General features: G+C 34.9%; 5 protein-coding genes, 1 long non-coding RNA gene and 2 other non-coding genes across 8 annotated transcripts in view; 1 reads left to right on the top strand and 7 right to left on the bottom strand.

Annotated features, from left to right (window-relative positions):
* LOC133298303 (uncharacterized) overlaps positions 1 to 2,020 on the bottom strand; it is a 3,777-nt gene extending 1,757 nt beyond the window's left edge. The window contains exons 1-2 of the mRNA XM_061497571.1: positions 1,716 to 2,020; positions 76 to 172 (exon numbers count right to left, since the gene is read on the bottom strand). Coding sequence (XP_061353555.1) covers positions 76 to 172; positions 1,716 to 2,020 — 402 coding nt within the window. The remainder of the gene's footprint in view (positions 1 to 75; positions 173 to 1,715) is intronic.
* Positions 2,021 to 5,837: 3,817 nt separating this feature from the next.
* LOC133298309 (uncharacterized) lies at positions 5,838 to 6,932 on the bottom strand. The gene is made up of 3 exons (XR_009749778.1): positions 6,855 to 6,932; positions 6,704 to 6,769; positions 5,838 to 6,120 (listed from the first exon to the last, which is right to left on the bottom strand). It is a non-coding gene; the product is annotated as an uncharacterized LOC133298309 (long non-coding RNA).
* A 23,352-nt stretch (positions 6,933 to 30,284) lies between these two features.
* On the bottom strand, positions 30,285 to 31,976 carry LOC133298308 (uncharacterized). The gene is made up of 2 exons (XM_061497575.1): positions 31,487 to 31,976; positions 30,285 to 30,682 (listed from the first exon to the last, which is right to left on the bottom strand). Exons 1-2 carry the CDS (start codon positions 31,923 to 31,925, stop codon positions 30,630 to 30,632), a joined length of 492 nt encoding a protein of 163 aa, XP_061353559.1. The 5' UTR covers positions 31,926 to 31,976; the 3' UTR covers positions 30,285 to 30,629.
* Positions 31,977 to 46,565: 14,589 nt separating this feature from the next.
* Positions 46,566 to 47,082, bottom strand: LOC133298310 (heavy metal-associated isoprenylated plant protein 28). Its single transcript, XM_061497576.1, has 2 exons — positions 47,007 to 47,082; positions 46,566 to 46,912 (listed from the first exon to the last, which is right to left on the bottom strand). The coding sequence occupies exons 1-2, from the start codon at positions 47,071 to 47,073 to the stop codon at positions 46,566 to 46,568; spliced, it is 414 nt and encodes a 137-aa protein (XP_061353560.1). The 5' UTR covers positions 47,074 to 47,082.
* Positions 47,083 to 51,672: 4,590 nt separating this feature from the next.
* LOC133298311 (small nucleolar RNA R71) lies at positions 51,673 to 51,779 on the bottom strand. The gene has a single exon (XR_009749779.1). It is a non-coding gene; the product is annotated as a small nucleolar RNA R71 (small nucleolar RNA).
* A 3,991-nt stretch (positions 51,780 to 55,770) lies between these two features.
* On the top strand, positions 55,771 to 55,876 carry LOC133298312 (small nucleolar RNA R71). Its single transcript, XR_009749780.1, has one exon. It is a non-coding gene; the product is annotated as a small nucleolar RNA R71 (small nucleolar RNA).
* A 10,146-nt stretch (positions 55,877 to 66,022) lies between these two features.
* LOC133298302 (uncharacterized) lies at positions 66,023 to 66,403 on the bottom strand. Its single transcript, XM_061497570.1, has one exon. The coding sequence runs from the start codon at positions 66,401 to 66,403 to the stop codon at positions 66,023 to 66,025; it is 381 nt and encodes a 126-aa protein (XP_061353554.1).
* A 3,117-nt stretch (positions 66,404 to 69,520) lies between these two features.
* Positions 69,521 to 71,483, bottom strand: LOC133298298 (uncharacterized). The gene is made up of 2 exons (XM_061497564.1): positions 70,068 to 71,483; positions 69,521 to 70,015 (listed from the first exon to the last, which is right to left on the bottom strand). Exons 1-2 carry the CDS (start codon positions 71,481 to 71,483, stop codon positions 69,521 to 69,523), a joined length of 1,911 nt encoding a protein of 636 aa, XP_061353548.1.
* Between the last annotated feature and the right edge of the window lie 606 nt (positions 71,484 to 72,089).

Genomic DNA, 72,089 nt, shown 5'->3' with positions numbered 1-72,089 from the left:
ACAGAACATGATTGCTAAAAATAAACTTTTACTATTGAGTAGCTCTCATTGGGAGATAAAATCATCATCAAGTACCTGGGCCATAGCACTTGTACTCAGCAATTGAAAAGCTACTGGAACTGGAGGATTGGATGAGCCATCACATTGAGATGAGACGGAAGAAAAGTATATTCTGAAAAGAGATAAATATAATCTTAGGAAAGAGTTAACTATCAGCAAATCGAAAATAATCCACAACATTTTTGTGTGTGTCTGAGCAATCATCTTTATACAGAAACATGCAGTAAGTCTCAAATATTTAAAAATAAAATAAAATAACAATTGTTACCCATTATCTCACCCTGCCCCCAAGGTAGAAAATAAAAATAATAAAACTCCATCCAGCAATGACTTCTTCATGACCAAAAATAAATACTCAATGTACTATAATAAAAATAAATAAATAAATACTCAGATAGAACTGACAGATAATGAATAAGTCAATTTCCAACACTTCCAAAACCTTCGTCATCGTCCAAATTTACCTAGATAATTATTTCTTGGAACAAGGTTAAAATAAACAATTTAACATTTTTAAAGAGAAAACACACAGAAAAACAAAAGAGCTTATGGGTGAGAGAGAAAAACTCCGAGAATACCCATCCCGTGTAAATTACACAACCGCGATGGAAACTAAAATAGCTTATTTTCAATCAGAAATACGTTTCCATCTTAAAATAAAAAATGAAGAAGAATTCGTTTGCAAATTTTTTTTTACAAACTAAACTAAGTAGATCGATTATACACTCTTGATTAAAGTATGACGTATGACCGGTCAGACATAGGGTAGTTTATAAGAATTTGTAAATAAAGAAATTATAAATATAACATTCCCCATTAAAAATATCCACTTTCTTATTTATTGATAGTGTGCTAGTGGGAAATATCTTTGATGCTAAAGATGCACCATATACTCAGTGTATCTTTCACTAATATTATAACACGTGTCTTACTTTTGTCAAATCAATAATAAATAATTTATTTTTAAATGAGATATGTTATTCTACCAATATTTTTTCTGCCTACCACTCTTCATCACTGTTAAATCAGAATCTTAACTAACACTTATCTTTCTCTATCTTTTTTAGATTATGATGTAACAATGTTGGTGAATGGTAGGCAAAGGTAGATAGAAAAAATAGTAGGGAGAATAACTTATCTCTTTTAAAGTTAAGAGAGAAAACGATTTGATATAAAATAAGACACATGTCAGAATATGAGCAGAAGATGCACTGAATTTTCAGTTAGGAATAAATCTTTGGTATACTGTTACATCAAAGATTCAATACATCTCACAAATAAGAACATTACATGTCAGTTAAAATTATCTTTTTTATGTCAAATTTTTTCTATCTCCTCTGATATATAATGCTCTCGTTATGAGATGGACTGAATCTAAGAACAACGGTAACAAAAGTAAAGATTTATTGGGAGATATATAGTACCAAAGATATTCTGGTGGGCTATTGAAACTCGTTAAAAACCCTTTAACAATTTAAGCTCACTACAGTATAAAAAAGAAATCCTGGAACATCCGGGCACTGAAAACCGTAAAATCAAAAAGAAGACTTAAGATTGAAAATAAAATCCCAAAAAATTTTAAAAAAAAATAGAAATTTCCGATATAATAATTAGCAACCAAATTTTAAATTTAAAAGAACAAAAACAATATATACTCATCAATAGCGCCTTTCAATTCGTTTGTCGCGTCTTTGGCTTCCTTAATGGTGGGCACAGCGCCGAACACAACTCTCGGCATTGGCTCACCGGCCGCCATGACCAAAACGCCGTCGCCGGCGAAATCCCAGTCGTCTGTTTGCAGCGGCGCCACCACGGCGGTTTTAGCTGAGACCCCTGCAGCCGACACCACCGCTGGCGCGCCCCTTGAGCCCAACCTGGCTATGCTGGCGGAGCAATCGTTCAGCATGTTAGAGATTCCGGCAACGTTCGCCAGCGTCTTCATAACTCCTCCGCCACCCATATCGGGTCACTCACTCGTTCGCTTAGTTTACAAGTTGAGTAGGTCTCAAGTTCAAGTATTTAAGCGTGTTCGTTGTTGGGTCATATTAAAAGCGCTCAATCCCGTTACTATGCAATATACATTGGAAAGTTTGAAAAAACTTAATTATGTTAGTTCCCATGAAGTTGAAATACGTGAAGTCTCTTCGTTTTCTACAATGCCATTTTAAAAAATTAAACTTACTCATTAATAAAGGTTATCATATATCATATAATACTCTCGTAAATACTAATTCGATCGGTCCTCATACATGCAATTCAAGTCATAGTAACTGTTATTTATGAAGTTATTCGGTGGAAATTGAATTAATTTGATTCAACTAAGCACAAATTCATTAACCACTACTAGAAAAGTCTTTATTATCGACGGAATTTTTCGACGGAAAATATTTCCGTTGAAAGTATTGACGGAATTTTCCACGGAATCTGTTTTCCGTCGAAAATTTCGACGGAAAATAGATTCAGTCGAAAGTTTTCGACGGAAAAAGAAATTTCGTCGAAGATTTTTGACAGAAAAGGAATTACGTCGAAAACTCTTGAAAAAAAAAAAAAAAAGAAATTAAATAGGGTAAACTTTTCGACGGAATTTCGATTCCGTCGAAAATCTTTAAAAAAATAATTGAAAAAGAAAATAAATATTGTGAATTTTTCGACGGAATTTCGATTCCGTCGAAGATTTTTGACGGAAAAGCAATTCCGTCGAAAAACTCTTGAAAAAAAAATAAATATTGTGAATTTTTCGACGGAATTTCAATTCCGTCGAAGATTTTTAAAAAAATAATTGAAAAAGAAAATAAATAATGTGAATTTTTCGACGGAATTTCGATTCCGTCGAAGATTTTCGACGGAAAAGCAATTCCGTCGAAAAACTCTTGAAAAAAATAATTGAAAAAGAAAATAAATATTGTGAATTTTTCGACGGAAAAGAAATTCCGTCGAAAAACTCTTCAAAAAAATAAAAAAGAAAGAAATTAAATATGGTTAACTTTTCGACGGAATTGAAATTCCGTCGAAAATCTTTAAAAAAATAATTGAAAAAGAAAATAAATTTTGTGAATTTTTCGACGGAAAAGCAATTCCGTCGAAAAACTCTTCAAAAAAATAAAAAAGAAAGAAATTAAATATGGTTAACTTTTCGACGGAATTTCGATTCCGTCGAAAATCTTTAAAAAAATAATTGAAAAAGAAAATAAATATTGTGAATTTTTCGACGGAAAAGCAATTCCGTCGAAAAACACTTCAAAAAAATAAAAAAGAAAGAAATTAAATATGGTTAACTTTTTGACGGAATTTCGATTCCGTCGAAAATCTTTAAAAAAATATTTGAAAAAGAAAATAAATATTGTGAATTTTTCGACGGAATTTCGATTCCGTCGAAGATTTTCGACTGAAAAGTAATTCCGTCGAAAAACTCTTGAAAAAAATAATTGAAAAAGAAAATAAATATTGTGAATTTTTCGATGGAATTTCGATTCCGTTGAAGATTTTCGACGGAAAAGCATTTCCGTCGAAAAACTCTTCAAAAAAATAATTGAAAAAGAAAATAAATATTGTGAATTTTTCGACGGAATTTCGATTCCGTCGAAGATTTTCGACGGAAAAGCAATTCCGTCGAAAAACTCTTGAAAAAAATTATTGAAAAAGAAAATAAATATTGTGAATTTTTCGACGGAAAAGCAATTCCGTCGAAAAACTCTTCAAAAAAATAAAAAAGAAAGAAATTAAATATTGTTAACTTTTCGACGGAATTGAAATTCCGTCGAAAATCTTTAAAAAAATAATTGAAAAAGAAAATAAATTTTGTGAATTTTTCGACGGAAAAGCAATTCCCTCGAAAAACTCTTCAAAAAAATAAAAAAGAAAGAAATTAAATATGGTTAACTTTTCGACGGAATTTTGATTCCGTCGAAAATCTTTAAAAAAATAATTGAAAAAATAAATAAATGCACGTCATGATTTCTGTAACCCAGCAGAGCTATACAAAGGAGGAGGGTGTACCTCGTTTCCCTTCTCTTCAAAAACCAAACAACTTACACCATGATTTCTAGGCAACAGGGAAATAAAGCACAAATGACTATGAATATCAAAACTATTGTAACATATATCTCAAAATTTTGGATAAGAGAAAAGCACCTGGTAATATGATGGTGAAGAGAGCAGGCCGATGGTGGCGGAGGGAGAAGAGAAGTGAGGGGCCAATGTGAACGGGGAAGAAAGGGGTAGAAGGGGAAGAGACTTATTGGAGCTAATACACTAACCACTTATCAGGTCTAATACCACCCCCTTAGACCTGATTAAGTTATACACAATTTTAATGTATTAAGGGAGGGTGTTGTATAAACTTATACTATACAATGGTCATACTAAACAACTGAAAAAGTCATAATGTATAGTATAAGTTTATACTATCAGGGCTTGTACATGATTGTTACCAAACATGCCCTATAAGTAAAGGTTACCACTACCAGGTAGAAACTTAGACTCGTTCTTTATTACTGCCAACATTGTTCACACACATCTACATCTTGACTATACGCCCTTTGACAGTGTGCAATGATTGTTACATTGGCTTAATGCTCGTACAATATCTCTCTCATAGATATTTTTGAACGCAAACATCTATCACCTACGTGTGTGTAACAGCCTGTTGTACACCAGTATTGTTAACATCAATTATGATATTAAGCGCAGTTACAATCACAGCAATTCATTTATAAAAATACGAGTAAACTTTTTCTGTTATTACGCGAGCATTTAAAACAATGAAAATCGTAATAATTAAAAGTTGTGACCGTAACTGTAAAGTCTTTGCAGAATAATTAATTACTCTAATTTTATAACTTATTTTACTTACTACAAGTGTCACTAAGGGGTTCCCATAAACCCACTTAGCTAATTCCCCACTTTTACGTTTTCTACCTATCCGAACATGGTTCGGTCTTTAATTTTCTGCGGACAAACTGAATTCGACAGGCCTCCCATATTTTGATATGTTATTCTACACTTAATTAAATTTCTAGGAAACTATCACACGAGTTATTTAGAGCACGATTGCTCCGGATATCGCCGTTTGAAGTTAGACAAGCAAAACTGCCAACCAACCCCAAAACAGCTCCAAACATCCCTCACTCCACGAATTACTGTAGAAAATGAAATCAACCAATTGCTCTCAAATTTTTATACAAAAAACTAGACACCTTAATCTTAAATTTGATATATCATACACCTAATTTTACCAATAAACGAAGCGGGAATAAATTTCCCAAAACCGCTCAAGCACTGCCACAAGTGCAGTAAGAAAATGGGTAGTCTGTGTTCCCTGCCTTCTACAGAGTTTTACCAAATTTTACCACAAGATAGAGGACATCACAAGCTTCAAAATGGCATATGGAACGTCCCTATCGGACCTCTGTGGAGGGAGATATGCTTTCCCGAAGTTCGCCTAAATTATGCCAATTTCTAGAAAATTCGCTAGAGTTTCCTTTGTTTTTACCAAAATTCCCAAATTTGCTAATGTGATCTAGGACCTCAAATGTACCTAATAATCATTGGGTGGCACACAAAAGGACCAACAATGCCTTGGGGCACTTACAACCCATCACAATTTATTTTACTTATACAATACGTATCACATTGCTTCCTTTATTAATACTTAATACGTTTCAATCATCAAAGTCCAATTGCATGCATTTGCTAATCATACATATAATCATAATCCTAAAATAGGCCTATTGTCCTTCCATCATATTACATATACTTTATAGTTACATCAACTCATGTACAATTTACCAGACTTCCCATGACATATTACAATTACAACTTTAATCTCCAAATAATGCATGATAAAGAAATCTCAAAATGACATAATCCAAATACAACTAGACTTAGGCAAAAATAGCATGAACAAATATGACCATAAATCTCATCCTAACAACATATATATAATGTTCATGCCCTAAGTCTAGCCTAGGCCCAATGGCCATCAAAATGCAAAATACTAATGATACTCCGGCAATCATCCTACGGGCTTCTTGCCCGCCGCTCCTGCACCACTGCTACCTCCTGAAATAAAGCCCTCAAGACGGGGTGAGATATACGAATATATCTCAGTAACCCAGAGGTTCCGGAGAAAACTCCGCCCAATGGCTCACTTCGATGCATATAAATAATATAAAATAACATCTTGAAAAACGAGATATAGCAAGAGATTTAGAGAAACTGGGGAACATAAGGATACAAAATACGACGAAGCTGGAATGGTCGCTACCAATACCACACAATGTCCTGCCTAATGGCTCGGCATATAAGCCTACGGGTCTCAACCAAGGCGTGTTCCTAGAACATCTAACTGAGGCACCCCTCCCATCCATATACACCCGAGACTTCCTAGTGTGCTCCTATCCGGATCACACACCACGACCCTAGGTCAACTAGAACTCCCTCTCGGAGACCTATCCAGTGGAAGTCCATAATGCCCGAAGGCAAACTGTCTACTGACCAGAGACTCGGTACATCCTATGTACCAACATACATACTAAATGCATGATCATGTTATTCTACATTACTTACATACATTTCCTACCATCACCCTCAACGGGCATGGTGGAACAGAGAAAAGGATCAAGCCCCAATACCAAGAGGTTACCTGTATAGTTCTCTTCACTTAGCTCCCAGTAATATATTCTCCGAGCTCTTTATACAGCAGAAATGCCTACACAGAGGACATTCCCAATCACTTAAAATTCATACAACACATGCAAGTTATCAATTACACAAGCATGGTTCCAATTACTCACCTCAAGCCCACTTGGTCCGGGACCAAGGGAAATCCACCGAACTCACGATTCGAGGTTCAAATCAACGTACGGCAACCTACAACAACCATGTACGAATCATCAATACACGACAAATCTATAAAAATAAGAAAACGTCAAAAATCCTCCCCTACACAATGTAGGTTCGGCCTCTATAGTGTAAATTCACAATTTATTTTTCTAAATTTTTTTTCCTCATTTTCTTAGGCATCTCTAGGTTACCTAAAGGCCATGTTAAGTGCAACTTTTCATTTTACGTCTTTCAAACGTCATTTTGCTTAATATTTTGCTCTAGGTTCCTTTACAACTCTCAACACCATCAATTTTTTCCATTGATTCTCCAACCTTTCAACCACCACATAACCCATCTAATTACCATTTAACACACAATACATTATCCAAGTAATTTCAACAACATCATTTCCTTCTTTTTCCTTAAATGGCCGAATTCAACAATGGTATACTCCAAGGAATTTCAATCAATTTTTAACTACTCCACATCTCATACAATCCTATTATATCATCATACAACCATACAACAATCCAATTACACAATCCTAACACAATTCCAAAACACAAGGTCATGGCATCCTCAAAATTTTCTAAGTTAAAAATTATATTTTTCACCAATGATTTTTATTGCATTTATGGCTCCTACACATCATTCTAAGACACATTCATGTACAAACATTTTCCATTTGAGCTCTCTAACAACACAAATCAACAAAAGCCCCTATAGGGTTCATGAAAATAAATCCTCAAATCAATCCATAAGAGGTGTTGAAATTTACCCACAATTACGTCACAAGGCTCCTCCAATTGATCCCCAAGCAATGGCTTGAGCAAACAACTCCAAAATCACAAAATCTCTCACAAAATTTGTGGCTGGTTTTGCCCATTATCTCTCAAATGAGAGGGTTTCAAGGAAAAATAATCGGTGGAACGAGTTTGGGTGGTGATTTCCATCGAAATTCAAGACAAGAATCGTCAGATTCGGTTAAGAATCGATGAAGTTAAGGGAAGAAGAAGATTTGAAAGCAAATTTCCATGGAGGAGGGAGGGAGCACGGTTTTGATGAGAGAGAAAGGAGAAAAAGATGATGAATAGTGACCCATGCCATGTGTTTAAAGGTCACTTAAGTGGGGTGGGTCCCAACGCCACCTCACACGATTTAAATTAATTCAAATCTCCCGCCAATTCCACTAAACGTCTATAATTTCATAAACTATTTAGAAACTCTAATTTTTAACATTAACCATTGTCCTTTAATTGTCCTTGATCAAATGAATCCGGAGTTTTTCGGTCGTTCGGAGAAATCGCAGTTTTAAGCTGTTGCGCACGCAATAGGCATGCTTCCCCAAACTTACTTATTTCCATCAATTTTAATAAGAAATCATATTTTCTAGTTCTATAAAACATTTATAACTTGTATTCAAAACCTAGAGCTCGAAACTCAATCGGCACGTTTTACGGTGCAACTGTACCGCAATATTTTTACCGGTAAAAACACTATTCACTGAATTTTCTGAAACTTGCCTAACCACTCAATTTTTCGTTCTGAATCCATTTCCAGGGTTATTTTTATCATCTGAGACCTTCTACTCAACTTTTATCTTCCTAAGGTTGCGACTTTTTAAACAAGAAACTGGATTAGTCGGGTCCATTAAAATTTCGTAGACCAATTAATATCTACCAAAAAAAAAGTTGCGACATTTTAAATCGAAAATCCCTTAACTGTGCTACATCATTCTGTACTTGTGATCAATCATTACAATTAATTATGGTTATAATTTTTGGGTGCAAATTTTCTGCAACGACTGCACGACTTTATTGGGTGCAGCAGACACAAGCAAGTGAGTCCCACTTTATTTTTTTAAAAAGAAAAAACCAGGACCCGCAACTGTATCCTAATGTTATTGCAGAAGTTTCTTTTTTGCAGTGACATGAGAGCTATAAAACCCATAATTTATACACCAGAACAAACAAACAATATATATATGCTTTGGATTTAGGGTACGAGTTAGTGTTGAGTTGTATATTTTTTATAATTGGAAAGATTTAATTTCTAATTTGATTGACCAATTTATGTAGCAATTAAAGGGAATCTATTACATGGAGAGATTATAGGAATTATGTGGAGAGATTTTAGGAGTTTTAATTTCTTAATTATTTGTAATTTTCTTCCTTGATTTATGGCTAATTTGTAGCCTGATTTATGACTGATTTGTAACTCTAATACTTTGAGTAGAATGACCTCTATTAAGGTAGAAGAAATATGAATGAATTACTATTCTATAGAGTTCCTTGATTTGTAAAATGGTATCAAAGCCTCTATTCTAATCCAGCAAAAGGACTGCGAAATTAGTCTCACATGTATCTATACTTGAAGTGTAATTATGAAATCATCTTCACCTTTCTTTCATTATTCTATTCTCCCTTGCAAAGCAATGACCACTATCTCTGATGAAAGTCCCCAACAGCCCACTACCAATGCTGCTTACTCGGGTATTGTTGGTAAAACTCTTATTTTCCCTGCATGTTCTAGAGATAATATTTGGATAATTGACACTAGGGCTTCTGATCATATCACAAAGGATTTTTTTTTTTTTTTGTAAATACAAAGGATTTTAGTAAGTTGCATTATTTTTTCCCTTCTTCCCAATCATTTATTTCTACTGCTAATGATAATACCTCTTCTATCACTAGTAAAGGATCTCTTATCATGTCTGAATATCTTCATTTGACTTCTATTTTAGTTCTCCCTTCCATTGAATATAACTTACTTTTCATAGTACAACTTACTAATACATTGAATTGTACTGTCACCTTTTGGCCCTCATTTTGTGTGTTCCAGGATATTTCCACCTGGAAGACTCTTGACTATAGTGTTAAGCAGGACAAACTTTATTATCTGGATGTTACCGAAAAGAGAAAGAATAAATTGGGAGAGGTCAATCATGCCAGTAGTGAAGATAAGGCTCAGGAAATAATTTGGCTTTGGCATAAAAGATTAGGACATCTCTCTTTTGGCTATTTGAAAATATTACATCCAAGATTGTTTTTAAGTTTGAATATTGATGATTTCTATTGTAATACATGTGAACTAGCAAAAAGCCATCGTATTTCCTATTTTCCTAGTAGTAATAAAAGTTCAATTCCTTTTGAAGTTGTTCACTCGGATGTTTGTGGACCGGCTGGTGTCCCTTCCCTATCTAAAGCTCGATACTTTGTGACATTTATAGATGAATGTACTCGAATGACATGGGTCATGTTGTTACATAAGAAAAGTGATGTATGTACAACCTTCCAAACTTTTTACCGAATGGTAGCCACTCAATTTCAATGCCAGATCCGAATTTTGAGGTATAATAATGGGACCAAATATACAGATAAATCTTTTGCGCATTTCTTGAATCACCAGGGGATTAGACATCAGACCTCTTGTACTTATACACCACAACAAATGGTTTGGCCAAAAGGATGAATAGACAACTTTTTTTTGGTAACCGATGAATAAACAACTTATCGAGGTTGTTTGTGCCTCTCTCTTTGGCATGAATATGCCCCATTTTTAGTGGGGTGAAGTTGTTCGCTCTACTGCTTATCTAATTAATCGTACCCCTTCTAGTGTCATCAAGTTTGTGACTTCGCAATAGAAGTTTGAATCACTACTTTCAGTTCCCCACATTCCTAATCTCGAGCCTCGTGTGTTTGGCTGCACTATTTATGTCCATATTCCCAAAGTAATGCGTAACAAACTAGATCCATGTGCTAAAAAGTGTGTTTGTTGGTTACTCTGATGTTCAGAAAGGATACCGATGTTATGATCTCCAACAACAAAAAGTATATATCACTCTAGATGTCTCTTTTCGGGAATTTGAACCTTATTATTTAAGGGGAGTTTCTGGGTCTCCTATTTAAGGGGAGAAAGTTACTATAAAGAGCAAGACCAATTAGCCCCCTTGAATGGAGGAGGAACTGAAGCAACACATACAGGTGTAGAGAATGTTGAAGTCTTACACTCTATGTAACAGCCTATTACGTACCCGTGTTGTTAACATTGATTACGATATTAAGCGCTGTTACAATCACAGCGATTCATTTAAAAATGCGAGTAAACTTTTTCATTTTCATTACGTAAGCATTTAAAAACAATAATAAAATGTAATGATAAAAGCTGTGATCATAACTGAAATCTAAATGCAAAATAATTAAAATAATTACCTAACTATCATACAATTCTTATCTTAAGTCACTAAGGGGTCCCCATAAATCCACCTAGCATAATTCTCACATTTACGGTTTTTACATAACTGAACATGATTTAGTCTTTTGAACACTGTGTCATATCCGCATGCTACAAACCTCTCATCTTTTAGTATATTATTCTAGACTTAATTACCTTTCTAACAAGGTATCACACACTCCATAAAGTTCTAATTTGCTCCGATTATCGTTGTTTGAAGTTGGACAAGCAAAGCTACCAGCCAACCCCAAACAAGACACCAAACATACCTCACCATTTCTGCGATTATGAACAAACCACTCCAATAATTACTCAAAAATTTTATATAGTAAACTAGACACCTTAAGCTTCGATTTGACATATCATGGACCTAATTTGACCAATAAATGAGGGAGAAATAATTTTCTCAAAACTGCCACCCGACAGCCCCCATGTGCAGGGCATTCTGAACAATCCTCACTCAAATTCGTCTACAGGTATGTTCACAGATCCAGTTGCTACCAAAATTTGACACAATATATTTGACATTTCAAGCTTCAAAATGATGTATAGCAAGTCCCTATTGGACCTCTATGGACGGAGATATGCTCTCCCAAAGTTAGCCTAAAATCCGCCATTTTATTATAAATTTTGACAGCACCTCCTTTGTTTATTCAACCTATCCCACTTTATCAAAAGTGTGTTATTATCATCAAATTGTACCTAATAGACAAGGGTGGCACTCAAGCACCAACAATGTCTTGTGCTCTTACAACCCACAATAAGATACCATATTCTCATCCATTTATGATTCTTTACTTACTTTATCAAAGCTTAGATTTATTTCAATCACATTGTGTCATTTGCATGCATTCTTACAATAATACATAATCATAACCTAAAATAGGACTATTGCCCTTTCATCACATACATGCTTTAAATATTACACAACGTCCGTCACTTTAAAATTCTTTCGAATGATAAATAATACAATTAAATCCTCCAAAGTACAACATGATAAATCAACAACTAGATTTAGGCAAAATAAGGCAAGAACAAATATAACAAGATGTATAATCCTAAAGCAATATGCAATGTTCATGCCCTAAGTCTAGCCTATACCAAAAGTGGCCTCAAAATACAAAAAGTCCTCTAATCTTTTAGTGTTCATCCTATGAGCCTTTTGCCTACAGCTCCGGTCCCGCTACAACTACCTGAAATAATGCCCCAACACGGGGTGAGATATACGAATATATCTCATTAGACCAGAGGTTCTGAATATCACTCCGCCCAATGGCTCACTTAGATGTAAAATCAATAATGCATCATAACAACCAAAACGGGATAAAGCAAGGGATTTAGTGGAGTAGGGATGCATAGGGAATAAACATACGATGAAGCTGGAATGGTCATAGCCAAAACCACGCAACATTTGGCCTATTGGCGTCGGCATATAGCCTACGGGCTCTCATCCAAGGATATGTTTCCAGAACATCAACCAAGGCACCCACCACCAATACACCCGAGACATTCCTAGAGTGCTCCTTAACAGATGACAGCTCTATGACCCCAGGTCAACTGAAACTCCCTCACGGAGACCTATCCAGTGGAAGTCCGTAACGCTCGAAGGCAACTATCGACTAGCCAGAGATACGGTATATCTTATGTACCCAATATATATACTTATGCATGAGCATGTTATAATTACACTATTGACATACAACCTCCAACCACTACCCCTAAGGGGCATGGTGGAGCACACACAGGGATTAACCCCGGTACCAAGGGATTACCTTATTGAAACTCCCTCTCTAGGTAGCTCCAATGCAAGATATAACCGAGCTTGGTCCAACTAGAAATGCCTACACAAAGGTCATTCCTATAACAATTAGATTCACATAAAACCATACACTTGGTTATTCAAGCATTCATGTAATTTGACATAACACTTACCACAATCCTTTTGGTCAAGGACCAAAGGCAATCCACCAAGCTCACCGTTCAAAGCTCACGTTTGTGGGAGGCAACCTACAATGACCACACAAGGTTCATCAATCCAATGGTGCAACCAAGTCAAAATACAAAGCACCACACTCCCACACACCCACACATAGGTTCGGCCATAATGGCCAAAAATGCATAATAATGTTGTTAGTTTTCTTACAACATTCCAATAGCTTCCTAAGCTCACCCCAGCACCAATTCAAGTCCTTAATCTATTCCATTACAACTCAACCTCAACTTTCCTAATTTCTCTCTTTTAGGCCAACTTCAACACTTAGGCATATCCAATGGTTTCACTTCCAATCCACATGCATCACAACAATACACAACCCATTTAAACTTAGATCAAATCCACACAACACCAATTGCATGAATTTTGCAACATCCATCCTTATTTTTCCTCAGTTGGCCAAAATCCACATGCATGTATACCAAATGATTTTTAATTCAATTCAACACTTCCACACATCATACAATCCTATAATTAACCCATACAATTACTCCACAACTCAATTATACAATCCTACAGCAATCCCAATTGACAATGTCATGCATATTCATCATAATTTTGCCTAAGTTATCATACTTTTCACCAATAAATTTTATGAGTTCAATCGTCATAAAACATCATTCTAAGACACTTTTATCTAATACACATTTTTAATTTGAAGTCCCCAACCACATCAGTCCATACAAGCATGCTTTAGGTTCATGAAAATCAATCCAACAAATTATCAAATGAAATGTGTTGAAACTTACCAAGGATTAAGGCCTAAGACTCCTCCACACAATACCCAAGTATTGGTTGATCAAACAACACCAATTTTTTCACACAAATTTGTGGCAATGAGTCTCAATTTTCTCTCAAACTAGCGGGTTTCAAGGCTTGAAAGTGGTATGGTTGGGTTTGGATGGTTGTTTACTTGAAGTTTCATGTAGTGGAAGTTAGATTTTGGTCGACAAATGATCAAGAAACCAAGCAACCAAGTTTTTTCCTCCTCCAATGGTGATGGCTCAGTTTTGAGAGAGAGAACGGGTGAGGAAGACAGTGAATAGTAGCTGATGGCTTATGTGTCTCAAGTCACTTAAGTGGGTGGGTCCCACTTGACACCTCACTCAATTCAAATTATTTCAAATCTCTCACTTAAACCACTAATATCTAAATAATTCCTAGTCTATTTAGAAACTCTAAATTTTAACATTCACTAAATTCCTTTAATTTCCCTTGATCAGATGAATCCAGAGTTTTCTGGTCGTTCGGTGAAATCACAATTTTAAGTTGTTATGTGCACTGTGGGCATGCTTACCCAAAAACCCTAATTTCAATCAATTTTCATCAGAAAACACAAATATTAGTCCTATATATCATTTCCAACTTATTCCCAAACCTAGAGCTCAGAATTCATTTGGCACACTTTTCGGTGCAACTGTACCGCTGTATTTTTACCAGATAAAAATACTATTCATCAAATTTCCAGAAACTTGCCTAACCACTCAATTTTTCGTTCTGAATCCATTTTCAGGGTTACCATTTGAGACCTTCTACTTACATTTCATTTCCTAGGATTACGTATTTGGCAATTTACTGTTGTACCCTTTTTACGCGTTTTGACTCGAAATTCAGGATTTTCCTTAATCCTACCCCTTAAATCCATATTTTAATTGTAATTAAGTATTTTAGAATTTTGAGGTGTTATACTCTGACTCTACAGTAACAGCAGAAATACCTTGCTTAACACCATAAACTGAGGGATCTCTCTAGGACCACCATAACCCAACAGAGGTAATTTCTAATCCTACTCTTCTTGAAGAAAATATCTTTCAGAATGATAATCTACCCACTAAAAGTGTCATTGACTTCACTAATATTCCTACTGAAACCATGATTGATTCTGGTGACATAACTCTCAAAAGATCACATAGGATCAATAACGGTGTCCCAAATGAACTGTATGAACCTGACCCCAATGCTAAAGCTAAATATCATATTAGTAACTATGTGTCTAATCACATGTTGTCTGAGTCATATGCTCTTACTGTTGATCAATTGTCTAGTATATCTGTTTCTAGTAATGTGCAGGATATATTAGAGGATCCGAATTGGAAGAAGGCAATGAATGATGAAATGGAGGACTTGCAAAAGAACTCTACTTGGGAACTCGTTCCCTTACCATATGGAAAATAACCATTGGATGTAGGTGGATGTTTATTGTAAAGCTAAAGGCAGATGGAAGCATTGACAAGTACAAAGCAAGATTGGTGGCAAAATGATACTCGCAAAAGTATGGAGTAGACTACCAAGAAACCTTTGTACCAGTAGCTAAACTCAATACAATTTGGATAATTATGTCCATAGCTGCAAAAAGAGATTGCCCACTACGATAATTTGATGTAAAAATGCTTTCTTAAATGGAGACCTCAAAGAGGAGGAGTACATAGAGATACCACCAGGTGTCAAACAAAGTTTTTTTAGTGAGAATAAAATTTGTAAACTGAAGAAAGCCTTATATGGACTTAAACAATCCCCTAGAGCATGGTTTGAGAGATTTTCTTCTACAATGAGGAGATTCGGATATAAACAAAGCAATGTTGACCATACCTTGTTCATTAAACACAAGGAAGGAAAAGTGACCGTATTGATTGTTTATGTAGATAACATGGTCCTGATAGGAGATAACATAAATGAGATTAAACTTCTATAAAAGCAACTAGCAAGTGAATTCGAAATGAAAGACCTAGGAGACGTGAAATACTTCTTGGGAATTGAGATAGCAAGACCAAAACACGGTATTTATCTTTCATAAAGGAAATATGTACTAGATCTCCTCACTCAGACTGAAATGCTCGCGTGTAAGCCAACAGAAACACCGATTGAGATGAATCATGTGCTTGGAATATTTTCGGATCAAAAGCCACCAAATATTAGTTAGTACCAAAGGTTGGTTGGAAGACTGATATACTCGTCTTATACGAGGCCAGATATTGCACATGTCATAAGTGTTGTAAGTCGCTTTATGCACAAACCAAGCATAGATCACATGAATGCAGTGTATCAAATTCTGAGGTACTTAAAGGGTGCCCCTAGCCGAGGATTGTTGTTCTAAAAAAATAATGTCACAGTGTTGAAGGTTACACTGTCTCTGATTGGGCTGGAGATAAAACAACAAGGCATTCCACATCAGGTTGTTTCACCTTCGTGGAAGGTAATTTAGTTACTTGGAAAAGCAAGAAACAAAGAGTAATAGCAAGATCAAGTGTATACCTGAATTTCGAGGCATGGCTCAAGGAGTATGTGAGCTATTATGGGTCAACAACGTGTTAAAAGACTTGGGAATTTGTTATGACAAACCGATGAACATCCACTGTGATAACAAGGCTGCCATTGATATAGCAAATAATCATATACAACATGACCGAACCAAACATGTGGAGATTGACCGACATTTTAACAAGGATAAGCTAGATCAGAAAATTATACAGTTCCAGTTGTTAAGTCTAAAGATCAATTAGCTGATATACTTACTAAAGCTGTTTCCGAAAGAGTTTTTCAAAGTGCAATTGACAAGTTGAACATGATTGACATCTACGCTCCAACTTGAGGGGGAGAGTTGAGTTCTATATTTTTATAATTGGAAATATTTAATTTCTGATTTGATTGACCAATTTATGTAGCAATTAAAGGGAATCCATTACATGGAGAGATTGTAGGAATTATGTGAAGAGATTTTAGAAGTTTTAATTTCTTGATTATTTGTAATTTTCTTCCTTGATTTATGGCTGATTTGTAGCCTGATTCATGACTAATTTGTAACTCTAATACTTTGTATATAATGATCTCTATTAAGGTAGAAGAAATACGAATGAATTACTATTTTATAGAGTTCTTTGATTTGTAACAGTTAGTCAATGAATTATATGTGATCTTTAGATTTCCATCTATACAGAAAAAAAGAAGGAAAACATCATGTCACGATATCACTGTTATTTTGACCATCTTGGTCCCATTTTCCTTATTCACATTTGTGCAGAATTGCCCCACCATTTATACAAATCAGAATTACTCAACTGTGCTTTAGGTTATACGACTAAGATGAACCACATCCAAAAGATGTGGGTTTAATGGTTAGGAGCAGTGTTTTAAAACTGGCTCAGATCGACCGGGTCGACTCGGGTCTTGGTAACCCAGTGGGTTCCCTGGTCTGAGCGGTCATTTGAACCAGTTCTGTAGTCAACTCGATTTGGACCGGTAGACTCAGCCGAGACTCGACGACTCGGGATAGACCGGTTGACCCTTTTTTTTTGGTAATTTTTTTTAGTTGCTAAGAACTCTTGAATTAAATCATGCTCATATTTTGTGATAAATATGATTAAAAAGGAAGGTGAAAATAAGAAGGTGTTTTGGATTAGTGCAGTTCGTTTATGTAATTTATTTGCATCTTATAATGATCTCAAAAAGTTAAGTAGGGATACACACTAATGGCCTCATCTCAACGGTGGACACTTTCTCTTTTGTGTATATTTTATACCTACCATTTGTTATCATGATTTAGTTTATCTATGTTATGTCAAGGCACAAAAGGTGCATTTAGCTTACATTGCAATTTTAATTCAATGTTAGGATATGGTCTAGAGCTAGAAACCTATAAGTTTATAATACTTGCTATCATTGAGAACCAATTTATTTTTTGAATCTCATTGATAGTTTTCTTATGTGAATTTTTAATATAAGTAATATGCTTATATTTTTTTAATATGTGAATAGTAAATCCTGTTGAACCCGGTTGAACCAATGACCAAGTACCTCGACCAAGTCGATGACCGGTCCGAGTTTTAAAACACTGGTTAGGAGTTTTAAATGATAGTCAATGTGTGTGTACAATTAATAATATACTTTTCTAATTATCCTAATTGAGTTCAATTTTGATGTTGTTGTGGCCAAATCTTTACCCGGCCAAATCTATATGGGTCTGACTTTTAGAATGATTAGTGTCAGTTACTAATGCTCTTTTTTTTAACTTTTCTTCTCCTTATGACTAGAAGCTAAGCCAAACAAGTTTTTTTTTTTTTTGATAACAAGCCAAACAAGTTTTAATAAGAGCTCTTATAATAAAAAGAGCTTTTAAGATCCTGTTTGGATGCTCTTTTTTTAAGCTAGAAGCTACTTTTAAGCTAAAGCTAAAAAAGCTAAATGTTATTTGGTGATTATATAAAAAATTTAGCATAAAAATTCACATTTCAAGAAAAGCCTCTCTATCTATCTCTATAACTCTTTATTTCAAAGAAAAGCACACATTTCAGGAAAAGTTGATAAGAGCTTAAAAAAAAACTCCTCCTAAGATCTTTTGGCTTTTAATTTTTTTCTTCATTATAAGAAAGACTTTTTTGTTATAAAATAAAGAAATAAAAGGAGAGGGATGAAGGCGTGACATATTACAAGTCTAAGTCAGAGAGACAAAAGGGGTAGGTAGAATACTGATCCACCTTTCATTCAAAATCCAATGTCTATATATAAGATTACAACCGTGAATGAGGGAGTAGTGCTCTATTAGTGTGGGGTTTATGAAATCATAATGAGAGATAATTGCACCGTTACTGCCAACTGTAACGTCATCCATAATTGCACCATTATTGCCATCGGTAACGTCATCCATATTTTACAACACCCCCCCTTGGATATGTTAATATAGACTGCCTCGTTAGAAACCTTTTCAAGAAAAACACAGTGGGATAAAAACTTGGTAAAGAAAAAAAAAGAGTGCAGTATATATTTTACTCCCCCCAAGTATAACATTAATTAATGTCTCTAAGCCTCATATATTAGCTTCTCAAAACTTAAGTTAAACGATATCTGCCAAATTATCTCTTGAGCAAATTTGTTGAACTCCATGAAATAGTTGTGCTTCCACTAATCAAAATCCTGAGATCTGCCTTTGTGTGATTCAGGTAAATAACATGCATTATTATTATTATAGTATCTTCGTGTTGGAGAAGAGTTAGATCCTGCTAATAGACTCACAAACAAGAAAGAAAAAAATGTGAGGATATAGAGGGAGAAGATGTGGGGTTAGAAAGTTGAACATCCACTTTATTAATATTTTCATAGCTCCCTCTTGGATGTTCACCCTTAATTATACGCTAATAGAATGCCTCATTAAAATCTTCCCAAGAAAAACCCAATGGAATAAAAACTTGGTGAATAGGGAAAAAAGTGCATTTCTTGTAACTCCCCCTGAATTATAGTTATCATATGAGTATATATCATCATAATATATCCCCCTTAATTGAGCCATATAATTAATCTCCTTTATCATGCTATATATTATTCCCTGATTGAATTGAGATATGGCATTTCATGACCAGGAAATTTTACATTATTTTCATGGGGTTAAAATGGATATTTTATTTATGTCAAGCGATCTCATAATCATTGGGCTACTCAATGGATTTGCTTTATCCATGTAAAATATCTTTAAACAAAGTCAATTGATAGATAAATATTTTATTAAGGCGATTATATGACATATGCCTTTATTTCTTTAATCTATTTAATGATATTTGAAGTTTCATTCAATGAATTTCCCGAGAATTTTTATATGTTTCAAGCATTTTGTATCGTTTTAGAATTTTCATATAAATTTCACTATCGATTGAATAAGCCAAATAAAAAGACTATAATAACATTTATTAGACACATGTCAATTTTTTATGTACTGCCAGATTAGTAAGATATGTGAAGATGATCGCATATATATATTTCATATAATAAATGCCAGGCTTTTGTGAAAATCATTGTGCTACAAGTCATGTTTTATATCTTACGACTTCATTTTTCTCATTATAGTTTTTGCACATTTGTTCCCCACTGGCTTTACACCTTCACATGTTTGGATTCTAGGTCCAAAAACTTTAAATATGAACTATTTCTTTATATTTTGGCCAATTATTTTTCTATTCATCAACAATTTTTTTTCTTCAAGATCCTCGTCTTGTTTCAATATTTCATTATTAGCAAAAATGTTACCGACAACTATATCTTCATGGTTCCAACTTTTTCATGAAATGACATAACTAAGAGATCTCTTCATTTTCATTATTTTTCAAGTACCTGAACCTCCCTCGAGGTTTTATTTAAAGTTATGTCTTCATGATTAACAATAGTCTCCATATTATGACCATCTTAATCATTTGCCCCTTTCCTCTTTTTAGGATTTTTATCCTTGGAACTAGTCATTTTTCCATATATCATATGAATTAGAGCATTTATAGTGGGATATTATATTTATTAAACCATGTGGCAGTCGATGTATAATATTCTTTTCTCATGTTTGCTTGGTGCGAGGATCTATATGAGATAATGATAATGCATTCTATATTTTCTAACTGTTTATTCTCTACCCCTTATGTTGAAAAAATTGATAACAATAATCCATTAAATCTCCAGTTATTATTTCAAGACATTATATAAGGAGAGTCATATTCAACATATATTCCCAAATATATTTGAGATTCATATTTGTGCACTGTGGTGGAGTTATTAGAATATAAATTGCACATCAAAAATATTATTTGGCTCCTAACCATAAGCCAATGTAATGGGGAGATGATAACTTATTGGCATGATGTGTACAAGTATTGCAGCATAAAATATAGCATATCCCCATGTAAAAATAGGGAGTTTTGTTCTCATAAGAAATGTTCTAGTAATCAATTGGAGACATTTAATATAAATTTACCAGTATTATGAAGACGAATTGTCTTTATTGTGCTCTTAATATTATTATTTGAGCAAGTAATCTATAAATGTCAAGATAGACAAACATGTGGCGCTTTTGTAGATGCATCTATTAAATTCATAATATTTGAAAAGTTCACATGATGGGTGAATGAGCCCATATATTTCACCTTATATGCATTTAAAAATGTGATGCATCATATTTGAAGAATCTTCTGGTTTTTCAATGCATGATCATATGAATTTTCAATAATATTTCACATCATTTTTTATCCAGGATGGTCCATCCGGTCTTGCTAAATTATATAGCTATTATGATTAATATCCTTTTGATTTACCAAGGCATGTTTTTCAATCATGCTAATATTAGTGTAATATATATCATGTTATTTTAATTTGCCATATTTATTTCATTAGCTACTTTCATTTAGCTTCTTTCATGATTTAACGTAATGTTGAATTTTCTATCATCCTTGTTCAGGGGTTATATCATTACATGTGCCCATAGCCCTTAAAATAGCTAGAGTCTTTCATATATTTGGCATTTACTTCAGACAATGCTTTTAAACCAACAGGTCTAAAATTATAATTATTTTCACTTATTCGGATATGAAAAAAATACTATAATAACTATGGGAAAAGTGTGTATAATTTTGAAGGATGTAAAGTTGTGTCATTTTAAGAGAGAGAAAGAGATAGATAAAGGAGGAGAGAGAGTTGACAAAAAAAATAAAGTTGTGGGTCCCACATCTTTGTGAGAGTGAAAGGATGTAAGTTGTGTAATTTAAAAGTATAGACACTTTTCCCAATAACTATATATTGAATGAATATTAATCATGATTCAAAACAAATAATTCATATTATAAATTGAGCGTTATAAATTGAGCATTAAAGACATTCATATCCTAATTAATGTGATGCCTTAAAGCACTATAATAATTAAAAATAAAACAACAATTTCAATATTTATGATGGTTTCAAGACTCGTGCTAAACATAGAGCATGTAACGACAATTATAGCAAAAATAGTAGAGATTCAAATGATCAATTCAGATGTTATATGTATAACAATCAGTTTGAACAAAAATTGTCATTTTGAAGGCTGTCAAATGTATTCAAAAATGAATAATAAATCTAAAAATTATAACTTTCAGTAACAACAGTAATCATGAATGATGTAAATTCATAACTAACACAATTACATTCAATTATAAAATTCACAAAACTATAACGGTAATAATAATTATCGTATCATTTAATACATATGCATAACCATATCAACTCATTAATTCATGTATTAAATTATAGAATGACATTTAACCATGCCCGAAACTATTGTAATAGTTATGATATTTAATCATATATAAAATAATTATAACGGTTATTTAATTAACGGTTAAATTTCAAATAATGCATTTATTTGCATATCATCAGTTATTTTTATTTGCATTCAATTAAAAGAATACTATTAAATAGATAGAAATAAATTATATTATACACAAAAATGAAACGGTTAAACTCATAACCTTTCATTTGAATGCATTAATTGCTAAAACGATTTCTCATTAATTCATTCAAAAAATAAAATAAAATTTGATTGATGGAAAACGATTTGTAACTGTCTTTAACACAAAATTAATATAAAAGGCAAACTTAATTACACACATTGTAATGCACAAATAAAATTGTCATCTTTAGAATATATATATATATATATATATATATATATATATATATATATATATATATGTATATGGGTTCGCTTTAGATAACTCATCTAAATTGAGTATGACGTCGTTTTGGAAGCGGATGTAGATAACTTATCTACCTTCACGAAACATTAAAGCCTATATATATATATATATATATATATATATATATATATATATATAATAATAATAATAATGAATTCACGAGTATGAGACATTACTGTAATTTAGTTTCGTAGTATTATGTAAACTTGTCAATCATATAAGGGGTTTGATTTTATAGATGCTAAATGAGAATTCAATTCTCATATTGTAGAGATAAAAAGCATGTGGGACCCATGTGTTAGAAAAAATTATATGTAGGACCCATGTCAGCACAGAAATCGAAGGGTGTGTAGGAAAATTTGAATTCACATGTTAAATGAGAATTATAAAACCCATCATATAATCCTATAAAATGCAATATGAAGGCCAGCATATAAGCAGTAATAGGACAATAAAAAAAAATTCACAATGGAATAATGAAATATAGAAATAGAAGCATGATTGATAAGGATGTGCTCAATCAATAAAATCAGGTTAGAGTTAGCCTGTATTTTAAGAACTTAGTCTCTACAAAATTTTCAACTCAACGTACCTGATAAGCCCGAATGCAGTCTAGATCCTTGTTGCAGCAATAGTTTCAACCGACACAAAATTTTCACTTCTTTCTGAAAATAATTCAGCACTTCATCACCAAGTGACGGAAATAAAATCTGGACATGAATTTGCGTGAGTAATTAGCGAGGAAAAGAAAACCCAGACATGAATTAGGTTAAACAAAAGGGAATAAGGCAAACCCACAATAATTCAAAAATAAAACTTATCTGGAAATTCGATGATCGACGGCGACGGTACCAAAGACTTCTTCTCTGGTGTCGATCTACTCCGCCGCCGAGGGATTTTTCGCGTTCTCACTGGACCAGAAAAGGGAGGCCATTGACGAAGGTTTTGGTGACTCCGATGATCTTGCCGCCTCGGGCGAATATGGTGTGGTAGGATGGGTTGGCTCTGATGGAGTGACGAAGACAGAACGCGATTTGATTGGAGGAAATATTGCTAAGAACGTGGCCTTGTATCTTTTAGAGTCCATCGTCCTAATAGCGTGTTATAAAATAAAAAAATAAAAGGAGAGGAATGGGGGCGTGACATATTACAAGACTAAGTCAGAGAGAAAACAAAAGAGTTTACAGTCGCAAATGAGGGAGTAATGCTCTATTAGTGTGGTGGTTATGAAATCATAATCAGAGATAATTGCACCTTACTGTTAACGATAATGTCATCCATAATTACATCATTACTGTCAACGGTAACATCATTCATATTTTACAACATTTTTCATTGTAAGAGTTTTTCTAAAAACTTATTTGTCTAACTTTTGCTTAGAAACTAAAAATAAGAGGTTCCAAACAGGCATTAAATATAAGAAGAAAAAAGCTAAAAACCAAAAGCTCATAGGAAGAGTTTTTTAAGTTGTATCAGTTTTTTTTTTTTTTTTTTTTTGAAATGAACAACTTTTAAGTTAAAATTTTTATATCATCATCAAATAACTTCTATCTTTATTCTTAAAGCTTTTTTTAAGCTTTAATTTAAAAGTAACTTTTAGTTTAAATAAAGATGTGCCAAACAGGCTCTTATCTCTTATCATAAGTCAAGACTTGAGGAAGTAGACTTTCCCCCCAAGTCAAATACTAAGGTAACCTTTCTTATAAAACACATGACACCAAGTACAAATTTCAAAAAAAAAAACCTAGTGCTTGTTTGATTGTGTTCTGATTTTTTTGTTCTTAAAGCAGTTTATAAAAACTATTTTTCAGAATAAAAGAAGGAAAAATTTGTTTGATAAAATTATTTTTAAAATAGTTTAAAACTTTAAAAATAGAAAAATTTGCTTGGTAATTTTGTTTCGAAAACATATTTTCAAAGTTGAAAATAGAAACTTGTTTGGTTACTATTTTTTTTTTTGGAAAGATATTGTGACAACCAAGTTGTGTTACTACCAAGTGACTACCAATCAATCTTACCGTTAGATCGATTATATTGATCCAACGGTTATATTTACTTCCATCTTTGTATGGTCATGATTCCCCAAATTTAATACTTTATATTTATTTTCACCTTTGTATGGTTATGATTTCCCATATTTAATGCTTTCACTTTAAATATGGGGAATCATGACCATACAAAGATGGAAATAAATATAACCGTTGGATCAACATAATCGATCTAATGATGAGATTGATTGGTAGTCACTTGGTAGTAACACAACTTGGTTGTCACAATATCCTTTCCCATTTTATTTTGTCAACTTCATTTTATATTTTTTTAACCATTTGTAAAATTTTAAATATGTTTTAATAAAATATATTTTTAACACCATAACAAATCACATTATAATTATTTTTTAAGATTAAAGTAAATTACATTGCAAACTAATGAAAACAAAATAAACTTTTTAATTGTTATTTAAATTTGTTTTTAATCAAATGAAAGTTAATCATAATGTTATTGACTTATTAAACATAGAAGTAAAATTAAAATATAATGCACTTATATATATGTGGTTATTTTTCACAAGTAGTTACATTTCTTCCTTTTCGAGTCAAAATACTTATAAGTCTACTTTGTTATAAGTATTTCCGTGAGAATTTCTATTCATATCTAATTTAATAATATTTTACTTTTTATTCCAATGACATGTATAAATATTATCAGTCATATGTTACATTTTTAACATAGTCAAAAGTTTATCAGCATCCAAATGCTCTCAGTTTGCATGAACATGAAAGTCTCCTCTTGCAATAGCAGTTTATCTGCCTGTTCAATTATGTGGCTTTCACCACTGAACACTCTGCTGCCTAGCAGTTTTCACAATTTATCGTGGTGCTCTCCTCTTGCAATAACCAAAGCTCCATGAGTCAGCTTGCAAGAATACTTATCACTGCTGAAATTAATACCTGCATCTACCATACTATCAGCGGAGATGAAATTTTTGGTAAACCCCAGAATATACATCACGTTCGGCATATTCTTGATTGTTCCATCATTCATCTTCAGCTTTACCTTTCCACTCCCCGCAATAGCATGAGTTGTGTCATCTCCCATTCTAGCCGTTCCGCTAGAATATGATTCATAGGTGCAGAACCATTTCCTATGAGCAGTGGCGGACCCAGGAAAATTTGTTTATGTCCGCACATTTAGTGGCGGGTGCCCCCGAATCTTTTTTGTAAAAAAAGTTTAAGTTAACGCTTAAACCCGCTCATAATCTAGTTGCTTCCATAACAAGCTGCAGGCAATATTTTGACCCATCATTTTTTCTCTTAAATCTTACCAATCCTCCAAAACAAATATGAAAATATACTTAAGTACATCCATACATCATCATTCTATTTTATAGTGGTGAATAAAAAAGTCAACACTATTTGTACAGAAGACAAGCAAAATCACAGTGAAGGCCTTGTCTAGAAAGGAAACAAAGGATGAAGAGAGCGTGAGAATGAGTACATGGTAGGGGAGGAAGAATAAGTTTTCTCTCTAATCAATTTGCGTTGCTACGTTGTTTTAATCATCTCCGTACGTTGCTAACTAATATAAGAATAAATATCATTTTTGGTCTCCAACAAAAAATTCGGTACCCACTTTAGTCTATTATAAAAAAAATAGTTACCTGGTCTTTATGAAATTTAAAGTGGACTCATTTTAGTCTTTTTGAGTAACTAATGTAGGTCTTTTTTGAATTAGTGACGAACCACGATTTTAACTAAATTGATTCACTTTGAATTTCGTAGGGACCTCGAGACTAATTTTTGATAAGAGACTAAAGTGGGGACCATGTTTTTTATTAGAAACTTAAAAGGATATTTACTCCTAATATAAATATTGAATGAACATACAAATAAATACCTACAAAGCTAAAAAAAAAAAAAAATTAAAATCCAAAATTTTATGTGGGCACTTGCGGACATTTGCCCATGGCTGGGTCCGCCAGTGCCTATGAGGTGTCATATGGAACAATGCTCCAGTGTCAATGATCTATTATTTGCAGTCGCTATGATTGTCGAACGCCATGTACAGGTCCTCTACACTATCTCCATCATTTTTCTTTGTACCAAAACTAGAAGGTGATGGATCTTCTCGCTTCTCAGGAGGACATACACTTTTATTTCTGCAATTCCCCTTCTAATGTCCAACCTATTTGCACCTTACTTCAGATTTATCATGGGACTTTGGCCATACCCTCAATTTTCCTCTGTGGCCAGACTTTGATATGTCACTACTCCTCCCTCTAACAACCAGAGTCTTATTGCTGGTACCTTCAGAACCTACCCTTCTCATATCCTCAGACAATAAGGTAGCGACAACCATCTCAAACGATAATTTATTAACACCAATACCAATTGACACAATGATGTGCTCCCAAAGTTGGGCAGTGAACACAACAAGGTGCAAGCTTTGTCTTCCTCATCCAGGTTGATGTCTATAGACAAAAGTTGTGCATAAATAGTAATAAATTCATTTAAATGAGCAGAGAAAGAATCACCTTCGCTTATCCGCAGATTATACAACCTCCTTTGCAAGAACAACTTGTTCATGAGTGACTTGCTTTGATAGAGGCCTCCCAGCTTCGTCCACAGATCCTTCACAGTTTTCTCAGAAGTTACGTTCACCATAATGTTATCTGCATAACCAGATCAGGCTTTACGCCTTTCGATCATCTCTGGTCCACACCTTCAACTTCTTCAACTCGCCTTCCTCTGACGTTCCATCTCCGACAGTATTCATTGGTACCGATGGCTTCTCATCTTCGATCACGTATCACACGTCCCTGTGAACGAACAAAACCTCCATCTTCAACTTCCATAACTCGAACCATTTTCCTCTGAACTTTTCAACCTCGACCCGTGATTGTCCCATCAATATCCTTTCTAGATCAATTTCGCAATTTCCTTTATGCCAAGAAAAATCCCATATCGTGAAACCTCACAATCTGTCACATGAACCCCAGTCACAGAATCAAAGCTCTTGATACCAAATGTTGAAAATCGAAGCACACACGAATCAAAAAACAAAAAAGAGAAAGGGAAGAGAGCAATCGACACAGTGATTTACCCTGGTTCACTCAATGTAGGCTACGTCCAGCTTGTTACTATATTCATCTCACCGCCACACGTTACAAGTCACTTGATTTACAAGGGAATAAAAATAAGATTTAGAAAATCCTAACAACAGCTATTTGTTGACTCATCAGCATGCAAAGTATAAGTCATACCCAACAATAGCTCGTATCTTAAAAAGTGCATCAATTGTTGATCTCTTTAAGGTAGACTAAGGAATTAGAAACTTTTAAAATGTAAAAAAATGGTCAATGAGTTAAAAAAATTAGTTATTGGTTAATTTTTGTAACCATAAATTTCAGGAGATATATTATTCTACCTACTTTTTTTCATACTTATTTCTCTTCAACACCATTATATTAGAATCTCAAGTAACATTTATTATTTCTTTCTCATTTTAAGATTATGATCTAACGGTATTGGAGATTGATAAGTAAGATAGACATAAAAAAAAAAGTTAGCCACAATATCATATCCCAAATTTCAGAACAGAAAACTAACAATTGAAGTTACGTTGGATATGAGATGAGTGAAATCAATATCTCAACATTTTCCCTTTGCATTATAAACACTAATTTTTTTATTTTTTTAAAAAACTTGTTGATAATTTGTATCGTTGTTTATTTCTTCTTTTGTCATTTTTTTTATAACATATTCTTTTGTCATTTATTTAACAAGTAAATCCGCTTTCATCCATTATATCTTCCGTTCAAATAGAGTTAAATAGTAAATCCCATATCATATTCGGGTTATGTTAGGGTATCTTGTTAAAAAATGTCACCTTAATAAAAATGCAACTTTTCAAATTTTCAACGAAAACGGACAATCCTCAAAAGATATACATTTTGATGCTCTGTGAGTCTATGCCCAAAAAAGTTACCAAAAAAAAAAAAGTTTAACACTATAATTAAAATCACGTTGTTAATGATTTTAATTATAATATTAATAAATATGAGAGAGGTATTCAAAAGAAATTATTTGATAGATTAATTTTTTCAATAATGTAGTGTAAAACAATTTCAATTTTTTTTTCTGGAATACAAGGAAAGTAAAAAAGAAAACAAAAACGAATCTAGATTAATTTTTTCAATTATGTAGTGTAAAAAAATCTCAATTTTTTTTCTGGAATACAAGGAAAGTAAAAAAGAAAAAAAAGAAAAAAGAAAACGAATCAATAACTACATAGTCTAAGTAGGCCAACTCCTGTAAGATTTTACTGTAAAAGGTGGTGGCAACTCAGAGGAGGGTGATCGAGAATCCTTAGGTCCCCATCATATGAACGAGTGAGTAACCCTATCAATCTGCCGTTTCGTTGTCTTCTCTATAAGCTAGAGTGAAAAAGATTTTGGCAGCTATAGACTATAATGCATTAAAAATGATCATATTCGACAGTTTATAAGAATTCATATATTTTTTATATTATTCTTAAACGTAATTCATGTTATTTTGCTTATCAATATTGCAGTGGCCGCCAAGAATATAAGAGATTAATATTTTTTATATTATATGAGAAAATTTTATCACTTATATACATATAAAAATATGTGAAGACTCATATATATATATATATATATATATATATATATATATATATATTATCCCATATAAATTTCATATATAAAAAATAAAATTATTTCTTATAACATAAAAAACTTTAATCCCGTAATATAATCATGTCGATTAATGTATAAGAATGTGGGGCTAGAATTGATATAAAATAAGCACTTGGGAAGGTGTTCGTGAGAAAATCGAGGCTCAACAATAGTCAAAAAAGTAAGAGGTCAGTGCGGTGGGCCACCCCAAAGTTATCATACTTAAAAAAGTGACCCCACCCCGTGACTGGCCCACATTTCCCGCGTGAAGACGTAAAGCACCATGGACCCAACCCAAGCCTCGTTTCCAAATCACTAAAGAAAAAAAGTGTCAACCTTTTACCGAAAAAAATTGCTAAACTCCAAATAAAAACACTTATTATGGAAAATTTTGTGCCCTTTCAATTGAAAAACTCACGCTGCATCCAGCGAAGCAATCTAGTTGTCTTTCTATGCTTGTATTAGTTTGACTTCATAGGCCTGAATTAAATATACTTTTCAAAAATCATATAAAATAATAACCCCAAATTTAGATAAATTTTCCAACATTGATAATTTATAGCACGTAAAAATAACGTGCATAAACATTATTACCCTTTTTATAACGACATTGTAAATAACAAATGTCGAATATTATACTATCAATCTATGGTATGTGAAAGAAGACTTGCACACCTTTGATCCTCAATTGGAGTTCAATGCTACACATTAGAGCACCAGATTGCCCTTTTCAAAGAGAGGCTTTTCTCCTTTCAAGTATCTCAAAGTTTAAGATACTTTTGTCAAATATACATGTGTAAAACCTATATGATTTTAGATAACTTTATGAACCCAAGAGGTGAAAAAAGCAAAAGAAAAAAAAAATGAGAAGAATCATAATCAATTGTTCCACTTTGTTATTCCCTGAACAAAAAGTAAAGAACAAAAAAATCCAGTTGTAATATCAATATGCCAAAATGGCAAATTAAGTATTCCAAATAACTTTTTCTCTCCCATTTTCGTAGGCAAGTTTCCTAGTCATTGCTTTGGGAAAACATAACCTAAGATTTGATCCTTTGCTTTGGCACTTATCATCATATATTTTTATCATCAAAAACAGATCAGAACAAATGGTGAATGAACAAGATTTAGAAGATTACAACTTGTAAATTTGATTAGGACATAAAGATTCCATAGTTTTTTTTTTCTCTCTCCCACATCTTTACATGCTCTCAACCAACTTCAACCTCTACACGCTAAAAAACACCTACTCATATGACTATTGTTGCAAAGGCTAAAATGATATAAACATGACATAGAAAAAGACAATAACTGAAGCCCGATAACAGGGTGGCATCTTTTTCTATCTCAGAACCTCGAACCCTTTTTCCTTCCTCACATGATTCCTCAACCCACCTGCAGAACCACCCAATTAGCCTCAAACATGAATAATACATATAAACAAAAAAAAAAATGGTCTGTTTCTAACTTTGAAACCTTAGAAATGCACGCAAAGTTGAAAATGATGACAAATGAACAACTAAGAAACAACAAAACAGATTAAATCAGTAATTAACCCCACAAGTCTTGGTCCTGCATATCTGGCAAGAAAATATTACATTGATGCTGCTGGACCCTCAAGAATCTGACATATAATGTAGAATAATGTTTTTTTTTTCCTTTTAATACAGATGAAAGTTCTTCTCAATTGTTACTTCAAACTTCTCTTTGTTATTCATTGTGATGAGAAGAGAAGAGAGATAAATAGAGAGGAAGCAAATAAATATTGAAAGCGACTAAATTAACCACAGTAACTGTACAACATTCAGTTTCTGAAACGAGAGTCATGAATGTAACTGAGAGAAAAGCTGTTTCTTTTATACAAATTAGCAGGAACCACAATCAATACAAAATGACAAAAAGATATTTCAACCCCATTCAACCAAAAATGAGGAAGAAAGAAAAAGAAAAACTGAAAAGAAAAAACAAATGACAATTGAAACAGAAAGAATCCAGAAAAAAAAACAGTAGATTGAAAGGATCAAATTATTTTCAATTGTATCAAGTGTGACCCAAGATTGTGCATATCTTGTTTTGGAATTTAGTTTCAAAAGGGTAGTGACAGATCTCTGTTAAAATCATCTTGTTAAGGAAAAAAAATGAAAAAAAAGTGATAAAAAAACTAAGCTTGTTTGATCTGAGACAAACCCAATTTATTACCTTCGGGCTTGCAATGAGGTGGATCTTCAAAAAGAGAAAGAGAAAGTTGCTTGTGAGCTAGGCCAATGTCAAAGAGTATCAACCCCGATGATGGATCATCAACTATGATGTCCTTAACAGGTAACCACACAAAAAGCTCTTCTTGTTGTAGACCCTCCACACCTATGAGGCTACCATAGGTGAGGTTAGCTGTTACAACACTTTCAAAGAAGACCCTGTTCTCGAACTTGGTCAAACAAGGTGCATCTAGGAACACTTCCAAACGACCATCTTCTGAGAAAGTGTAGGACTTTACCTCTTCTGGTAAGAGACCAGCTGGTAACCCTTTTGAGAGGAGAAGATCATGAATGGAGGAGGAGAGAGAAAGTGAGGGACATAGGAGAAGGATGATGAGAGAGAGTGATAGAAAGACTGTGATGAGAGTGTTAAAGAATGCCATGGTTGCTTAGACCAAAAAGAGAAAGGAACATGGGGGGTTTAAGGGGGGAGTTTCTTTTGAGAATAGAAGAGGGTAGAAAATGTTAAGACTTGTTTTAAGGAAAAAGTCGATGAATTTGTGGAGTGACTATGTTGCCCTTTTGGTTGGTGACTCTGGTTATCTCTGTGGGTCTTTTGATTCTTTTAGTGGGTTTAAATTTGCAACCATATTTTTATGTCTCGTACTGTTCTACTCAAACTATCTCAAGTTTCAACTACATCTTACGATTGATTTGTTTTTATGCTTTGTGAATGTGTGTTGGTTCTTTGCTTTATGTAGGTTATAACTTATCTTGAAAGTTCAAAGCATTGTTAGTAGGCTTTTTGATTCTTTTGCCCCTCATTAATTAATTAATAACCAATTTGCCCCTGATCAAGAACTATCCACCAACCTGCCCCCTTTTAGTCGACTACCTTGTTGTTTTAGTCGAGCAAATAGTCAATCTTCAGAAAGTGGACTACCGCAAATTTAGTCGACTAAAAAATCATCTTAATCGACTACATTTTTGGGATATTTAGTCGACTAAGTAACGATATTCAGTCGACTAAATGTCGACTGAAACCCTATATTTTCCATGTTTTCGGTCTCATTTCGATTGTTGTTGTTGTGTAAACCTAAATAGCTCCCTTTGTTCATGTGTAATCCTCTCAATCCGATTGTATTTCATCCCACCATCTCTACAGACCTAATATTGTGAAATCATTGTCATTGCCCAATTCCAAACCCCAAAATCCGAACCCAAACCCCCAATTTCAGAACCCAAGTCCCAATTTCGTGAGGAAGATGAGCACAAGTCCAAACATGTATGTGACAATGATCTACTATGATGGAAAGCATTATGAAGGCCCCAATGGTGTTCAATTTGAAGGAAAAACGAAAATGTTGAAAATCAAACGGGGCACTACATACAATGAGTTAAAGGAGAGAATTCAGCAAAAATTGGGTTTGCAAGGCAGCCAATGCGTTCAACGGATGATTGCCAGGGTAGAGACAACAGTTGGTAAGGATGCTATTTACTACATTGGTAACGATATATGTGATGATGAAGATGTCGAATGTGTCATAGATGCAATTGTTGACCGAAAATTTCAAAATTTTATTGAGATATATGTTGAATTAGATTGTGGTCAATCTTCATCTGCACCCATGCATACAAGAAGTGAACCGTATTTTGGTCATGAAGAAAGAGTAGTCGATTTATCTGCACCTGCACATGTCATAAGTCAGATAACACTGCGGGAAATAGATGAGGATGAACAGGATGCCGATATGGACAGCGATGAGGACGGTGAACCTGAGAGTGTTATTCCGCTAGGTGACACGTCAGATACTGACGTAGAAGGTGATTTCGACGCTGACACAAGCTCACCATCCCCGGGTTCGCAGGTTATGAGACCACTTCGTGTTGACCCTGTTAGCAGTGGTAAGATTTGTTTTTTAAAGATTTAATTTAGCAATTATTTTTTTTGTTATGAATGGTATTGACGGTGGCATTATAATGCATCCGTAGGTTCTGAGGTCGAGCCATTTTGGAATGAAAGCTCACATTATACCTTCATTAATTGGGCCCACCCTAATGATGAGACAGAGATATTGTATGGTGACGATGATGATCACGGTGGCTGGCAATTAGGGGATCCTTTATATTTGTATCAGGAGTTTCGTAGCAAATCTGAAATGCAACATGCAGTCAAATTATATTGTATGAAGGCTCACCGTACTGCCGTTGTGGCAAAAAGTGATGACCATAGATTTGTGATGAAGTGTCGACACCATAATGATGGATGTCCCTGGTATGTGAGGGCATTGTTGCCGAAGAATGGAAATACTTGGGTGGTTAGTAAATGGGTTAAAGAACACACCTGCCTAAACCAAGGTCTTACCCGGGATCATAGACAGTTGGATTCTGATGTGATATGTGCAACCATTATCAGTATGTATTATTCGATATATCTAACTTCCTAAGGTATGTTTACGTTAATCAGTTTGTATTCTGACTGTTGGTCGGTGTTTTTTTTTATATAGGTATGTTAAAAGAAGATCCATCATTGAAGCCAGTTCTTATTCAAGAGAGGGTACAACGTTTGTATGGATACAACATATCTTACAGGAAAGCTTGGAAGGCTAAAATGAAAGCCATTGTCAAGTTATTTGGCGACTGGGATAAATCGTATGCATTCTTGCCTGGTTGGCTGACATACATGACGCAGGTTAATGTGGGTTATGTGTTCAAGATTGATACGGACCAATGTGTTGATGAACATCGAGTGTATACGGATAAGGCTGTCTTTCACCGAGTATTTTGGACCTTTCACCAGTGCATTGAGGCCTTCAAATATTGTAAACCCATAATCCAAATTGATGGCACGCATTTGTACGGTAAATACAAAGGAACTCTTTTGATTGCAACTTCACAAGATGGAGATGGTTACATTCTCCCTATTGCATTTGCTATTGTTCCTCCGGGTGAGAGATTGGATGATTGGTCGTGGTTTCTTAGCCTCATGCGTTTTCACGTCACGCATAAGCATGGCATTTGTCTAATATCCGATAGTCATCCCAGCATCATCAGGGCTGTAAGAGATCATGCCGGTTGGCAGCCACCATTTGCATATCATGTGTTTTGTCTACGCCACATCGGAAGCAACTTTAACACTAAGTTTAGAGATGTGGAATTAAAGAAAACCCTGATGAAGCTAGGTACAATCTTCTTTTTAATATGTACAAATTGTATATAATTCATCCTTTTGTATCTAACGCATCATTTTGTATTCCAGGGTACTTGAGTTCAAAGATTCATTTTGATATCAGATTCCAGGAATTTATCGACAGTGACCCTTAAGTAGCTTCATGGATAGATCAGATTCCCAAAGAAAAATGGTGCAGGTCTTACGATGAGGAGGGTCAGAGGTTTGGTCACATGACGACTAACTTATCTGAGTGTGTGAATAAGGTCCTGAAGGGTGCACGTAATTTGCCTATAACAGCATTGGTGAAGATGACTCAAAGTAGACTTGTTGAGTATTTCGTCAAGAGACGTGAAAAGATCCAAAAGGCAAAGACAAAGGGTTGGAGAATTGCAAAAAAAGTTGAGGATATCATCCAAAAAAATGATCAATTAACAGTGAGCCTCCGTGTGCGGGTTTTTGATAGGGACCTGCAGCTATTTGAAGTTGAGGATGCCTACAATCAATCAACTCATGATGCAGGTGACATAATGAGGGTGGACTTGCTCAATCGCAAATGTCAATGTGGACGGTTCACATCAAGAAGATTTCCTTGCAGTCGTCTTAGCGGTGTGCAAGGTAGAAAAGTTGAACCACTATGATTATGTTGATCCTGTGTTCTCAATTGCACAAATTGATAAGGTATATGCTGCACATTGTTATCCAATGGGCAATGAGTTGTTGATTCCACAAATTGATGGCCCAACCATTATCCCAAATGCATCTTTGGTACGTGCACAAGGAAGACCCAAATCGTCAAGGATACAAAATGAGATGGATTGGGTTGAGTCTCAACCGACAAGCAGTCAGAGTAGATGTAGCCTGTGTAAGCAAATTGGTCACAACAAACATACATGTCCTATGAGGATTCCCAATACAAGATGAATTGCGGAGGAAGCAGGGGAGGGGCTTAATGTTTTGATGGTTTAACATTATAGGCATTTATGGTTTTATATGCTTGTATTTGATGTCATGATGTTTGTATTTGAATGTAATGACGGTGCTATGTTTGTATTTGATGTCATGATGTTTGTATTTGAATGTAATGACGGTGCTATGTTTGTATTTGATGTCATGATATTTGTATTTGACTCATCTTAGTTTTTTGACTCGGAAATTATGCTCCCTAAGTCACACTCCCTTAGTGGATCAGTGTAGAGTGGAAACCTAGGGCAAAAAACATGTGAAATTATGGATTTGGGGTCCTAAACCAACAATTTAGTCGATTAACCTGTACTGGTTTAGTCGACTAGGTTAGGGTGGACTAAACCAGTACGAATTACTGGTTTAGAATCATTTACATTGGTAAAACATGGTTTTTCAGCAACAGTGAGTGCCCAACCACTCCACTGATTTTCAGCAACCACTCCAACCACTTCCACATTTTTTCAACAATTATCCACAACGGTAAAAAAATCTCAACAGCCCAGATTTTGTGCACATTACTATTATCTAACACCTTGATGGTAAGGGTCTATATATGATGTGGCTTCAGACTTTTGGGGTCACTGAACTCATTCTTGGATTATTGCTATACATCATATGTGCCTCAGATCTAGAGTTTGGAAAACACAAAGAACACACAAACTACTTCAACTCATTTTCAGAGCAAGCAAGGAAAGCAATAGCGGCATGTATTTATGACTTAATTTTTTCGCATTTGATTTAATTGCTTCTGTTGTGTATGAGCATGATTAGATCATAAAGCTATGTTAGACCTTATATTTGATATCAGAGCCCTCTTTGCCTCTGCCTCTAGTGTGTGTTTGGTTATGCCTCAACTAATTTGATGTTTTTGGAATAATTTTTTTTGATATTTCTGGACAAAAATCATGAATTTTTAGGCAAAAATGACCAAAAACCATTCGATTTTCATTCTGGGTCGAAACCGGGTCAGAGCGACCCAGCTGAAAGTTAAAGACATTGGAGTGAATCATGGTTTTTGTTACTGTTAATGTTTCATGTTTTGAAATTGTTATTGTTCATGTTTTGAAATTATTGATTTTCTTGATTTCATGATGTTGTTATTCATATTTGGAATTTGCATTATGATATTAAATGTTGTGTTATGATATTATGACTTGGCAATTGAAGAAATAAAAAATTGCATGAGATGAGAATTGAACCCATGGCTACCTACATGGATAGATAATACTTTGCCAATTGAACTAATGACAATTTTATTATATATATTCACATGAATTATTATTATTTTGTCATTACACGTACATGTAATATTAAGATGATTAATGTGAATGGTTAATTATGTAATATTATTGTTTATGGATAATTGCAATAATACAATAAATAATATTTAGTGATCTATATAATTTAATTAATTAAAGTTTAGCCGCAATAATACACGTACTTTAATTATTTAAATTATATATTAAGAGTCTCTAGATCACATAAGATAAATGATATTAATTGTAATTAGTTATAAATAATATAATAGATATTTTTCCACATAAATTTCTATTATAATTTTGTATGATTAATTAAGATAATTATATTCTTGATTTGCCCACATGGATTAGAAGATATAAATTGATAGTTTTTTTATCATCATGTTTATATGAATTTAATAAAATTAAATTTTAGCCCATTAACAAATTTTATGTCACTAAATTTATAATTGTTAGAGCATGATTTACATTGATAAAACATGATATATTATTTTTGCCTCAAAATTTAACGATAAGAATATATGTTGAATATTTTGTAGCTATACAGCCTATAAATTCTATTGATGTTCCGAAATTGAAAGGGAATAATTACCCTATCTGGAAAGAAAGGATTCTATTGACACTAGGGTATATGGACATTGATTATGCTATCAGGAAAGCTAAACCACTAGCAATTAAAGAGAACAATAAGCTAGAGGAGGTGGATCTGTATGAAAAATAGGGAAGAAATATCTAACTGACTCTGTGTGATGTTCATTAGGACAAAGATATCAACTGGTATTTAGGATTCGGTGGAAAAGTATAATAATGTGAAACTGCTCCTAAAGTTCATTGATGAACAATTTGAAACATTAAGGAAGGCAATGACCAGTACCTTAATAATGAAATTTTCTTCCATGAAACAAACTACTCTAAGGGGTGTGCGTGAGCACATCATGCAGATGAGGGACATTGCGGCTCAGCAGAAAACTATAGAGGTGGATATGTCTGACTCTTTTCTTGTCTAATTTATTCTGAATACTTTCCCAGCATCATATGGTCCCTTTAAAATCTCCTATACACACAAAAAGACAAATGACCTATCAATTAACTCATAACCATGTATGTTCAAGAGGAGGGGAAGATGCAGGTGGAACAAAGAGGGGATACTCTGGTGACGACAAAAAAGAAGGATAATAAGAAAGGCTATAAAAACAAAGGAAGTGGTAAAACACCACCCCAAGCTGAAACTAAGAAAGAATTCAAGTGTTTCTTTGGTAAAAAGAAGGGGCACATGAAGAAAGATTGTTCTGAGTTTAAATTATGGTTTGAAAAGAAAGGTATACCTTCCTCTTTAGTTTGTTACGAATCAAATATGATTAATATTAAATCATTACACATGGTGGATTAATTCTGGTTCTACAATCCATATTTTGAATACCTTGCAAGGTATGGAAAACCTAAGAAAGCCAGTGGGACGTGAACTATGCATCTATTCATGAAACAAGATGAGTTCACCCATGGAGGCTATTGGGACCTGCAATTTGATTTTAAGTAGTGATTTTGTTTTGAATTTGGAAAAGACTTTTTATGTTCCTAGTTTTTGTAAGAACTTAATTTCAGTTTCAAGACTTGTAATTTTGGTTGTTCCTTTTCATTTTATGAGACATCTTTCAGTTTGTTTTACAAATCTAAGTCTGTTGGGAATGATACATTGTCTGATGATCTTTTATATATTAATTTGCAAAGCGACATCACTTATGATGCTATGCATATTAATGTTGGCACAAAACAATGTGTTATGAATGAAGACTCCTCTATGTTATGGCATCGGAGATTAGGACATGTCTCCATTCATAGAATTAAAAGATTAATAAATAATGGAATACTTAGTACTTTGGATTTTGCTGATTTTGGAATATGGAAAGATGGGTTATGAATAAAGATTCCTCTATGTTATCGCATCTATTCACGAAGCAAGATGAGTTCACCTATGGATACTAAGTACTTAGTACTTTGCTTCTTTTGTGTATGAGCATGATCAGATCATAAAGCTATGTTAGAACTTACATTACTATGTCCATGAAAAGATGGAAACATGCATCCTAAATGGTTACCATACACTGGCAGAGCCAGACGAAAAGTTTAGGTGGTGCCAAAAAATTTTAACATATTAAATTATCAAAATATTTATTATAATTACATAAATTAATTAGGAAAAAATATATTATGAATTCTAACATAGTTATTTAAAGGGTTCGTTTTTTATGCAGTTACTGCAAATAAGTTATCTGCAGTAAGTCCAATACGACGTTGTTTTGCGGCAAAAATCATGTTATTTTTGTAATTTTAATTTATTTCAAGGTTATTATAGTCTTTATAATCATAATTTTTTAATCTTTCATTTCAAAAACGACGTCGTTTTGGGCATAAATGCAGATAACTTATATGCAGTAACTGCAGAAATATTTTTCTGTTATTTAAATTTTGTATTAAATAATGTCACATAACATTGAAAATTCAAATGAATAAATGTCAATGATTATATATCAAAACAACATATAAAAATGCACTAACATTTTCGGTAAAAAGAAAAAACACAATCACCTTCTTAAAAGCACAAACACCAAACAAATTTTTAATAGATATACAAATTGCAAGGCAAGCGCCTAAGCCCGAAGCCAAGTAGCCAACCACAGACCACAGTCATTACTATTTCAGTTGAAGCCTCACAGGAGCAAGCAAGTTGTGCAACAAGTCAGACAAAAAAAGAAGCAAGGCACAAGCTTCAAAAAAATCTGATTGCAATTGTAATTCACTAATTAGGGTTTTGAAAGTGATTTTAATTTATAGGTTAGGTAAAAGGGTTTGGGTATTAGGTTTTATTTTTCTAATTGAAAAACACAAATATAATTATATTTATTTAGGTGGTGCCGAATTATAAATTTAATCTTTGTTAATCATAATTAACTATATATTTATATGTAATAAGTAAAAGAATTTAAAACCAAGCAGGTGCCAAGGCACCTGCTGGTAGAGCTGTCAAAAAGGGCTGGAGCCCGCGGGCCAGCCCCTCAACCCCACTTTTTAGCCCCATTTTTTTCCAGCCCATATTTGATAGGGTTATTTTTTACCCTAGCCCCACTAACCCACATCTCTTTTGGGTTAGCCCAATAACCCTACGGGCCAGCCCGATGCTTTTTTTCTAAACCCTAAATCTCAATTTCTGATCCAATTTCTTGAGCGTTCCAACACCTTCGCAGTAGGGGTGCTAAACGAGCTATGGGCCTTACAGGGGCCTTTGGCTCGGCTCGTGAAGGCCTGAGCTTACATATCTAAAATTGATTGTTGGACCCAGACTTGGACTTGTATAAAAGCTCGTTTAATAAAAAAGCTTCAGGCTCCAATTCAAAAGCTCGGCCTTAGAGCCTCTCAGACTTGCCTAATATATATTTTTTTATGTATTTTATACTACTTGTGATAACACTCTCTCTCTTCTCAATTCATTTCATCCCATTTTATTAATTAAACAGACTTTTTGAATGATTTTATTTTATATTATGCTATTTGGATATACATTAAATTTATGAATATTTATAGAATTACTAGTGCGGTTGATTGTAGATTTTGTTTGGGTAAATTTTTGTTGTCTTATTTTTTTAAAATAGGCTAACAGGCTAAACCAGACTTTTATTTTTTGTAAATGAGCCAGGCCAGAGGCTGATATTATATTCGTAACAGGTAACAGGCTAAGGCCAGTCTGACACATTTGAACACAAGCTCGGCCCGTTAAGACCAAAGCTCGGCTTGGCTCGTTAACACCCCTAAAATCTTCTCTCTCTTTTTCTCAATACTTTCCATTTTCGATTCTCTGCACCTTAATTTCTCAACACAATCGATGCTTTTTTTTTTGTTAGGGTGAATTGTTTTCAACTAATTTGAAACCCCATTTGTGGAACAATACCAGTAGATAGCAACTTCAGATATTTCCCAATTGAGAGGTATAGTAAAAATTGCTTGTAGCTTTGTGTATATATGAAGGGACATAGTGTACACTTTCTGTAACCACTGTAATTAATTTCCTAACAGATTAACAGCATCCTAATTCCTAAGCTAACACAACTGAATTACAACTCAGCACTTGCATTACAACTCAACATAGAGGTTACAATATTCTCCAATAGGTTTGATTGGATTTTGTTTGCTTAGGCTTGCTAAGTGGATATGAGCTAGATTATACTGTTGTCAATGTTAAAATTACTGTAGAAGAATCACAGAATGTGTATGCTTGATAACATAATTGTTAAATTTATACCTGAAAATTGTAACTTTTGAGAACCAACATTATAATGGTATGAATTATTTTTATTGACAATTAACTTGACATATTAAATCTGTTCAGTAATATTTTTATGCTTATTAAGTTTTTTATTTTAATGAGAGAAAAAAATGTTTTGGTTTTGAGCCTAAGATGAGCCTAAGAACTCCTTGAGATCATGACAGAGATTGATTGGTAGTAGAATAAAAGTTGCAACCTGAAACTTGCAACCTTGGTAACTCATTGATTGGTAGTAGAATAAAAGTTTGGTGGCCCTTGGATAAGATGTAAGTATTTTAGTAGCACTATTTTATAATCTATTTCTATCTCTGCATTCCTTTGCTGCCAATTTTTAAGTAAGTACAATGAACTTGGCTACATTAGGCCATATGATGCTGTGGGTTCATGCTTATGAACTATGGGTTTAAGACAATGATTATATTTAGGAGAAACAATGCTATAAATCACAGTTAGGTTCTGAATTATGGACACGCACAAAAGGAGGATGCAGGTCTACTATGTGCCATGTCATAGGGAACTAATGATATTGATCTTTTTATGATGAATAATTCCTTTGTCAACAGAGTTCTCATTGGCAATGATTTTTTTTTGGGTTGGCATGGTTTGAAAAAAATTAATTTCAAAGTTTTATTATTGACATACTCTTTGGATTTTCAGACTTTGAAATCACTTTCCCTACTGTCTTACAAGCTCTTTGAGTAGGCTTACAAGATAGTTGCATATGATTCTGAAATCAAAGTTTTATTTATTATAACTTATGAAAATGTTTCTTATGGATTTTGCATTTGCAGTGGCCAGTATCATACTGTGACACACAGAAGAGTTGTTGCTACCCAACAACTGGGAAGCCCGCTGCAGATTTTGGCATTCATGGGCTCTGGCCAAATTACAGAAGTGGCTCTTACCCTTCTAACTGTGATCCTAGCAATCGTTTTCAGCAATCTCAGGTACTTCATTTCACACCAATTGCAGTTTTGATTTGACATTAACAATATGGGTTCTGTTTCTCATAAATATTTATCAAGAAATATATCTTCTGATGTCATTCATAAACTTATGTCTTACATCAGATATCCATTGTGTTTCTCTTTGGAAACCGTATGAAGTGTGCATATTATTATTGATGCATTTTGATTTTGTCAGATTCCTGTTACCTATGCTGGCGGTGTGACTGTAATGGCTGACTTAGAGAGGATAAAAACAGCTGGAATGGTGCGTGTGGATGTTACTGTGGGCAGTGCCTTGGATATTTTTGGGAGGAACTTGGATTATAAAGAGGTTGTAGCTTGGCATACCCACCAACAGGCCTCCACGGTTTAATTAGTATGATTGAGACTTGTTGGGGGGTGGGGGTGTGGTGGCAAGGACTTGTTTAATTGTTTATCTAAATGTGTAACCATGTATCCAGTGATCTTTCTGTCAATAAATACATCAGATATTATTGTCTTTTCTAGAATTTTACTCTTGAAGTGTTGTTAAAATATAGTTGATTTTTGGCCCGCGGACTGACCCTAACCCGTGGGGTTATATGATTTTTTGGCCCATGTGAGCTGTTTGATATGCGGGCTTTTTGGCCCTGGCCCACGCGGGCGAGGGCCTAACGAGCCGGGCTGGCCCGTTTTGACGGCTCTACCTTCTGGCATAGGTGTGGCTCCACCACTGTTACCATATAGCTAGGTGTGGAAACAATTGAATACTTTATCGATATTTAATTCATCCCATAAAATAAAACAAATAATACTGAAAGATTATGCAAAAATATACTGGAATAGAAAGACATGGAAAGGATGGCAAAAAAGATTGGGCAAAAAAATTTATTTATTGTAATCTAATTAAATAATTACATATTTATTGCAGTTTTGGAAATAATTACGGATCTATTGCACAATGTGACGCCTTTTTTGGGTCATTTCGGTGTCTCTCACCAAGGGAAGACGCCCCAATGGGGCGTCTCTCATGAGGTGTTGACACGTGTCATTTCTCTCTCCAAAAAAAATAATAATTTAATCATAAAACTTCTGAAGGCTATAACTTTTGACTCGGGTATCCAATTCAGTTAATTCTTTTTTTGATTCCACATAACTTTTCGAGATCTACGTAATGACATCTCATTTGATATATTTTACTTCTCACAAACATAATTTAAATTTGCAAGAATGGTATTATAAGAGCGTTTAAATCCACAATCCTCTCAGTACTAGATTTGTGATTTAATATAAAAAAATAATCCAATTCAGGTAATTCTTTTTTTGATTCCACATAACTTTTCGAGATCTACGCAATGACATCTCATTTGATATATTTTATTTCTCTCAAACATAATTTAAATTTGCAAGAATGGTATTATAAGAGCGTTTAAATCCACAAGCCTCTTAGTACTAGATTTGTGATTTAATATAAAAAAAATCCAATTCAGGTAATTCTTTTTTAATTCCACATAACTTTTCGAGATCTACGCAATGACATCTCATTTGATATATTTTATTTCTCACAAACATAATTTAAATTTGCAAGAATGGTATTATAAGAGAGTTTAAATCCACAAGCCTCTGAGTACTAGATTTGTGATTTAATATAAAAAAATAAAGATTTAGTTTGTGATTTAAATTTAAAAAAAATCACATTTTTTAATTTTTAATATAAAAAATAAATAAAATTTTGGTTTGTGATTTAAATTTAAAAAAATCTAAAAAATTATCATTAATAAGAAAAACAAAATAAAGATTTGATTTGTGACTTAAACTCAAAAATCAATTTGAAAAATCTGTATAATAAAAAAATAATTAAATAAATATGATAAATATCTAAGTAAGAAGGATTTTATTTTTGAAAACCATTCAGAAGCTGTAATTTAAATGGCTTTAAAGAAAAAAGTCATAAAATAGAAGGATGTAACTTATGATACCGTATGATTCAAGATACAGAAAATCAACCAAACGATACACAATACGAATTTCGGTTCAATAACATTGTACACGATTTTTTTTCAAACACTTGGTTTTGGTGTGTTTGGTGTTGATTCGGAAAGAACTAAGAGACTTTTAGGTTTAAACGCTCGTATAGTACCATTCTTGCAAATTTAAATTATGTTTGTGAGAAATAAAATATATCAAATGAGATGTCATTACGTAGATCTCGAAAAGTTATGTGGAATCAAAAAAAGAATTACCTAAATTGGATACCCGAGTCAAAAGTTATGGCCTTCAGAAGTTTTATGATTAATTTTTTTTTTTTTTGGAGAGAGAAATGACACGTGTCAACACCTCATGAGAGACGCTCCATTGGGGCGTCTTCCCTTGGTGAGAGACGCCTAAATGAGGCGTCACATGTGACGCCCAAAAAAGGCGTCACATTGTGCAATAGATCTGTAAATACTCCTCAAATTGTAATAAATGCGTAATTATTTAATTAAATTACAATAAATAAATTTTTTTGCCAAAAAGATTGCCATCCAAACTAACTATCTTTCCAACTTTCCTAACTAATCTGAAGACTCATCTTATTCTTTCTAGTATACACTTTCCAAACTTTTCCCCTAACACTTTGAGTCTTGTCCCTAGCAGTTACTCATGAAATTTCTAAATGCGTGTCCAATTTATGCAAAGCCCACCTTAATTTGCAGCACGTGATTCTGGTTCGGCCTTTTCTATCTCAAAATATATGTAAATAGATGATTAGTATTTTAGGTAATGATGCAGAATTCAGATCTCACTTGAAACTGTAAATTGTAAATTGATTTGTGTTTTTGTATTTTATTTATTTATTTATTTATTTGTCTTTGGGTGAAGTGATGTGCACTTGAAACTTGTATTTGACCTTGTTGAAAGGCAAAGGATTCAAATCGAGAGAGTAAAGAGCTATAATAAATTCAAAATCCGATTATAGTATCTAAACAAACTTGTATTTTTGTCTTTATGTTGAGGTAGGTGTAGTTGTTTTTCGAAGATAAGTATTCGCAGTTTAGATTGGATCATTTTTGAAATTAAAAATTATCTAATTCAATTTTTTTGGTTTGAATTTTTTTCAAATTCGATCTAATTCAATTCAATTTTTTTGATTTGTTGAATCGATTTTTGATTTTTTAAAAAATTTAAAATTTGTTTGATAATTATTGTGCAAATAACATATCTTATGTATTGGATTTGTAAATTTTTATTTTTTCTTGAAATACATAAGTATCACTAAACGATAATTTAATTTTTTTTTTTTTACCAATGAGATAAGAAGCTCTACACAGACGAAATTTTGCTGATGGGATATGGCTAGATATTTTTTTGGGTTTAGCTGATGGACTAATGAGTTTTGGGTTAAGAATTTTTTGGATTATGATCGAGGAAAAGACCAAGTAGGTAAAGAAAAATTAATATATTGGATTGGTTTTCACCAACCAAACCGAAAACCAATCAGTCCAATTAAAATTTACAATTTTTTTTTTCAGTTTTTTCAGTTTTGGTTTTCGATTAATTCGATTATTAGTTTTTCGATTCGATCACCGTTTGAATCAGTTTGAATCGATTGATAACACCTTGGTACAAATATGCTTTCTTTCCATTCCACTGTAGTGATTTGTTTTCGTTTCCAAGACCATCTATTGTCAATGAAAAGTGGATCTATTGTTACCAATTACTCTTTTATTCTTTTTCTTTTTTTAGGACCTAACTATTTTATTCTTATTGCAGATTAAGAAAAATTTCTTGTTAGCACAAGGAATATTTGAATAAAAATATTAGTTTATTTTTAGTTATTTGAATTAAGAGATTAAATTATATTATATCTTTATAATTTTTTATTAAGCTTATAAATATATATTATATAATTTGTTTAATTATTATCTTATTTATTTCAACACCCATAAAATGGTTAAACCGGTTAAGTCGTCATATAAATGTTTCACCAGTTTAATTTTTGTAACTATTATATTAGAAACTGGTTTATATAGTAAGAATCAACTCTAAAGATTTTAAGCAAACAACTATATATAAGTATGAAAAAGTAAATGAAAAAAAAATCCGCAAAAATATCATGACAATTACGTAAATGAAATATATAGAATAATACATCTTTTGTTGTCCCCAATCCTCATATTTTATTAAAAAACATCTTTATTTTTAGAATTAATAATTAGGCTCAAACTAGTTGACTTTCTGTAATGATGAACACCACCATCATTAATCCTAATATATAATGCATACATACACTTTGGCATTAAATATTAAAAGAAGCAAAGGTACATGTACACTTGAGTCACTCACAAGAAAATTAATTGGCAAAATGGGAAGAGAATTGCATTGTTACAAAGATTTTGATCAATGCTTCATATACTTTGTATTAAAAAGTATATATTGTTTTGATTGGTATCATCATGATATGATCACATAATAGAACAAGCATGAGGATTGTCATCACTAAAAGTAGCACCAGTTTGATGGCCAAAGATGGAAGATTGAGAAGAATAGTGATAATTGCGAGGATCACTGCTATCATAACCATGCTTGTAGTAGTTATAAGATGAGGAAGGTTGAGAAGCATAGTAAGTGACAGGGCCATTGCAATGGTGTTGTTGATAATATTGGTTCTGAAACTCTGTGGTTAGAGGAAGCTGCCATAGCTCAGCCCTCCGGCCAGTTTTTCTAACCGTTTTCAGAACCTTCTTCTGGTCAGCATAGCCATTCACAGTCACCTTTTGCAAGCTCATGTCTATTTCAATGTCATCCACACCTTAATAAAACCATATGTATATATATTAAGAACATACACACAATAGAAAAGGTAAAAAAAAATAGATACATGTCTACTAAATTATTGATTGTACCTTTAAGTTTTTGAAGTGCACTTTTAACCTTGTTCTCACATCCAGGGCAATCCATGTGTACTCTCATCTCTATGATCTGAAAGAAATTAAGATAAAGAAGGAAACATTGATTTGAATCTTCATGCATATATGTAGTCGACATATCCAAAGGAAAGATAAAGAAAGTAGTGTTCCTAGCTTACCGTCATTTTGCTCTTGTTGAGGTTGAATCACTTGAATGAAATTTTGATGTATCTCTTTGTGAAAATAGTTAGAAAATACAATCTACAGCAATCATATGAGTTTTCCTCTTGCTAGCTAACTATGTGTGTGTGTGTATATATATATAAAAATGGGTGCCTCATCTTTGCTCGTAATGGGATGTATTCATTTTTTAGTTGGTGCATCAGATAAAATATTGTTTGTGTGCAAGGCCTTATTGCACCGACTTTTAATTGTTAATTTTTGGTGGATCGAGATTAGAAGTTGAAGCAAAGGGGAAATGATATATATGCTTTATTCATGGAGCAGTTTCCTCAATATCACATGTATTAATGTGGCTGATGTTATGCCATATAGATCCAAGTCCAATTCAATATAGATGTTTGACTTTGTATTCAAACTCCTTCAATTGGCATTCAAGTTCTTCTCCTTTGACTTTAGCTCCTTTGCTTGTACTTCAAACTTATTCTCTTTTGACTCAAGCTCCTTCACCTGGCCTTCAAAATGCTTCTTGTTCAATTAAGCTACTTCAATTGGCCTTCAAATTCATCATTGTTTAACATCATCTGCCTCTCTTTCACAAATCAGCTTCTGTACCGACTTGAGTTGCTTTCTGTAAAGAACTTTGAGGTCATCACCCCAAAAGCTAGCTCAAAGGGTGGGAGTGCCCAAGACATACAACCAATGTGAGACTATATATCTCAACACGTCCCCTCACACAAGAGCCCATTGGGCTTGAAGAGTGGACAATGCAACAGGCCCAGCCAACCTGTGCCAAGAAACGCCACAAGAGAAAGCGGGGACGGCGAGGCTCTGATACCATGTAAAGAACCTTGAGGTCACCGCCCCAAAAGCTAGCTCAAAGGGTGAGAGTGTCCAAGACCTTATAAACTCAACATTAGTTGCACATACAACCAATGTGGGACTATATATCTCAACACTTTCCCTTTGCTTCCAACTCTCTGTTATGTTCTTCAATAATGCTTCTTTGGATTGCACCTCATTATTCTCTCTGTTTCATTTGAATAGCTTGGGAATATAAACTCAATTGTCCTTGAATAGAACCAACTTGCTTTTTCTTATTATCAAGCTCTTTGGACAACTCCTCAATGAGTGCAATCTTTGCTCTTCTGCTTGTCTCTTCATCTTCAGTTTAGAACTCAATGGTTTATTATCCTCCTCTGAATCTTCAGAATATTCGGAATGATCTTTAGTACAAGGTTTGGTACATTTCGCTTCGTCCTTAACATCAATGGCCATTTTCTGTTCCAAACGAGGCTTTGGTTTATCACATTTTGTTGCCTCAACAGCCATTATTCAACTATGGAAGGTGTTGGCATGTACATCACATACAATTCTTGGTTAAAAAAAAAAATGAAGTTTCCCTTAAAGGAAAAATAGATCAATCACAGGTATTAAAATTCCAAATCAAACTTGAAGTGACAACGGCAAGTAAATATCAGAGAACCATTCTTACTATAAAAAAAACACACTACTAACTCATTATTTATCTAATCACTATTGCATCAAGGGGAGAATGCTGAAAAGTTTCTTACCTAAGAGAAAATGCTAATCTAATAATGATAATTAAATAAGTAGTGAGTTGATAGTAAAATCTTTTGGTAGTGAGAATATCTCCCTACACTAAATATTGTTAAGACAAGAAGTTTCAATTACAAGAAAAGGGAAAACCTCATCCATTCTAAAGCTAATGAATAAATTATTTGAAATGCACCAAAAAAAGTAAAGTATGAAAACCCACCCCATCAATGACAAAGGAATTTGCTACAACTTTTGCCATTTGAAGAAAGCACATAAAAAAGCTACTGGCACATCATCAATATCAAAATAGTCTTACAAATTTGGTTTATCAGAAGCCTCAACAACCATTAGTTATATATGGAAAGTGTTGGCAATGGCACGTACACCACATAAAATCCTGGAAGAAAAAACAAGAAGCTTCTATTAAGAAAGTTCCAGATCAATCAATCATTGAACTTCCAAAACAATCTTAAGTGATAAACAGCAAGAAAACGGACGTTTCAACTTTCAATCGCAAAGAAAGACAAGGGAAAACAGCCTCAAGCATTATAGACAAGGGAAAACAGCCTCAACCTTTAGTTTATCTTGTTTTATAGACTAAAATAATATAAATTATCAAGTTGAACAAATCAAAAACTAGGGTTTTAATATGATAATCATGAACATTATCTGAAATTTAATTAAATGAATTATCTTTGTTATTTTGAAGGGATTTAATATAAATTTAAATTTTGAAGGGCCGGCTTGGCTCAGCGGTAAGCTTGCTTGCCGTGGTGTGTCAGGTCGCGGGTTCGAATCAGCCTCTCTGCAAAAAGCACGGGAAAGACTGCCTAGAGTATTCCCTTCCCCAGACACTCACGAAGTGGGTATTTGAACTGGGTCGGCCCCTTTTTTTTAAGATAAAAGGAGGCAAATTTGAAGATTGGAATCACAACTAGAAGAGATGATAGATGAAGATCAAAACAAGAAGATTTGAAGATCCTATCAAGTTGTTGAGAGAGGAGGCTTAAGCCCACATCTTGAAGCTTAAGCCTCCTAAACAAGCAAATAGCCTCTGCCTATAGGAGCTTAAGCCCCCATTTCGAAGCTTAAGCTCCATAAAAACGCAAAAAGCCTCGACCTTTGGGCGCTTAAGCCTCCAACTCAGGGCTTAAGCGCGTTGCAAGAAGAAAATTCCAGCTCGAGGAGCGCGCTTAAGCGCCCTCCATCGCGCTTAAGCGCGCAACGCGAATCCTGCAGGCACCGTTCTAGGGGGCTTAAGCGCGAATGACCAAGCTTAAGCGCCCCAGAAACCCAACTTAGGCCCATACGAGGTATTCAACTAGGATACGAACTCTTGGCCAATAAATAACACATTTGGGGGCCAGAATACATAACTTTGGATATTGCAAAACAACTCTTGGTGCTTGGAGGCAGAGGGAACGCGGAGAAACACTCAGTTCATGTTCGTGAGCGGCAGAGACGGATCAACATCAAGTCTGCACTGGAGATATTGAAGATTCACCAATCACCTATGGAGTTTGGGGGAGCTTTTATATTATCTTTCATTCTTGATATTGTTATGTCTGGCTAGTTCTTTAAGTAGTTAGGGTTAGATGGAATTTAATCGATTTATTATACGTTGAACAATTCGTATGTTAATTTTCCTTTATATCATGAATGAAATTATCTGTTTTTAATGCTTTATATAGGCTTGAATATTATATAATGATCATAGGTAAATGTATGACAATAGGAATGTTGGTGTGTGATCCTTATCTGACAATTTCATCGTACGCTTTATGATTCTAGGGATAGACATAGAGTTTGCGTAATCTTTAAGATTCTTGAACTCAATGCTTGCATTCTTGGGGGAATAACCGGGGAACTAGAGTTCTTTCAAGATTGTAAAGGTTTTAGGGTAACAAGGGATTGAGCCCTAATTACATGCGAAAGAATTGATTAGATTGATACTAAGGACGATTAACGTAAGGAAGGAATTCAAACGTAATAAAGAGATTGAAGGAAATCGAAACCCTAGCTACATTTTTATTTTATCAGTTTATTCAAATCTTTACTTTCTTGCTTTTAATTCTTGCAATCAATTAGTTTTAATATTTTAATTTTTCAACTCAAATTCTGTTTCCAAATACAACTTTGATTGTCCAACTAAATTTGCGATAGTGAATTAGTGCTTGAGTATAATCCTCGTGGGAACGATCTCTTATTCAATCATTATATTACTTGTACGATCGGTGCACTTGCCGGGAGTAGCAACAAGTTTTTGGCGCCGTTGCCGGGGATTACTATTTCAACATTAATAGTAGCTATTAAGTCTTTAGATTGGACCTTATTTTCTGTTATTTAAATTCAGTTTTATTTTTTTTCATAATCTGTTTTCTGGTTTATGCGAGGTACCGATGACACCGATTCCTTGTTATTCGACCCGGAGATAGAGAAAACAGCAAAAAGAAACAGAGAAATTTCTAAAGAAAGAAGACAACAAGAGAAAGAAGCTTCAAGCTCAACAGAACCAAGAGAAGAAGCAATGGGAGACAACAATGTACCTCCACCACCTCCGAGAACGTTAGGAGATTACATGACTCCTGCTCGAGTTTCACAGACGGCGAGCATTGTTAGACCAAACGTGGATGCTAATAATTTTGAACTCAAGCCTGCATTATTGCAACTGATTCAAAAAGACCAGTTTGCCGGAGGAAGCACAGAAGACCCTTACATCCATCTTGAAAACTTCTTGCTATAATGTGATACCTTGAAGATGAATGGGGTGTCTCGGGATGCTATTTTGCTCAGATTGTTCCCTTGTTCACTTAAAGATGATGCGAGAGGATGGTTGCAGTCATTACCTCCAGAAAGCATCACCAACTGGGACGACTTGGGAACAAAATTTTTAGAGAAATTTTTCTCATCTTCGAAAATGGCAAAGCTCAAGGCGGATATCACTTCTTTTGAACAAAAAGAAAATGAATCTCTATATGAAGCATGAGAAAGATTTAAAGGACTACTCAGGAAGTGTCCCCAACATGGCATTGAAGCCTGGGAGCAAGCGAGAACTTTCTTGCAAGGGATGACACCCAACACAAGAACATTGGTGAATGCTGCATCAGGAGGGTCCTTAAAAACAAAAACTCCAGAGGAAGCTTTGGAATTACTAGAATCTTTAGCCTCTCAGGAGTACGATAATGCTCCAGTACCACAGAGAAGAGCGGGGATTATGAAGCTTGATGGCTATGATGCCATCTTAGCTCAGAATGAACAGATTATACAAATTAACAAGAAACAACAAGAACAACTAGATGCTCTCAGAAAGCAATTTACCAGTTCTCAAGTCTCTGCTGTTAATAATATTCAAATAACTTGTGATATTTGTGTAGGTGCTCATGCTACTGAAGACTGCAGGGCACCGAAACTGCAGATGTTAACGGAATCTGGCATGATCAAAAGGCTCCATATAATCCGGAGAGGAACCAATACAACAATAACCAGAATCAAGGGTGGAGAAATAAAAATCAAAATCAACACCCGGGATTTAGTTACAGTTCGAACCATCAGCTGAATCCTCCTATGTCGGTGCAATAACAACCTCCACAACAAGGAAACACATCAGAATGGGAGAAGGCCTTTGCACAACTATCCAAGACCACATCAGACTACGTTCAAAGTACCAATGCTTTCAGAAAAGATACTTCAGCCTTTATGCAAGAGACAAGGGCCTCATTCCGGAATCAAGAAGCCTCTATCCGGAATCTAGAAACTCAAATTGGTCAATTGTTAAAGCAGTTCACTGAAAGAGTTCAAGGAACTTTTCCAGGTAACACTATTCCAAATCCAAGTAGGGAACACTGCAATGCAATTACTACTATGAGTGAGAAAACCATTGAACCTGTGGTAAAGCCTTCAGTTGAGAAAAATAAAGATGATGAACCTGCAACTGAAAAGGAAAAAGAAAAGGAAGTTGCTAAAGAATCTGCTGCAGAGAAAACTCTTAATGAAAAGAAAGAGTTCAAATGGGAGAAAAAGAAACTCAAGAAAGGCAAGAAAAGCCATTGGAGCTCTCACCTTATGCAAAGATTCCATATCCACAGAGGTTCAGAGAAGAAATTCAAAAGCAACAGTACTCCAGGTTCCTTAATATTTTCAAGAAGCTGCAAATTAATATCCCGTTTGCTGAAGCCTTGGAGAACATGCCCAATTACGTGAAGTTCATGAAAGATTTAACAGGACCAGGCTAAGCAATCTCAACAAAGGTAAGACAATTGGAATATGGCTAAGCAATCAGCAAGAATTATGAACAAAAAGGCTCAGGCTCAAAGGGATTAACAATGGAGAAATCAAACAGGTGGGCTATCTGGCCATGGCTAACAAAATAAAATTGCCTTAATCATTTCAATCAATGCATGCATCTCAGAGAAACAGAGCAAGTTCTAGACTGCTATCACAGTGACGTCTCTCAAAATAAAATAAGTGTTTAAGCACAAAACCTCACCAGCTATGATGTCAAGCTAGACTTCCAAAAGAAATATCAGGCATCATTAATCATTCAAGCACAAAATTCAGACAAACGAGCAATCATGAAATCTACTCATGCCCATACAATACCATGCCAGAAGTTCATACAAAACATGTTTTCTATTATGAATCAGTGAAGTTAACTAGGGGAAGCATATCTAAACCTGGGACTTGCTCAGAAAACTTTTTCAAATTTTTTTTATATACATAGCACACAAATTAACTACAAAAAATAACTAAAAAAATTAAAAGAGTTAGAATATCTCCCCTGATAGAAGAATTGCAGTTCTAAGATGCAAGCCTACCATTCCCAGATTTAGAGAATTGCTGTCCTCAGCAATAATTAAACCACAAGGAGGAAGAAAAACCTGCACAATGGAACAAATAGTGGCATATAGGATGAACTATAATGCACACATTAAAACATCAGAGAGAAATATACCAACACAAAGTAACTAAAAATACGAAACAGAAAAATAAACTAATATACAAAATCTCCGTCAGCAAGGAGATATCAATCATCCATGTCATCCCCCTCAGCAGCATGGGATGACTCAGCAAATAGAGGATCCGGTGGTACTGGATGCCTTGGTGTATGAGACCATCATTCCCAGATTTGGTCCAAACCATGAAGCCATGTTAAGAACTCTTTGAAGCATTGATTTTTCTGAGAAATAGAGTCTCAGTGTCTCTTGTCAAAGACTCTTCTTTTTTAGGCCTTTATTTGTCGGTGATCCGCACACATCATCCAACCAGTATCAAAAAGTTTGACCACCTCCTTTTTCAGTACCTTCTTCAGTATAGGATGACGCCTCCCTTGGGGTTTCCTCCCAGGTTTGTCATCATCTTTATTGAGAATTTTGTGGGTACGGGAAGAGAGATCTTTATCTTCCAAACCAGTCTCCTGTTCCTTCAGTGCTTCAAGACTAAAACAATCGTCTTTGTGAGAAGACTGTTTTATAGAATCAAAGACGTTGATAGTAACAGTCTCATCATTCATTCTTAGCTCGAGCTTCCCATTTTCAACATCAATCATTGCACGAGATGTAGCTAAGAAAGGTCTACCCAGCAAAAGAGGCATCTCAGTTTCCCCTTCCATGTCCAACACCACAAAATCAGCAGGGAAGATGAACTTGTCCACTTTAACAAGAACATCTTCAATAATACCACTAGACTTCCTTAAAGACTTATCAGCAAGTTGAAGAGATGCCAAAATAGGCTTCAATTTGGTGATCCCCAAGGATTTACAGACAAAAGGGGCATCAAATTAATGCTAGCCCCAAGATCGCATAATGCTCTGCCAATTTTAGTGTTCCCAATTTCAATAGGAATATTGAAACTCCCAGGATCACGAAGCTTAGGAGGAAATTTCCTTGTAAAGATGGCACTGCACTCCTCAGTAAGTGCTACAGTTTGGCACTCTTGCAACTTGTGCTTCCTTGACAACAAATCCTTCATGAACTTGGCATAATTTGGCATGCTAGCCAAGGCTTCAGCAAAAGGGATATTTATATGCAACTTCTTGAAGATATCAAGAAATCTGTCATACTGTTGTTTCTGAGCATCCTTCTTGAATCTTTCAGGATAAGGTGCCATGGCTCTCACATATTCAGGACTCAGCTCAAATTTCTTCTTTTCAACTGCCTTCTCCACTTCAGCAGGTTTTTCAATTTCTTTTTCTTTTTCGGGCTCACCTGCAGTATCTAGCTTCTTTTCAACTTCAGGAGATGGAAGTACTTTACCGCTTCTAATTGTGATGGCCATACAATCTTCCTTCGGATTGGTAACTGTGTTACTAGGGATGGTACCTGGAGTTCTATTAGCCATTTGTTTTGCCAGTTGGCCAATTTGATTCTCCAAATTTCTGATAGAAGCCTGTGTGTTCTTGGTATTGGCCCTTGTCTCCTCTATGAAAGCACTAGAGTGTTGAGCCATTTGTCCAACTAACCTCTCCAAATCAGAAGGTTCCTTGGGTTGGATTGGTGGAGGCTGCAAGAAGTTATTTGATTTGTAATCAAGACCAGTTCCTTGCACCCTCCTCTGAAAATTACTGCTCCCAGAAGGAAAATTCTGTTTCCTCAGAATATTTTGTGGTGGAGGTCTCTGATCATACCAAATTCCATTCACTTGCATTTGTTGAGGTGAATCCGAAGGCATCAAAGGACATTCGTTAGACTCATGATTGTCCTGGCAATATTCACACACAACAGCAGCAACTTTAGTCTGAACACCAACAAGCTGCATCTTGTCAAGCCTTGAGGCCAAGTTTGCTATCTGCTGAGAAAATAATTTGTTTTCAGCTAGCATCGCATCATTACCTTCCAGTTGAAGCATACCTCTCCTATGCTTTGCTGACAACACTTTATTTTCATTGGAAGCCATCCTCTCGATCAACTCAAGAGTCTCATTTGCTCTTAGGGATTTGATCGTGCCACCCGCTGCACCATTCAGAACCATCCGAATTTCCGGTTTAAAACCGTTGAAGAAGATCCGGACCTGATCACCATTGGTCATGGGGTAATGAGGACACCTCTTCATTAGATCTTTGAACCGGTTCCAGGCTGCACACATAGTTTCACCCTCAACTTGAGTGAAATTGGTGATATCATTCACCATTTGATTGTATCTTTCCATCGAGAAGAACTCCGCAAAGAACTTGTTTGATAAATTCTCCCATGATGGAATACTTTTCGCAGGCTGCCTCTCCAACCAATTCAAAGCTTTTCCTTTAAGAGAAAAAGGAAACAGTCTCAGTCGGACTGCATCATTGGACACTTGAGGATGTTTAGTCGAGTCACAGATCATCAGGAATCTGTTTATGAACCTATGAGGGTCTTCATCATCCTCTCAACCAAACTGAGCTCTCTCCACCAGTCGAATATTATCAGACCTGAGCTCCCAATTATTGTTGCCAACTTCAGGATGGACAATACTTGAATTGAGCCTGTTAAATAGTGGCGTAAGAATGGTGTCCATAAGTGGATTGTCCGCTTCATTATTCCCTGCCATCTTGTGTGCTTTTTCAGACAGAATTCCCAACTCGTTGAATGCAAGCTTCTTCCGAGCAAGTTTCCTGTTTCTCTTTTTTGTTTTTGTAATCTCCAAGTTAAGTGGAAATTCTGGATCTTTACCTCGCATACAACTCAGAAAAGGGATTAATAGCACTGATCAAGAATCACAGAGAAATCAAAAATAAAAATAAAATAAAAATCCAATCTTAAAAATTAAAATTAATTGATAAAAGATATGCCAATCCCTGGCAACGTCACCAAAAACATGATGCTTCCCGGCAAGTATCCCGATCGTACAAGTAATATAATAGTAAGTAAAGTTCGTCTCCACAGGGATTGTGATCGTTTATCAATTAATATTCCTTTCAAGAATGGAAGAGTTCAAAAGGGTTTGTTTGTGACAAATAATGTCGATTTGAGTAAAATTAAAAGTAAAGACTTGTTTTTGTATTTTTATATTGAAGAATAAAAATAAGAATAAGAATGAATTGATTTGTAAAAAGGAGAAAAGCATTGTAGCTAGGATACACTCACCATATGATCCCCACTTCTTACTCTGGATTGATTTACAATATTCAATTATAAATTTACTTGGATAAATTATTATCTAAAAGATATTAATAGTTAACCCTCAATTCCTTGCAAGGTTAACCCTTTAAACCCAATTGGAACCCCAATTCCTTCATGTTCCTCATGGTATTAAGCAATGAACTCAATAATTTAGGCATCCGCAATTCAATACACATCTATTCCTAGCATGCATACGAACCGTTATCCTACCCCCTTTCAGGATGAAAACCCCAATATTCTTATCTAGGCTTCTAACCCTCAAACTATCCTCAACTATCAGATTGATCAATTCTAATAAAGAGAATATAAATACACACAGGATAGAGATAAAGACATTTTATATAAACGAAAAACCATAAATCAATCCGCCACTTTTGGTGCTAGTAGGCGCCACTCCACTGTGACTTGTTTCTTCTGGCGCTAGGTGGCTCAAATGTGGCGCCAGTTGGTGCCACTTGCAGGCCTCCGGTGTAGAGTTCGTAAACTAACACGGGCTCGCGCCAGTGTGGTGCCGGTCCGCGCTATGTTTCTGTCCATTGTACTGTGATACATCCGTGTGGAGTTGCGTAAACAGGCTTTTAATAACTTGTAATTTTTACTCCTTTACCTGTATAAACACAACCAATAGGTGAGAAATATTATTGACAAAGAAAGAACCAATATAATTAGCAAATATGTATTTAAATTGCTCTTTTATGACTCAATTCTTATCAATTTTAACACAGAAAACTACACCTGCTAGAGGCACATCAGTAGCCTTGGTCATGGCATTTGGAGGTCCAAGTAGTGACCTTTGAGTTGAAAGAACCAACCTTTGGTGGAGCATTTTCGTTTTGGGACCAAGTCAAAACCTTTGGAGTTGGTTGTGAGCTCCAAAAGCCTTCCATTTCTGAGTTTGAAGATTTGGTGAGTTGCCTAACCTTGATCATGAGTTTAAATGATTTAAAGGTGGTCTTTGCATGTAAATGGGTTAAGCAAGTAACTAACATGTGTATTAACCTGTATAGACCTAAAGATGGAGTCTTGAACGCATTTAATTGGTAAAAGTTGGACCTTTGTTGGATATCTTCGCGAAATGCAGAAACTGCATTCTGTCGCGAAATATCCGGATATTTGGTCGATAAATATACCCCCGACATATATTCGGATATCCTAGGATTTCGTGGAACAGTAAGGTACTGTTCATACAGAGCTGAGCTATGGGTTTGTGGACCCTATTTTGATGGAGTTGAACTTCTGTAAATATTTAACTAAGTCAGAATCAAGGGATTGAGGGCTTATGGCTTTGTAGGAAGCCTTAAGATATAAAACGTAAAAGGAAAACGTAGTCTTTATGTTTATGCTATTGAGCTATGAATGTTGATATGCTTGCTGGTCCTAAATCAGATTGTGATCTGCTGTGCTTGGAAATTGAGCTTGTGTAGACTTGACTTGGATTGATTGCTTAAGAGGTAAGCTTTCGCGTCCTCGGTTTAGCCATTGTGTAGTTCCACCGTGCCCCATGGGGGAATGGTTATATGCATGCTGTGTTACATGCTTTGATATATTTGGAATGCTGTTGAGCTTAATGTGTAATGGCTTTTAATATGCATGTGTTGTTCCACTCTGACGATTAGCCTGAGTATGTGGCGTCATACAAGACGGTGACACTGTGGGTGGGGTGCAAGTGGCATCTTGCATTAGTGTGGGTATTTGGCGTATATAAATTCTGCATTTCTCTGGCCAATAGAATAGAATTGACACACATGACATGATTATCTGCTGTATTGCACTATTTTAGAACTGATGATGATAAACTGCTTTTGAATTTATATTGCACATGTAAGTGAGCTTGGGGTGGAAGATCCTTGAGGACCTCTTGCCTTACTGAGATTTCTTGTTTAGAGATCTCACCCCACGTTTGGGGAATGCTTATTTCAGGTTCAGGTAGTATAGGGACTGATGCCTCTGGCGGCAGGAGGCCAGAGCTTAGTTGATGTTTATTGCTGTTTATTATGCTGGCATGACTGAATTGGATGCGTTTTATGATTTCTATTATTTATGATTATGTTGAGTTGAGACTTATGTTGGGCTTTGTTGCCTTATTTGGGTGAGCATGGGAGTTGTCCATGCCACTATTTTGTTAGTACTTTTAGCTTGAGTTCTATAAACTGCTAGTTGGTCCGGTCTACGTGTTGTAGCTCCGTGACTAGAGACATACTTATGTTATTTTAATTAATGAGGTATCTCAGTTAGCTGTTTATTGTAATGTACATACAAGCGATGTTTTGAAAATGGTTAAGTAATCAAGTTGGTAATGATTAATGACATCATAATTGAAAAGAAAATGATATTCTGCAATTTTTAATTAAGCGCAGCTTAATACGATAGTATGATAACATTACCGGATATATACAGGGTGTTACAACTTTCGTGTCCTCGGTTTAGCCATTGTTTGTTCTACCATGTCCCATGGGGGGATGGTTATATGCATGATGTGTTTTCATTTACTGTTTTATTGATATGCTATGGAGCTGTTAAGTGCAAATGCTATTTACAAAAAAAAAAAAAAAGTGCAAATGCTTTACGATATGTATGCCGTGTGACGCCTACACAGGAGGCCATGGGGCGATCCTGTGGGCGAATACAACATGGGCTGGTACAGCATGGGCTGATACTGTGTGGGTAATAGACGTATTCCTGCACTTCTCTGATCAGTAGAATAGTTATAACACACATGACATGATTATCTGCTGCATTGCACTGATTTTGGAACTTATACTGTTGAACTGCTTTTAGAACTTATATTGCACATGTAAGTGAGCTTGGGGTGGAAGATCCTTGAGGACCCCTTGTCTTACTGAGATTTCTATTTAGAGATCTCACCCCACGTTTGGGGCACTATTTCAGGTTCAAGTAATGATGGGGTTGAGACCTCTAGCGGCAGGAGGCCGGAGCTTAGTTGATTGTTATATGCTGTATACTGACATGACTGGATGTTGGATGCTGTTTATGTTTAATTTACTCTTCATGTTTTATGAGTTGAGACTATGTTGGGCTTTGTTGCCTTATTTGGTGAGCATGAGGATTGTCCATGCCACGTTGATTTGACTTTATGTTTTAAGTTGTATAATCTATCAGGATATTCTCCGGACTACGTGTTGTAGATTCGTGAGTAGATACACATTTCATATATGAGGTATTTCAGGTAGCTGTCATTTTGCAATTTACATACAGGCAATGTTTTGGAAACGAATTAAGTAATTCATCTTGGTAATGATAATAACGTCATAATTGAAAGAAAAAGTTATTCCGCATTTTTGAATTAAGCGTGGCTTAATACGATGACATGTTAACAAACTGGGTTAACACAGGGTGTTACAATTTCTAAACATATTCTACAACTATATTCATGTCTGAAACATCTTCTATCTACATGTAACGACCCAAAATTTAAAAAAATTAAAAACAATGGAGTCGCCACCAATTTTATTTACTTTGGAAAAATTGGAAAACCTCTATTGCAAACTGGTCTTTAAAATTATAGATCAAAGGTTCGGGAGTCTAATTATGCGCAAGGAAGGGTGGAAACTTAATCCCACTGCACCCCGGACACATCCGTTTAAAAACGGTTAGCTTAAATTAATTGTGCGAATTATTAATAGATTTTAAAAATATTTGCTTTTCTCCCTAAAATATAAATATGATTAAGAAGAGAAATAATTTAATAAACCTTATTTTAGCTTGAGGAAAAGAGTTCCGCTCCGACGTATCCTCAGGTGCAGTGAGGAATTCAAAGCTACGTCGTTCTTAATAATATTTGTATGTTGGTTGGTTTTAAATTTCGGAGTACCAAGCTGTCACAGCTAAAATAATTCCGATCATACTCAGGGTACCCCAAACTTAATTAATTGCTTGCCCTCAAGTAATCAGACAAACTTCACTCATAACTTAGCCTGTTAGCTAACAAAAAAAAAATAGTTACATATCAACACAGATTTAATTTCAATAACTCAGTTAAATTAATCAACCATCTGTGCAAAACATCACACTTCTTAAGCATTGACCAGGCTTAATGCCAACCAATTCCTACAACAAATTAATCATCCAACTCCAGTCAATCAACAATTACATAAGCATTTAAACAAAAATTTATGCTCATTCATTCAGTTGCAACCCTTAACTTAAAATGATTCAATTGACATTCCACTGAATTCCTTTCCAGATACATTCAATCAATCACACTCTCTCCTGTTTATAAGGGAGTTCACTCATTATCATCATGCATGAATGCTTTCAACCTACACTACCATTTAGAAACTTGAAGTCCAATATGCTACCTCCATCAAAGGGTCTTTAAGGCTTGTAATGAGGCAGGGCTAGGATCTTTGTTTTTCTAGTCACTTGGCTAATTAAGCTAACCCTTTTGTGTCTAACTAATCCTCATTAGCTTTTTCTGATTTTTGCCTAAACAAGACAAAGGGAAATTAGTGACTCTCTTCTCCCTTTTGTATAACTTCTTTCTCTTTTTTATTGATCACTTTCACAATTTTTTTACCTTTGCCTTTCCCCCTTTTTTTTAAACGGCAAGCTCAGAGATCTCCTTTCTTTTTTTCTTTTTATTTTTTTTTAAAACAGAGAACTCTTTTTATAAAATCACTTGTTCCCCTTTTTCTTCGATTTTTTACCTCGTGATCCTCTTTTCTTTTTCTTTCCCTTCTCTTTTTTACAACCAATTCCCCTTTGCCTCATTTAGCTTATTGTATTTCTGAGCTAATGATAATTAGCTAAATACTAAGATAACTATATAGGGTGGACAAGGAATTTGGCTCACAATATCAGGATACATGATCAGAAAAGAAAGGTTTCAGGCTCAAATATAGGGACCAAGGGATATAATTAAAGGGTGAGGCTTTTGGCCCTAGGCTACACATTCAGAAACAATGCCCTAATCACACAGAAATAGCATATTAGTTATCCAAACAGAGTGCAGTATTCAAAACATCAATACACAATGACCACTCACAAAAGAATAGAGTGTTTAGGTTCAAATATCTCACATGGATTGTTAATCTAGTGGTTTATCAGTGAATCAGCAAATCAGGGATCACAAAAAAAAATTTATGGCATGTAATTTGATTTTTAGCTTATATAAATACTGATCAACTAAGTTAGATCCTTAATTGATTTGGAATTAATTTAATTAAATGTGGCTATACTTAATCAGTGATAATGTTAAACACATCAGGCTATAAATTATTTCCAAGTTACCACTCAGATAATCCAGCATACAAAACATATATATTTATATCATTTTTATGCACCAATCAGCAAATACTAGAAAGATTATTGGTAACAACATATAATCACAAAATCACCCCAAACTTAAAATTAAGTTGGGTCCTCACAGCAGAACATAAATATATAAAAACAATAAAATGAAAAATGAATAAATAAATAATTAAATAAATAAAGAACCTGGGTACCAACAAGAGATTTCAGCTTTCAGAAAAGGTGTCATCCAGATCAACCAACTCATCTGAATTTTGTTCGGCAGCCTTAGAAGTTCTTTCATGGAGGTGACCTTGAAATAAATGTTCTGGAATCTCAGGAAAGTCTTCATCAGGAAAAGTTTCTCTGTATGAAGCTGCACAACATTTTCTCGTATTTTTTATGTACGTGAGGAGCCCTTTAATGAGATTTTCCAGCTTCTCAATTCGCTCCTCCATAGCTGAAACCTTTCCTTTAGCTGCTCCTTGAGAAGGCGGAGCAGAAGATGTTTTTCTTTTCTTCCGTAGGCTTGACTCAGCTATCCTCTTCAAGCATATCTCATTCATTGGTGAGTTAGGGATGGAGACCAGTGTTCCATCTTGGGAGGAAGAAGGCACTCTAGCAGCATCACACAATAACTTCACCAAGCATGGGAAGTAGAACGGTCCTGATGTCCTCTTTGAATTCTCACACAATTCTTGATGTATAAGCCGATCTGGGTGAAAAGGCGGACCTTGAAGAATGCAATAAACCACTACACCAACCCTAGTTGATAAGTGAATCATGTGGAGCTTGGGAAAAATGCGATGTCTAACAAATTTCGCCCAAACTTGAGCTTCCTTTGTAAGATCCGTTGTCAGCATCTTTTCAGAATCCCATTGTGTCGAGTCATCTCTAGTGAGCGTCCGTGCCATTAAAGAATAAACCTCAGTCCGAGTTCTATCTGAGAGAAGCTTCAGGAACCAGTTGTAATCTGAAATTTTGAGGTTGTACACCTCCTGAATTTTTGCTGGGGATATGTCCACCAGTTTTCCTCTAACTAGGACTGCATGTGGTGCCTCCTCATCCGGGAAGTTGGCCACAAAATCGTGAACCAACTCTATGGGCACCTGAACAGATGGATGGTTAGCAAAGACTTCCCATTGCCATGGCGTGACGTGTTGCCAGACAAAATGTTCCATATATGCTCCTTTTGTATCAGATAGGTCGAATCCTCTCTCATAATGAATTTTTAATTTGGCTTGATCCAGCTCCTTGAGACGTTGAGAAACTCTTTCAGAAACTAGAAGTTCAGAAGAAGAAGGCCTAGCTGCTGATGAACTTCGAGTTGCTTGTATGTGAACTGCTTTACCTTTTACTGCTCCATGCTTTATTTTTGTATTTTTGTTTGGTGCCATTGTTCACTGGATAATAAATCAGTGAATAAAAGAAACACAAAGGTAAAGTGTCAGCAAATTAGTACCCATAAATGTCAGCAAAGAAAATAATTACAGTGTTAGGACAACATGATTATATGATAAAATGGCAGAAAATGTTATATAAGGAAGACAAATACAAATTAATAATCATATAAATTGAACCAAATAAGCATGTTTATCCACTTAACATGTAGACAACCACCTAAATCAGATGGTGGTGGTCACTATGAGCACACATCTGAGATTTGTATGATGACAAGGACTGTATGCATGTATAGAAGAATCTCAATCAAAGAGCTTTAACACATAACACAGCGACTCATTGTACCAAAATGAATTTGATACATTCTAATATATATACTATTGGCGATTTGAGTCTCATCACATACCTATAAATAAATCGTTAATTGAATGAATCACTGATTTATACACCTTGCCTTTTTTTTATTGAGATATGGTAACGTTTTGATTGATATATATATACCAAGGGAGAATAATGGAATAGTAAGGGGAGGTTGGGAGGTTGAGTGAAATATTTTAAAATAAAAAGTATAGTTTGAAAAGAAATAAAATATTTCGCAGGCATCTATTTTACCATTAAACAAATAATACAGAACAATAAACTCATACAGAGAGCATGCAAGTGAAACATTGGATTACACAAGTAAAAATTCCTCACATGAAATCAAATCCAAACAATAAAAATAAATTATTAAAATTATTAAAATTCTGAATGAGGATCAATGTGTAGCGAAACAGAATAATGGTTTACAGAGACATGAAACTACTCAAGCTTTTATTAGATCAAGCTTCTTGCAATTTCCGAAAAGCAGTACCTTTTTAAATGAGAATCCATCAAAGATAATAGCATGGTATGTTCAGGAAATAGAACTCAACTTAAAAGACCATCCACGAAAGGTAAAAAAAAAAAAATAGATCGGTGATGGCACGGGTTCGAAAAAATAAAAATAAAAATAAAAATAAAAATAATGATAAATCAGAACACCCAAATTTTCAAATCAGACTCCTAGCTTAATCTCCAGAGTATCAACGATACATTGGTATGACTCAAATGGGAGGTTAATGAAACAACCCAAAGCAAGAGAGGGTTAGGGTTTTGTAAACATCAAACCTTTAATCCCTTTCTGGCGACAAAGATCGATGAGGTTGACGAAGGAATCGCGATGTTGGTGTGAAAATTCCAACCAAATCAGACGACCAATAATTTCGCTCAACTGCTGTAGATGATTAAAATTAAAATGATGCTGCACCGTGGCCTTCAAAATGGGTCAGTGAAGGTTTTGCGAAAAGAAAAGGAGAAGAGAAGGAAAAAAAAAATAACGGTGGAGGAGAGGTAGATAAGGATGAAGAGAATGTGTTTTTTTTTTACTGGTGCAGTCTAGTCTTAAAGTGCTCAGAAAAAGCTAAAATTCATTTAATGGTTTGAACCATTATCTGAAGTATCCATTCAGAGTTAAAGCACCATTTTGATCACGAATAGAGTTCATCCTATGTGTGCAGGTCGGATTGGGGTCAAGAAGACAAAGGATAGGACGATTAAAAGAATCTGACCGTTGTCAGATAAAAATTAATTTATATTTAGGTACATAGGAATGTATTGGGCTTAAACAAAAAATGGGCCAACGAATAATACACCAATTTATAAATATATATATAACCCACTTCAATTTTTTATATTTGGGTTCAGCTACTTGTAGTATAGCCCATCATATACTTAGCTCTCTTGAACTCTATTAATGGGCTCATCTATTGTTGCTCTGCTAATAATATATTGCTGGACCTATGAAATTAAATGGATCATACTCAGAAAACAATCCATGCGAATACTTTGTGAAGCAAATTTAACCCAGTAACTCAAGTTTTTTATTATTTCACGTGCAAACTTGCCCAACACACACTCTAAATTAACTTATCCTTTCTTTTGTTTATTCTTTTTCCAATTTAAATCTCAAATGCACACATTAGTTCCATTCAAGTCACGGGTTGCTCCCAATATTCACTCACCCCAAACTTAATTATTTGCTGCAACGCACCACCCTTTATTTTATTTTTTAATGGACAGCAAACAGAACAAACTACCTCTTTTAAAAGTCAACACTCAGCACACACAAATTTTATATCAGGGTATGTGCAAGTTAATGGGCCAAGAACTGAATTGTGCTTAGCATAGGTAGCTAACTCCTACCCCAAACTTAGTGATCTGCACAAGCTTAAAATGTTCACTCAGCACAGCAGAGCCATTTTAACTCTCAATCAACTTTTTATTTTTATTTCACAGAACAAATTCTGCATTGGTTTTTATGAAGACAGCACTAATACAAAACAGTAAAGAAAAATTAAGACTCCTATATAGCATCTATACTACAACAACTATATGACAAACTACAGACTTATGCGGACTTTATACAAAACAAAACGAAACAAAACAAAACAAGACAAAACAAAAAATTTCTAACTAACTAACTAAAAGCTACTACAACAAAATATGGAATGATTAAGAAGGCTCTACCAGAGGAACAATTGCCTTGTCTCTGGTTATAGGCTCACCTTGATAGATTTTTAGTCTCTGGCCATTTACCTTGAACCTCCTACCATCTTTGGCACATTGAATCTCTATTGCCCCACGTGGAAAAACTTCTACAATTTCAAAGGGACCAGACCATCTTGATTTCAGTTTGCCAGCGAAAAGCTTAAGCCTAGAATTAAACAATAGCACTTTTTGGCCTGGCTCAAAACACATTTCCTGAATTAGATTATCATGCCATCGTTTCATTTTTTCCTCGTACAACTTAGCATTTTCATATGAGTTCATTTTAAATTCATCTAAGTTGTTTAACTGAAGCAACCTATTTTCAGAGGACTGTTTGTAATCCATATTCAGCCTTGCAAGAGCCCAGTAGGCCTTGTATTCCAACTCTAATGGTAAGTGACATGCCTTGCCAAAAATGAGTCTATATGGTGAGCAACCTATTGGAGTTCTATAGGCTGTTCTATATGCCCACAGGGAGTCTTCTAGCTTTAGTGATCAGTCCTTTCTAGAAGAAACAACCACTTTTTCTAAAATTTTCTTTATCTCCCTATTGGTAACCTCCACCTGCCCACTTGTTTGTGGGTGGTAGGGTGTTGCCACCCTATGTTTGACACCATATTTTGTTAGGAGACTCTCAAACTGCCTACTTATGAAGTGGCTGCCTCCATCACTAATTATGCATCTAGGTGTACCAAACCTTGTAAAGATGTAGCTCTTTAGGAACTTGCACACTATTTTGGTTTCATTAGTGGGGGAGGCCACTGCCTCCACCCATTTGGATACATAGTCTATAGCTACAAGAATGTATTTATTACCATTTGAAGGGGGGAAGGGACCCATGAAATCTATCCCCCACACATCAAACACTTCAACCTCAAGAATAGGATTTAGAGGCATCTCATTCCTACGTGTGATATTGCCAGTCCTCTGACACCTATCACACTTACTAGCTATTGTATATGCATCCTTAAAAATGCTTGGCCAATAAAAGCCAGATTCCAATACCTTGGCAGTAGTCCTTACCCCACCATAATGACCTCCATATGGAGAGCTATGGCAGCTGTGCATAATTTGGTTTTGCTCCATTTCTGGAACACATTTTCTCAAAATCTAATCTGCACATTTTTTAAATAAATTGAGGTTCATCCCAAAAATAAAATTGCACATCATGGAGAAATTTCTTTCTCTTATGTGGGTTCAAATCATCAGGCATCACACCTGCAGCCAAGTAATTGGCAAAATCAGCATACCAAGGGGTGCTTGAGGCACTTATGGCTAACAAAGATTCATCAGGGAACATGTCCCTGATTGGTACAGAATCTTGTTCTGTTTCATTGGACTTAAGCCTAGATAAATGGTCAGCTATTTGATTTGGGTGCCACTCCTATCTACTATTTTTACTTGGAATTCTTGTAGGAGTAACATCCACCTAATAAGCCTTGGCTTACTGTCTTTCTTTTCCATTAAGTATTTTATTGCAGAACGGTATGTGTGTACAATCACCTCAACCCCAAACAAATAGCTCCTGAATTTTTCAAATGCAAATATCACTGCAAGGAGCTCTTTTTCAGTCACAGTATAATTCAATTGGGCACCTTGCAAGACCTTGCTTGCATAATAGATGGAATGAAAAATCTTATCCTTCCTCTGCCCTAGCACAGCACCTAGGGCCCACTCACTAGCATCAGTCATCACCTCAAAAGGCAGGGACCAATCTGGTGCCACAATTATGGGAGCTGAAACCAGTTTGGTTTTTAGCTCTTCAAAGGCCTTCAAGCAAGGTTCATCAAAATTAAAGGGTTTATTCGCCTCCAATAGACTACTTAAGGGCTTAGCCACCTTAGAGAAATCCTTTATAAATCTTCTATAAAACCCAGCATGGCCTAAAAAGCTTCTTACACCCTTGACATCTCTAGGTGGTGGTAGCTTCTCAATGAGTGCAATCTTAGCCTTATCTACCTCTAAACCAGATTTTGAAACCTTATGGCATAGGACTATACCCTCTTGCACCATAAAATGACATTTCTCCCAATTCAAAACCAAATTAGTTTCCTCACATCTTTGTAAAACTCTAGACAAATTCAGCAAGCAATTTTCAAATAAATCTCCAAATACAGAGAAGTCATCCATGAAGACTTCTACATACTCATCAATCATGTCATTAAAAATGGCAGTCATGCACCTTTGAAAGGTGGCAGAGGCATTACAAAGCCCAAAAGACATTCTCCTAAATGCAAATGTGCCATATGGACATGTGAATGTTGTTTTATGCTGGTCCTCTGGAGCTAAGGGTATCTGGTTATAACCAGAATACCCATCAAGGAAGCAAAAATATTCTTGGCCAGCAAGCTTGTCAAGCATTTGATCTAAGAAGGGTAAGAGGAAATGGTCTTTTTTAGTGGCTGCATTTAATTTCCTAAAGTCTTGACAAATTCTCCAACCAGTTATGGTTCTAGTTGGAATAAGCTCATTTTTTTCATTGAGCACAACTGTGATACCCTCCCTTTTTAGGGACACAGTGCAAAGGACTTACCCAACTACTATCACAAATGGGATATATCACACCAGCATCCAACCATTTAATCACTTCCTTTTTTACCACTTCTTTCATGGTTGGATTGAGCCTTCTTTGAGGCTCAATAGAACTGGCATTTTCATCAACTAGCCTTATCCTATGCATACAAAAAAAGGGCTAATGCCTCTAATATCAGCCATGGTCCAACCAATGGCTTTCTTGTGATTTTTAAGCACATTTAGGAGCTGATTTTCCTCATTATTTTTTAGGGCAGCAGCTACAATTACAAGGAGGGTATTATCTCTTCCTAGAAAAGCATATTTAAGGTGAGTTGGGAGTTCTTTCAACTCCACTTCAGGTGGTTCCACAATGGAAGGTTTAAGAGGTTTGGTGATTCTCTCATGAAGTCCTAGGGACTCAAAATGTTTATCACCAAAGAACTTAGTAGGATAAGACTTCAATGCACATGCATGATCATGATTAGATGCATTATTCTCATAAAATTCAAAAATGGCAGAATCACATGCAGAGTTATTTATTTCAAAATTTTCTTGTAAATGGGCAGCAACCAAATTATCAATTACAGATATAGCAGAACAATCATCAACATCATCATCTACATATTTCATGGCTTTAAAAACACTAAAGGTCATAGTGTCATCATTTACCCTCATTGTTAACTCTCCTTTTTTAACATCTATCATTGCACCCCCTGTAGCTAAAAATGGTCTTCCTACTATATTAGGAATATTTTCATCAACTTCACAATCAAGGATAATGAAGTCAGCTGGGAAAAATATATTTCTCCACTTTTACTAAAATATTTTCCACTTTTCCTTCAGGGTATACAATAGACCTATCAGCTAATTGGAGAGTTAATATTGTGGGTGCATATTTTATTCCTAATTGCTTAAAAATAGAAGCAGGCATCAAATTAATGCTAGAGCCTAAGTCACATAAAGCTCTCCAATATACCTATCTCCTATAACACATGGAATAGTAAAAGAACCTGGATCCTCCATTTTAGGAGGTACTTTTGTAGAGACAATGCTGCTGCATTCTTTGGTAAGTGCCACTGTTTCGAACTCTTCTATTCTCCTCTTTCTTGATAGAATGTCCTTCATGAATTTGATGTAGCTTGGCATGTGTTGAAGGGCCTCCACAAATGGAATGTTGATCTGGAGTTGCTTGAGGATGTCTAAGAACCTCTTAAAGTGCTGCTCTTGGTTCTGTTTTTGAAGCCTTTGTGCAAATGGAATCTGCCTTGCCCTTGATCTTGGTGAAATGCTTTCATTTTGCTGTAAAGGTTTGGCTGGCTCCTTTGATTTAGGTGCTGATTTTTCTGTTTTGCCCAAATCACCTTGCTCCTTGTTGTTTTCTGAATCTTGCACTTCAATTACATTAGGCTCTTCCTCTTCTTCAATTGGTTGAACATTTTTTTTCTGCCAACTTCCTCAAAGTAGAAGGCCTAATAACATGCTCTGGCTGTTCAACCTCTCTTCCATTTCTCAAATGGAGAGCCTTACAAAATTCCTTTCCCTCTCTTCTTGGTGCTTCAGTATCACTAGGAAGAGTTCCCACCGGTCTATTGGTAAGAGAGGATGCAATCTGCCCCATTTGTGTCTCTAAGCTTTTTAAGATTGCTCCATGATTTTGAAGCATGGCCTCATGATTTTGCAGCATCCGGTTTGACCACTGATCATTTAGAAGAGGCTGAGTTTCTGCATTAGATTGCCCTTGCTGATCTTGAGGCATTTGTGAGTTGAAACCGGGTGGAAATGGGACTTTTGGCTGATAAGGTTGCTGCCCTCCTTGGAAGGGCTGATTCTGATTTCTATTTCCAACATTTTGATGGTAATTTTGGCCCTGATTCTGGCCAAAATTCCCACCTTGTTGCTGCCATCTGTCTTGGTTATAATTTCCTCTATTATTGTAGTTTCTGTTATAGTCACCAACATAGAAGGCTGAAGAAGGGTTGCTTGGGCATTCTTCAAACAAATGGGCACCATAACAAAGTGAGCAGATTGGTGTTGTTGCAGCCACTTGAGCAGGTGGTTGCTGTTTGGTCTCAGCCATTTGCTTGACTAAAACCTTGAAAGTGTTATGCATTGCTGCCATCTCAGCTGCCATGGAAGTTATTTTAGTCACTTCATAAAGTCTAGCTGCCTTCTTTGGAGCTTCATCTCTTTGTTCAGGCCATTGGCAGCTGTTTTGGCTTATTCTCTCAAGTGTCTCAAAAGCCTCTGGATACCTTTTTAATAAAAACATTCCATTGGCAGTAGCATCCAAGTGAGTTTTGCCTTGGTGACTCAATCCTCTATAGAAAATCTGAATGGTAGCCCACTTAGGAAGACCATGGGTAGGACACTTTTTAATCAGCCCCTTAAATCTAGTCCAGCTCTCATGGATTGACTCATCAACATACTGTCTAAACCCTGTGATGTCATCCCTCAAATCACACACCTTTGTGGGTGGGAAAAACCGCATAAGGAAGGCTTCTCCAAGCTCCTTCCACGTGGTGATGGATTGTGCAGGAAAATCTTCTACCCATTCTTCTGCTTCCCCAGCTAGAGAGAAAGGAAATAGCCTCATTCTCATGGCATCTGTGGACACTCCATGAACAGAAAATGTATAGGAAATTTTCATAAATTTTGTAATATGCTTGTGGGGATCTTCCTTGGGTAATCCATGGTATTGAGTCATGGATTGCAGCAGCTGTATCATCCCCGATTTGAGATCAAAATTCCCCTCCACTCCAGGATGGACTATACCAGGAATTACTCCATCAAGTGATGGAATAGCATATTCAGCAATGGGAAGCTCTTCATCCACCATAACTAGAGCATGGTTGCCATTTCCATTGCCATTGATGTTTTCTCCATTAACAGATCCATGGTTCGATTCTGCCATCTTCAATAATTCGGCAACAATTGTGTAATACTGCTTGTTACTGTAATCAAAATTGAATTCTGCAGAAATCTCACAAGAACTTGAATTTGGAGTCAGTAGATAACAAGAAAAATATGTAAAAAGGAAAAAGATTCAATAAAAAAATAAAAAAAATAAAAATCAAGAAGTCTAAAACAGAATCACAAAAAGAAAATAAAATCAAACACCGTTCCCCGGCAACGGCGCCATTTTGTTTGGTAGTAATTTTTCAAAAGAAAGAGTTATCGTTCTCAGGGAACAGGTCAAAATATTTTTCCTTTTATTTTTCTGAATTAAAGATTATGAAATTGGAACTTAATTGGTTTTTTTTTTTTTTTTTTAGAACACGAGAGTTTTGTAATCTGTATCAGTTATCAAAATGTAATCTAGAAGTAAGAAACTGATTTACGAGTATTAAAAGAATTCTGGGTATGTCTCAAATCATGGATGACAAAAATATTTGCATTCCTGCAAATTTCGTACAGTGCTACAACGAGTTTATCTCATTTCTGAGTTGCTACGGCAGGTTTAGTTGAATCTTCCCAGAATCAACATTAAGGTTCAAGAAGATCTTTTCCTAAAGCTTCT

This window comes from Gastrolobium bilobum, unplaced genomic scaffold, assembly GCF_033153095.1.
Source record: "Gastrolobium bilobum isolate Gb01-03AN ecotype WA unplaced genomic scaffold, APGP_CSIRO_Gbil_v1 utg46318, whole genome shotgun sequence".
Lineage (NCBI taxonomy): Eukaryota > Viridiplantae > Streptophyta > Magnoliopsida > Fabales > Fabaceae > Gastrolobium > Gastrolobium bilobum.
The sequence above is the reverse complement of the archived record's forward strand: the minus strand, read 5'-3'. Positions and strand labels throughout refer to the sequence as shown.

Excerpts from the sequence above, each read along its gene's own strand:
- LOC133298308 (XM_061497575.1), bottom strand. The coding sequence starts at position 31,925 with ATGGCATTCTTTAACACTCTCATCACAGTCTTTCTATCACTCTCTCTC. Across the intron at positions 30,683-31,486 it reads ACCTCATTGCAAGCCCGAAG|GTGGGTTGAGGAATCATGTG; the intron begins GTAATAAATTGG and ends GTGGTTCTGCAG.
- LOC133298310 (XM_061497576.1), bottom strand. The coding sequence starts at position 47,073 with ATGAGAGTACACATGGATTGCCCTGGATGTGAGAACAAGGTTAAAAGT. Across the intron at positions 46,913-47,006 it reads TGCACTTCAAAAACTTAAAG|GTGTGGATGACATTGAAATA; the intron begins GTACAATCAATA and ends GGTTTTATTAAG.
- LOC133298302 (XM_061497570.1), bottom strand. The coding sequence starts at position 66,403 with ATGGATTACAAACAGTCCTCTGAAAATAGGTTGCTTCAGTTAAACAAC.
- LOC133298298 (XM_061497564.1), bottom strand. The coding sequence starts at position 71,483 with ATGGCAGAATCGAACCATGGATCTGTTAATGGAGAAAACATCAATGGC. Across the intron at positions 70,016-70,067 it reads ATTTGAGAAATGGAAGAGAG|AAAAAAAATGTTCAACCAAT; the intron begins GTTGAACAGCCA and ends GGAAGTTGGCAG.